The sequence below is a fragment of the Setaria italica genome, chromosome III (assembly GCF_000263155.2).
Source record: "Setaria italica strain Yugu1 chromosome III, Setaria_italica_v2.0, whole genome shotgun sequence".
Taxonomy (NCBI): Eukaryota; Viridiplantae; Streptophyta; class Magnoliopsida; order Poales; family Poaceae; genus Setaria; species Setaria italica.
In genome coordinates, this window is record NC_028452.1 from 48,798,468 (window position 1) to 48,869,384 (window position 70,917).

The following is a 70,917-nucleotide window of genomic DNA, read 5'->3' on the forward strand; positions in this document are numbered from 1 at the left end:
AGTTGCTTTCTGTGATTTTCTTAATGCAACATGCTGATATGGCATCATTTTATCATTTTTCTGTCCACACCATGCCTGTGCCATCCCCATCACACTATTCATTCTCTGACGGCATTTTTCTTCGCATTTTCAGTGGGGAGTGATCCTGACATGCATCTCCATGATGTGTGTATACACAAACACAGAGAAGACTCCAGTTCTCCTCATGACTAGTCATGGTTCACAAAACCTCCTCTAATTCCTGTCACCATCCTCATCATTAATTTTGTCACCAATTCGTGTACTTTGTAAACAATTTTGGTGGTCTTTTAGTAGTGACATGATATTTTTGCTGATTTTACGTGTCACCATCTCTTTTTTCTTTTTGTGCAATTCGACGACGAGTGACGTTCTCCATATCCTTCCCGCCAATCGAGGAGGAGGAGGAGGAGGAAGAGGGTATCTGCATGCCCTTGTTTGGTAGGATGTCTCTAGGCTCCCAATCATCGTGAACCTCCAAGCCTGATACCAAGTTTCTTTTTCTATATAAAAAAAAGAACAAAGAGCTAAAGATATGTGAATGGACACTGAGGTGCGAGGCACCACAAGTAGGACTCATGGAACCAATGGAGACACCATTTTAGAATCTAGCATCTGGTTGCTGCCTCTCCATCTGAAACGGTGGCCATGTTGTGCATAGTCCATATGATTAATTGCTACCTGAGTAGCTGATCCCCCCCTGTTGTGTTTTATGCTCTGACGACCTCGATCTTTTTCTGGTGGTTAGGGTGTCATGGAGCGAGAGAGAAAGGATGCCATGGATGCATGTCGATGCAAGCTCCTGTCTGGGAAATGAGGTGACAGGGACACCTGAGCAGACACAGGGGAGGATAAATACGTGTATCCACCTGGCTTGAATGGCATTGCCATGGGACTGGGAGCATGCTGAACTGAACTACTGCATCTGCATATGCTGGTGGTTGATGCTCACAGGTTTTCAACTATTTGATTTCACTGAATTTGAAGAAAGATCGTTTAGTTGACTTATTCTTGCCCCATGTATTCATGCCTGCGACCATCTGATCCTGCCTGTGATTGCTGTTCATGAGGTTGGCTTGTATTTTTTTTTTAATTCAGTTAGACATAGCCGGTCACCGGTGCACTGATGGTCCAGGTCATCCTTCAGTGAGCGGCTAAGCACGGTGGTGCTGCAGGATGATGTCCCTGACAAGTAAACTGCAAAACGAAGGCCCAGTATTATTTTTAGGGAAAACCAGGCCCAGTATATGCAGCGGTGAAGGCCCAGTATTGACCAAAGCCCAGCAAATAAATGAGTCAAAACGGGCTGATAAGGCATAGTATCTACTGAGTGGGCTGGCTACGATTTTAATGTGTGTCTCTTTTTTTTCCTTCAAATTGTTAAAGAGCAAATTCTGCGTCCTGCCTAAGTTCATCGATAATCCTAAGTATCTTCCGCAAGTTTAAGAAAATGCTAAAGCATGTAAAAATTCACAAAATCGTAATAACCCGCCAAACATTGTTAGATATTGAATTTGGAATAAAAAAATAACATCAATAAAAACAAATAGAAAAAAAGCCAAACTATGCGTTATAGTCTATAATTGATGGGTGTAATAATTAGAGCCATGAGCTATTAGCTTCTGTGATATGTAAGAAAAATTATTTTCCACGAGATGGATTTGAGTCCCTTAATTCATTGAATAATCATTTGTATAGTTTATTAGCTTTAGTTGGTAATGATTTTTTTACCACACCTTTTCCATGAGGTACATGTCCTAGTAGGGGTTTATATTCCCCCCCCCTTAGAGCAACTCCAAGAGTATCCTAAAAAATTCTTCCCCAAAACTATGTATTGGGGGTTCTCCCAAAAAAAATTTCCCCCAAAAACATATCAGTTCACAGCAGATCGCTAATAAATAGCCCCCAATATTTCAAACACAGGCCACGTCATCGTATTGGGCCCATCGGAAGGGACTGGCGGGCGTGCGGGAATCAGGATTGGGGGAGAAACGCCAACGCTAAAATATACGTGGTGGCAGGCTGTTTTTTAGCGTCGCTAAAAAATTGGGGAAGGTTTAGGTGGATTGTTGGAGTTTATTTTTTCTCTCTTTTTTCCTAAAAAAGATATTGGGGGTAAGATTAGCAGCCTCTTGGAGTTGCTCTTAGCCCCCTATATTTTTTCTTCCTATTCCTTCCCGCTCTTTAATCTCCATGGAGCTCTAGGACTTGAGCCCACCCTGACCACCACCTCCACGTTGAATTCGCCCCTTCTAAGAGGTGATGCGACATGATGCAACACGAGACGGTGCTAGCAAGTGGTTTATCTCATATATATATATATAGGAACTTCCAATATATAATCATCGAAGATTTGAGTTGAATTCTTATTCTAAGGTTAGCACTTAGCAATTTAACATAGATATATCAACTTTAAATTTGGAATACGAAAGATGATTTTAGGTCTAGCTTGTGCATATGGGTCGTGGGTGTGTACGTGTGTATAGAATGAGTTTATGCAGGAAGTTCGTATGCTACTCTAAGATTGAGGTCTTAAAGTAAATAGTCAAATACCTTGCTCAAATCCATGTTTAATATATTACTGGTTCCTTAATTTTGAAAAACTTCCTACACGTAAAGACGTTTATATGACCACCATTTTTTTTTGGGTAAAACCATATTGTATTCGCTTTAGCACGCATGACTCGTGTCCTCTCGGTCAAACTCCCTTCACGTGGAGCATCATTTCGTTGGTTGGTTCCACCACGGAGAACACGAGATCCTACACCCAACATCCACGCAGAGAATCCGAATCCGAGTGCCGCACACGCCCCAGAAAGCTCGCCTCCTCACGCACCACCGAGCAGTGCAGTGGAGTGGCAAAGCAAAGCAAAGCAAAGCAAAACAAAGTACTCATGACTCATCGCATATCCCACGAGATCAGATCATCAAATCCCTGAGCTCTCTCTCCCGCAAAAGCGAAAGCCTCGATTTTTTTTTTACGAGCATCAATTAATGTCCAGGTGCCTGACTTGCGCCTAATTTTAGCAGCGGCGCTCCGCCACCTCCACACGGAGGCGATCGGAGGGAGGGGAGGGGAGGGATGAGCACGCGACAGAAATAGGCGGGCGGCTGCAGAGAGATTGGCGGAGGAGCCGAGGAGGGAAGGTTACATGAGACAAGGCCGGAGGCGGAGGAGGCGAGGAGCGGAGGAGGGGTTAAATGAGCCAGCGAGACGGGAGGCGGAGGAGCGGGCGGTGTAGAGGAAGCGGCAGGTCGTCCACGGATGGGAGCTTTCCGTCTTGGTCTTGGTCTTCTCCTTTCGCCTCTTCGTCTTCTTCCCTGAGGTGACTTCGCTGGGCTCACCGTGCGTGCTCCATTTTCTAGCTCCACCGCCCCCCCCCCCCCCCCCCCGCCCCCCCCGCCGTTTTTTTTTCCGGTGGGCATCTTGCTCTGCAAAACTTGGATCTTTAGGAGGAGGGGGCGATAATCAAGCTTGGTTTAGTTCAGATTTGACGCCAATCGATGGGGGCAGCGGCACAGAGCACGCCTTGTGGTTTTGTTAGTTTTTTCCCTTTTGCGTTGCTCGTTAGGCATGCTCCTGAATGCTTGGGTCCGTCGATCTTGTTTCTGGTTCAGGAGAAAAGTGAGGGATTGGATTACTGGGGAGAAATGAATGCCTGTGTAATCTTTAATCAGGGTATATCCCATACTGCAGATTAGTGGAGACTAGAGGGGAATGCCCTGTTTGTATTTGATTTGGGCAAAAGGTGGCAGCCTCTTGCTTGTGCAGCCAAATGGAAACCGCATGTTCTGTGGTGGCAGCTTGATCTTCCAGCAATGTACTGCATCATATCTTGCTAGTCCAAAATTGTTTGATTCCGTGTGGTTATTAGATGCAGATGTACTGTTGGAAGCAGTACAATTATTTGCATGATGTTTCTTGCCAGAGATTTTCTGGTTCCTCAGTAAGAACAGTGTGCTGATATATGCTGCTGGCTCTTGTGTGTGATGTTCCTTTAGATCATTTATTGTTGGAATGGTCCGATCCATGGCTCCATACTATTTAGCTTTCTTCGGATGTTTGAAGAACATTGCCAGTAGCATCACAATTTTAGAAGAGGATGCGTGTAGCTGTAAGCCTGTAACTTGTCTCGTCATTTTCCTTCCTGTTCTATCAATGTTACCAATATGTTAGTTTTATCTGATTTTGTGTTTTTTTTTGCATGCTTCATGTTTTGTATTGTTACCTGATTCCTTTGGCTTATTTTCTTCCTTGTCTTGTGAAATGCAGATTACATTCAGCTTCGGACATCTGCCACATCCCCCAGCAAGATAGTGTTTTTGGAGCACTCTCCTATGCTTCCAAGAGTTTCACTCATTTCTTTCTCTGTCATAGACGCAAGACCACCTCATGGCCAGAGACTTGCCCCATCCGTCTGTAACTAGACGAAAAGTTTTGCCTTTCAAGTTTCTGATACCGTTTGTTCTGGTTCTTTCTGTGTCTGTTATTGCTGTCACCCAGTATTTCCAAAGTATCTCCTACCTTCTGCGGCCACTGTGGGACACACCACCTACACCATTCACCCGCATCCCACACTATTATGCCCCCAATATCTCCATGCCCCAGCTGTGCCAGCTCCATGGCTGGGGCATCCTCCCCTCCCCTCGTCGTGTGTTTGATGCCGTTCTGTTCAGTAATGAACTTGATATTCTGGAAATCCGTTACCGTGAGCTCCTTCCATATGTTGATAGGTTTGTCATCCTTGAGTCCAATGCCACCTTCACCGGTATCCCCAAGTCACTCTCCTTTTATGAAAACCTGAATCGTTTTGCATTTGCTGGATCAAAGCTTGTCTATGACATGCTTTCTGTTGGAGAACTGGATACTGGTCATCGTGAGCAGCCCTTCCATGTTGAGGCCTACCACCGTCGTTCGCTTAATAATCTGATACGAAGATCAGGTATTGCTGCGGGTGATGTCCTGATCATGGCTGATGCTGATGAGATCCCTAGCCCTGAGACTGTGCAGTTGCTCAAGTGGTGTGATGGAATACCACCAGTCATGCACCTTGAGATGAAGAACTATATGTACTCCTTTGAATTTCCTGTGGACGACAACAGCTGGAGAGCATCAGCACATGTGTTCACTGAGCGCACATTATATCGTCACTCCCGTCAGAGCAACCTAATTCTAGCTGATGCGGGCTGGCACTGCAGCTTCTGCTTCAGGGACATCAAGGAGTTTGTTTTCAAGATGAAGGCATACAGTCACGCAGACCGAGTGAAACAGAAAAGCTTCCTAAATCCAGACAGAATCCAGAAGATCATATGCAATGGGGAGGACCTGTTTGACATGCTACCTGAAGAGTACACATTCAGGGACCTCTTCAAAAAGATGGGGCCAATACCGAAGTCAGCATCTGCTGTGCATCTGCCTTCCTATTTGATCAAGAATGCAGACAAGTTCAAATTCTTACTTCCTGGTGGATGCTTGAGATCAAAGTAGATCAGAGATTAGCTTTGTTAGTCAACAGTATTTCTTTTAGCTGCAATACTGTTGTTCATGCTGAAACACATGTTTATGTTTGAAAAGAAATAGTATTACTCTAGATAGGGTGCTAGGAGCTATTTTGGTGTGTATTTGGAAGCACGGGAATTTTTACCTTGTATCTGTAGTGATGGGCTTTGCAACCCTGAATTTACAGCAAGTGACATACAAGTAAAGTGGCTATAGGAAATTGGTACCTTTTGGGTTAATCCCTGTTTTTCTTTTGCAAACAGCTGGAGATTATTTGTATGCTATGGTCACTACTTAAACTTCGTTTCTGGCATTCAACGATCAATAGCCAGGCAGGAGGAAATCCCCTAGATCATCTGCGTTCTGATGATCTGATTCAATTACAGCTGTGGTCACTGCATAAACTTCATCTCTGGCATTGAACTATCAATAGCTAGGCAGGAGGAAATGCCCTAGATCATCTGTGTTCCAATGATCTGATTCCATTGCATAGTGCAAGATCTCTAATATATAAGGTTGAAGGTAAATCAGTCTCAGCACAAACCTGTATTTCCTTACCTAGATTCAGACTGTCTTGCTGTCTTGCAGAACAGCACTAGTGCATTGCATGACCCTATCTGTCAGAAGACAGAGATGGCGTCTTGTCTGAAAAAATATCATCATCTTTCTGCAGCTAATTACTGATCAAACGCTATTAGTTTCTGTGAAATGATTGTTGCAGTTAGTAAATTGCGACTTTCTTTTAAGACTGACTCTCGCTGCCCTTTGCGATTGCACATGAATGGCAGCACAGCCACCAAGTTTAAGGTTTTCACAGTGTTCCTGCCAACTTTCTGACTTTCAGAATTCAGTGTGTCTCGAGCAATATGTTGAACAGCATCAAATCTGCCCTTGCCAATTTTTTCTATCCCTTCTTTCTGAGATCTCTTCGGCCATGGATGTAAGATTTTAAGAAGAGATTGATATATAGCTGTAAGTAGGAATCTGAATCTCCACCGCTCTTCGCTGGTGCTGTTCTTTTCCATGAATGCACACTCACCTGAAAAATCTTGCCTTTCTGCCGCGTTCCTATTGATCAAATGCCGTTCGGGTCGGTGAAAGAATCGTTGCATGTGGATGCTCTTTGCAGCTGTGCTGCATTGCGGCGCCGAGAGCTCCAGCGGCGGCGGCGGCGTCCGCCCACATCTCCATGCCGCCTTCTCGTTTGGGCAGCCGTGGCGAATTGAATTGGGGAGGCGACGCTGTCTGGAACGTGAACGCGTGCGGCCGGCGGCGTGGTGGGGCCCCTCAACTCCAGGGCGCCGGGTGGTGCTGCGTGGCCAAGCGCACGCGCGTGCACGACGCCGCGCCGGGCACGCTCACGGGCGCCGTGCACGCAGCCGAAGTCGACGCCATCGCGCGCTTCGCCGCCGGTGGCGAGGACGGCGACGGCGAGTGGGACGGCGAGGCCGTGGTGTACGCGCACGGGGCCGGGGAGCTGGTGCGGCTGCCCCGGGGCGCGGCGGTGCCGGTGACGCTGTGCCCGCTGGAGTACGAGCTTTTCCACTTGCGCCCGCCCCGCAGGGCCCCCGGCGGCGTCGCGTTCGCGCACGTTGCCATGCCTCCGCGGTAGGCACGCTTCGACAATCAAATCTCGGTGCTCGCGGTGCACGGACACGTGGCTCAACCCAACAACGAGAGTAGAGGTCAGAGGGTCTCACCTCCTCTGCACGCACAGTGAAGTAATGTAAATAAATACAGCACATCATGCATAACAAAATTGACTGCTCAGCTTCTACCCGCCCTTATGCATTAATCACATCACACCACCAATCGTAAGGGTGCCCTGATGATGCTTCCCACCACAATCCCAGCTAACACCCCACCAGACAGTCTAGCAGGCCGCTGTGTCTCGAGCGGTGGAGGGCTAAGCGACGGCGGCTGGCGGGACGGAGGAGTTGGGGACGACGGTGGCGGAGGGGGAGGAGGGGCTGCAGCCGGCGGTTGGAACCGCCTCCTTGCGGCCCCCGCACGTGCCGTAAAGCATCCACATCGAGTCGATGCCGAGGTTGGCTTCAGCGAAGGTGCAGTACTCGTTGACGCTGCAGAGACAGCCCTGGTCCGAGTTGTCTACAGTGTCCAGCAACGCCGAGCAGTAGCCTGGAAGAGAAATGGCTGTCAAGATGTACACTGCTCCGCTAGCCTTGCCGCAAGAGTACAGCTGTTGCATTTCGACGCCATTCCTACCCATGCATGTCATTACCATTTACATTAATTAAATAGATGCGATGTGTTTGTGGGCAAAAGTTAACTCAAATGAAACCAATTAACTGCAGACCGACTACTCTAGCTACTTTCATTGATCCATGGCAAAAAGAATAAACTACTACTACTATAATGAACAATTGCATACCGATTCTACACACTCCATCTTGTTTATTGGCTAGGAATGGAAACAATTGCATACCTCCTTTTGGTGTACTGGCCACTGACGCCACAATGTCGCTAGGGCCGGCACAGAGTGTGGGTTGGGAGCTCGTAGCTGCTGCAGAGTCAAACACAGAATAAATATATGATCCAACAATTTTTTTCTGCATGCAGCTAGTTCAATGCAGTGCGTGCAGGGGATAAGTGTTGAAATATGCAATGCATACTTAGAACATTCTAAAAGATTGTGGAAATCTCAAGAGACTAACTTTACCATGTATAAGGATAAAATCATGGCAAGGTAAGAAAGTTATAAAAAATTGGAGAGAATGTATGAGCCATAATTGTCATGCTTCATGGTGAAGTGTAAAATACTCTAAAATTAGATATTTTAGTATGATAAAAATATAAGAAATTAAATAAGGATGAGAAGTATTTTAGAGTTAGGATATTTTGTATTAAAAAGTGTGAAAGTTGCCACATGGCAACACCACAATGATCATGAGCACCTATAAATAGAGGTGCTCCTCTCCCTCCTAGCCAATTTCTCAACAGTGAGCGAGGCCAATTATTAACATATGCAGAATGTAGTATAATCAAACAATCAGCTGAGCGATAAGACCTACCAAAAGCCTTTAGGCTTATGACTATACAAAGATTAAAGTTTAGCACTAACTCAACCAAATAAAAGAGTTAATCGGTGAGCTAAAATTTAATTAAACATAAAAAACTGTAAAAGCATAAGCTAGGATAAACTTTAGTTAAGCCAAAAAAAATGTAAAAGTATTAGTTAAGATAAACTTTAGTCAAATATATATTGAGTCAGATACATCATTTTACTAAGTACTTTTACCGTTACTGTTTTGTTAATGTATAGTTTAGACATAGATTTTTATACATATACATATTGAAAATGCCACCCTGCCGGTAGAACTCGGCGCGGGCGCAGAACCATCCAATGCCATGACAAGGTGTGGGAGTTCTCTGTCGAGCTGTTGGCGGACGCGGGCCCTGCTCCGAATTTGCTACCATCGGGCTTCAACGATCTCCTCATCATGCGCCGCCGCCCCGCTGCCGTTCTTGAAACCAAGAAAAGAAGCCAATATCAAGAAAAGATCAAGAAATCAAGAACTTGATAACTCATTCCCCCATTCTTGATCCAGCTCACCTGGGCACGGAAGAAGCAGTGGAGGTGTCTTCCCATCCTGGCTACTCGTCGTCACGTTGCAAGGAGATGACAGCTTACTTGAGCTCACTAGGATATGGCCCCGCCGCAAGGGCGTGGTCAACGAAAACTAAATCCATAAAAATCAAATCGACCCGAGTTCGTCCAGCCACACAATTTATTTGATTTATTTTCCATCTACAAAGAATGGGAAGCTTCGTAACTTTAAGCCTATTAGGCCCAATTAAAAGTATAAATCAACATTACAACAAACTAAGCTCACCATTTCATAAAAATTAGATCAACATAAAAAATACTAGATTCAACATTTTGTAAAATATAATTCAACATTTTATAAAAAAAAACTTAATTCAACAATTTTTCTTCCGTACTTCAACATATAGATTAGATGGATTCAACATTTTTTAAAGAAGGATCAACATTTTTGAAGCTGTCTTTTTCTTTGTTCTTCCTCAACCTGTGGGCAGCGTGCGGAGCCGGTTGGTGCATGCGGGCGACACGCTTGCCAGGGACAGCCGCGGGCTGGTGCACCTAGCGAGGATGTGCGGGTGCCGCGGACGGTGGCGGGGTCGAGCCGCACGGAGTAGAGGTCGTAGAGTAGCTCACAATAGCGGGACGGAAGCAGCGGGGAACCCGTGGTGGCGGCGCTACAGAGCCCCCGATTGGGGGGGGGGGAGGGGGCAGCCCGAGGCGGCGGGGCAACCGCGGGGGCAGGACGGTGTCGTGGCTTTGTGGGGTAGGTAGCGCACGGGATGGTGGCGGTGTTCAGTGGGGCAAGAGAACGGGAGTGCTAGGGCTGGAGAGATGGGAGTGATTCAATGGATGAGGATGCGTGCACGAATCTCAAACCGGAAGCTAGATTGGTTTTCGGGCCTGAGCCTGACCTGAAAAATCAGCTCGCCAGCAGTTAGGTATGGCAATGTGGAAATGGACATCCAAATTATCTGAATCCGTATCCGCTAAATCGACAAATATGGATATCCACATTCGTATCCGAATTTAATGTGGTACTAAAATGGATACATTCGAATTCGTTTTTCTTAGATTTTCCCTATCCGATTCCACATTCATATTCGACAATATCCGACACTATCCGTATCCGAACATATGAAACTATTAGTTATCTTTATAACAAATAATAAATGATGTTATTTTAAATATTAATAATGATAGTATATCATTGAAACTATTCAAAATTTATTTTTATAACTAATAGTGAATTATATTAATTTTTATTATTACTAATATTGTACCCATAAAACTATTTAAAATTTATCTCTAATTTTAGTGACCAATATCATTAAATTTAATAATAAATATATGTGAATATTAATTTTATTTTCAAATACTCTAGTTTATCTATTTATTAATAAAAGATTTTTGTACAATTTTTATTATTCATTGATAAATCTTTATATTTATTGAATATACATTTATCCATATATTATTGATTCATAGATTGCACTATTTCAAATAATTATTAATTAATGTAATATTTTTATGAGCAATTTATGTTTGCACTAGTTAGATACTCATACTTTAGTATCTACTTGCATAGAAGTTTTGTTATTAAAAACCATCAACAGAAGAAATAGGTAAATGTTATCTTCAAAACCAAGTAAATATCCGATGGATATCCAAATTCAAGACATTCATTTTGTATTCATATTCGAAAATATCCGAATTCGTATTCGTATTCGACTTAAAATGTGGTAAAAAGTGTTATCCGAATTCCATCCCTACCAACAGCCATGGGACGATTGTGGACATAATTTTTTAGTCCAAAATGAACTGAGATTTTTTTCCACACCGAGCCCGACCCGCCCTGACAACTGCTTAGCTCTAGCGTGGAGAACTCGAGTATTGTGAGTAGAAGTGCGGGGTTTCTCCTCGAAGCATCTCGTTCCTCTGCTATAGGAAAGAAGAGCAGCGACTCCAGAGCGATTCTGGTCCGAGATCGATTTCGTCGGTTTTCCTTCCTCTTTGGTGATCTTGTATCAGAGATGAAGGGAAGCTGGGGAATCGACCTCCGGTTGTACATACTACCTAGTAGAGTAGATCTAGGGGTAGTTTGGTTTTCCCATGGTGCTTTCCTCCATGGCGGCGTTCCGATAATCGGTGAAGCCCTGCCTGGTTCATGGCTAGTCTGGTGAGGCTACCGACGCTTTGGATTGGAGGTTAGTTGCCTGATTTCTTCCTGGTGCGGACTACACCAGGAATCTTTGTTTCCTCGATGCCTTTTCTGGTGTCTACGTTGGTGGTGATCGGAGTTTGGCAGTGGATGATGGGTGGCTGGAGCACGATGGTGTTTTGTGTGGACGTTTCAACACCGACGATGTTTTCTTCGATGCTTTCTTCTGTGTCGGTGTTCGAATCCGCCATGAGCTTATCTGCGCCGGTTGTGTTCAAGACGCCTGCAGTATCGCAGATTCTGTAACCACATGCGCTGCGCCAGAAACGATTTGGGCTGGCACAGGAAGATTAGCGTGCTGGCGGGCGTGATTGGGATCCACCAGCGCAAAGAATCATTGGGCCGACAGGGGAGCACCCGCCAGGACGGTGGGCACCAAATCTAAGGGGAAGGTTTTGTTTTTAATTTTTTTGGAGGAGGTGGCTATATAAGGTGAGTTTGATCCATTCCAACTTTCTTTTTAAATTTCTATCCATCATATCTAGCTTCATTAGCTTGTCATCTAGATCTAAGTGTCCTTCATATCTTTGTGACACTTAGTTTAAAAAAGTTCTTAACTTTTAAATCAAAGCACAACTCAATAATAAAATGTATGACAAGATAAGAAAAAGGTAAACAAGTATACAAGCAATAACATAAAGGTAACCACACACATGAGTAGACATGTCAACAATCCAACATGCACAAAAGCCAAATGACATGTCTATTACATGAAAATTCACAAAAGAACCAACAAACACCCCAAGCTCCCCCTATCTCTACAACCCCTTAGGTGGCAAAGCAGAAGTGGCGGCTCCGGAGGGCTGAACAATGTAATCCGAGACGTCGATGTCGGAGCTCGATCCGAAAACGGTGGGAGAACTTTTGAGAAGAGCTGGATCAACATGAGAGGAAGCGGGCACACCCTCGGGCAAACGAGAGGAAACTGTCCTCTCAACCTCAGAAGCCATCTTTGTGTGAATCTATTGAGTGACAGAGTGAAGAGTGGTATCCGACTCGTCAATCCCCTAGGACTGAGGTATCACAACAGACGAAAGAGGAGAACTGAACCTCGACGCTGGGAGAGAAGGCTGCGGTGTCTCCTCGAACACAAGTGGAGCTGTAGAGAACGGAGCAGACACCTGAGTAGACATCGGACTTGTGAACTGACCCTGTCGTAGCTGCTCAGGAAAAAAGGCTGTGACTATGTAAGCTGCGGCCTGGTGGTCTGTGGTAGTGAAAAAACATCCCTATCTTTAGAAAAAGTGAAACTGGGTAAGTGGCTAAAGGAGTCTGCACGAAAGCACCAATCGGAGAAGCAGGAGTTGTGGGATCGTGTTGGGTTGCTGAGTGGTAGGAAGTGGGGGCGGCTCCAGCCCGGTGTGACAATACAGCTGTCCTAGGCATCCAAAGAGAAAAGTGAACATTTGAGAGTTAACCATCTGCTGCTGTAGGATCTGCTGCCTCTGAGCCTCCTGCTGATGTCTTATACCCTAAAAAATAACTTGATGGGTCTCAATCTGAAGGGTAATCTGAGACTGTATCTGTATCATCCTCTCCTCACCCTGCACCTGTCGGGCTGTGAGAGACTGGAGTATAGCACTGAGTGTGTTGGGATGAGTGACCTGAGCAGCTGTGAATGTGGGAACTGTCGGCTCTGGCTCTGGTTTTGCCTTATGTTGTCCTAGAAAAAAAGAACCACTTGCTTCGTCATCATGAGCAAGACAAACTCTAAAAGGGGGTTCTAAAGGAGTGTAGTCATTTTTCTCATCGGAGTTCTCAGAATCTGTGATAAAGTAGTGTGGCAGAGAAGCCTCGGTTGCTGCAAGTAACTCATCCTCTCGCTCGGTCTCATCCATGGCTGCCTGTGTAATAGCTCTCTCCTCAAGCTCAACATGTGCATGTATAACCCCTCTAGCTCCTCTCCTAGCATCATTAGGCATTGAGGGCCTATAAAACTTGAAGCACATCTTGGAGCTCTCCAAAATGGACATATGTTGTCGAGCTCCCAAGCAAGCCAACAACCAACTAATCCAATAAGCATATGGCTGCTGATGGTTTATGCCCATCCCATCCATAATAGCATCCTCCATCTCACTCAAAAATAGATCAACGATGTCAAACGGTGTGTGTGTCATGATGTGATAGAGAAGCCACTGCTGCAGTCTGATGATCGACTCGGCATTCCCAACTCTGAAGAGTAAAGATCTTTTGAGAGCATTGTGAACCACATACGCCTCATGAGTCAAGCGGTCAGGAGTCCTGGGAGTGCTCGGAAGAAACGGCTGAACGAACAACGGACTAATCTGCTCATCTGTCGGAAAAATGGGGTCTTGAGCATGAGGAGGATCAATACCCGGATAGCATATCTCGTGAAGTGACACGTCAGCCACTGAAATACCAAGATAACAAGCAATTCGGCCCTTGACAACTGGCACTGCTCTCCCATGAACATGAACCAGATCGAGAGCCTCTTAGAGTCAATGTGAACTGTAGCATAAAAGACTTGGACCTAATCTGGAACATATTGGGACCTCTCACTGAGTAGAGCTTGCAAACCGGGGATGTAATCAAAGTGTGGAAGTATGGGAGTACCACCTGCGACTGTCTTGAGAGCTGTCCACTGTAGCATTCTATGTATGCTAAGCTGGGAACCACCTCGAGTGTAAGAGGTGTGGAAGCTCTTTTGTAACAGAGTCCAAAAGCGAGGATCCACATTGTGGTCACGGCTAGGTGTGAACCACTCCTCCATAGTCACACTTCTCAACTTTTTCACCTTAGGCCCTGGTAAGGTCCTCAAATCATGAAGATGAATTCCAAAACCCCAGCCCGGGTGCCGCTGATCCTACCTCCCTCCTGATCTGTATCACTATCGTGTTCTCTCTGAAGAATGGGAGAAGCACGCTGCTATGCTGGCCACTGAACGCTTCCTCCGCGGGTCTGAGGACGGAAACGCTACAAGGAAGAAGGTGTAACTGTCTGTGTCTGACGAGTACGGCCTGACCTTCTCAAAGGCTGCTTTGTCAGCTGCTCCCCTTAAGCCTGTGCACTGCCTTGAACTAGCTCTCCAATACAAAGACCCCTCTGTGGCTGCCCCTCATTATCCGGCACGCTCAATGCACGCTCTCAATCCTTGTCGGCCTTACTCTTTTTCTTTTGAGGCACAACCTTTTCCTTACCCTTCCTCTTTTCGCCTGCCATCTGCAAGAGATATGGTGGAAGATTATAGAATGGTGAGAGAGATATATATATAAGAGTAAAATCTAACTAAGGGTAAGAGGTTCTTAAGCATAGAAAAAAAATGATTGAGCCTAATTATGATTTTCTAGAAGATAAACCTTCTCAACACATGACAAAAAGGGTCGAAAACTAAGATAAAGTCTTTAGGCATACAAGATGTGCAAGTGTGAACTAGTGAGTTGTTGGACATGAAACATATTATTGTGATCAAAAGGATTTGATGCTAAAAGTTGTGGCAGTGGGAGAAAGCATCAATTTTCACGCCAGCTTCTTCCACGCGCAAACCATGCAATGACTATGCCGCAACAACATTCGCGCGTTGGGCGTCGACGGGGTAGTGGTGTCTTCACACCGAGACAAGACGGTGGCGCTCACCGCGCACTTACAAGATCTCTTGCGGGTGCGACCTGTGGATGTGGCCGTCGTCGATCTGCACGCGCTCTACACCGACAAGGAGAAGGTCGACACGGCCACGCTAGTATCACCGTTCACGGAGGCTGAAGCTCACGCCGCCGTGTGGGCCATGAACCCATCCAGCTCTCCTAGGCCTGATGGTTTTGGTCCAGCATTCTACACGGCGGCATGGCCAACTGTCTCACCAGCGGTCATGCAGCTGGCGTAGGAGTTCCAGTCCGGTGAAGCCGAGTTCGAACGCTTGAACAGATCACACGTTGTTATGATCCCTAAGTCTGCCACCGCCCTGGAACCAAGTGACTACAGACCCATTTGCCTCCAAAACTAGTCGCTCAAGATTGTCTCCAAAATGCTAACAACAAGGCTTCAGTACCAAATGCCACGCCTCGTTGACCCAGACCAAACAGGGTTCATCAGAGGGCGGTCCATTTCTAAAATTTTGTCTATGCCATGGAATTGGTACAATGCTGCCACCGCCGCAAGCTCCCAACTCTGGTGCTCAAATTAGATTTTGCTAAAGCTTTCAATCCAGTTCATTGGGCAAGCCAGGCTGCAGTCATGGAGGTTAGAGGTTTCCCCCAATATGGATCAATTGGATTGCCAATTTATTGGAGACATCAAAGCTATCTGTTCTGGTAAATAGCGTTCCAGGGCCCTAGTTCGCCTACGGGAGAGGTCTACGGCAAGGTGATCCTTTATCCCCATACCTCTTTCTGCTGGTGGCCGACGTCTTGCAGCAGATGGTTCAGGCTGACACAAGGATCTTGCACCCCGCTGCAGCAGGACAAGCATGCCCAGTACTACAATATGCAGATGACACCTTGCTGCTACTCAAGGCCGATCAGAATGGACTGACCGTGCTCAAACAAGTTCTAGATCAGTTCTCAGCTGCATTTGGCTTACAAATAAACTACCACAAGAGCACTATGGTTCCCATGCATGTGTCCAGCTCCTCAGCAACAGTTTTTCAGGGGATACTTGGATGCAAGCTTGGGAACTTCCCCCAAACTTACTTGGGGTTACCAATGTCACACGAAAAGCTCAGGCTCTCGGCTTTTAGCCCGCTGATCACGAGGGTGGACAGGCAGCTCAGTGGCTGGAGAGCTTCACTACTTAAGCGATAGGGAGAGCCGTGCTAATGAACAGTGTGGTGGATAGCAGCTTCACATACGCTATGTCGGTACTTCTTCTTCCTCCTGACACCATTGAAGCACTAGATAGCCGACGCCGACGGTTCTTGTGGTCTGGATAGGACAAGGTCAGTGGCGCCCAATGCTTGGTTGCGTGGGAAAAGGCCTGCCAATCGAAGGAACATGGTGGCCTTGGCCTTAAAGATCTTGCTATACAGAACAAAAGTCTGCTCCTCAAGCTGTTACACCGGCTCCACCACCCCGATGGCTCCTCCTAGGCATGCTGGGTACGCAGCCTTGTTCATCTGTCTGACCTCCATGGGGATATCAGTGGCCCTCACTGGAAGGACATGAAAGATCTGCTCCCGGTATACTAGGCACTCACCTGCTCTGCAGTGTCAAACGGAATTGATACCAGCTTCTGGCGCGATCGCTGGCTAAGTGCAGGACGACTCAGCGATATGTTCCCACGGCTTCTAACCCACACAGTCAATGAGAATGTGACCGTGGCACAAGTAGTGACCGATGGATTGGAATCCCACCTTACCGCACGATTGTCAGTCCAAGCCGCTTCAGAACTTGTGAAGATAAATGACCTGCTTGCCCATGTGTCCCTCCGTGGAGAAGAGGATCAGAGACTTTACCCCAACAGCCGAGACAACTTTCACCTGTCTTCTGCAGACGCCTATGCCAAGCTCAAGATTGCAGCAGGCTCAGCCCGCTCCAACTTCGCTAACTTCGTCTGGCGCAATCGTGCCCCTCCCCGCGTGCAGTTCTTCGGGTGGCTATTAGTGCAGGAGCGGATTCAGAGCCGCGCAAACCTTGTCAGGAAACACATCGTGGAGAGCTCCTTGTGCGAGCTGTGTGGGCAGGTCGAGGACTGCGATCACATCATCTTCCAATGCCGTTTTGCATCACACGTCTGGAGATCGTTGGGTTTTCAGATTTCAGGCGCCTCTGTGAAATCCCTTTGGACTGTAGCTCGTTCGGCAACAGTCCCGAACCGCTAGTTCTCCGCTTTTCTGCTACTCGTAAGTTGGATGCTGTGGAAGCAACGCAATGATCTGGTGTTCCAACATATCCAACTGTGCCACTCGAGGTTCTGGCTCTGCTGCAGGGACGAAGCCCGTCTTTGGAGCCTGCGTTTCAAACAGAAAGACTGGTTTGTAGCTGATGCATGGTGTTCTTTGTTTAATTCCATGTAAGCACACATGTAAAATTGTAAAACCTCCCCCCCAGTCCCCCGCCACCCCCCCCCCCCCCCCCCCCCCCGACCCAAAAAAAACAGTATTTCTTTTAGCTGCAATACTGTTGTTCATGCTGAAACAGATGTTTTTGTTTGAAAAGAAATAGTATTACTCAAGATAGGGTGCTAGGAGATATTTTGGTGTGTGTTTGAGGAAGCATGGGAATTTTTACCTTGTATCTGTAGTGATGGTCTTTTTACAGCAAGTTACATACAAGTAAAGCGGCTACAGGCAATTGGCACCTTTCCTGATCTTTCTTTTGCAAACAGATGGAGATTTTTGGTGGCTGTGGTCACTGCTTGAACTTCATTTCTGGTATTTGAACAATCAATGGCCAGGCAGGAGGAAATGCCCTAGATCATATGTGTTCTGATGATCTGAATCTGATTCAATTACATAGTGCATGATCTCTAATTTGTAAGGTCCAAGTGAAATCAATGTGAGCACAATCCTGTCTCTCCTTGACCTGAGTTCCAGACTCTCCCTTAGCTGAGTTTTCAGACTCTTGCAGAACAGAACTATCGCATTGCATGACCCTACCTTTCATAAGATATAGATGGTCGTCTTGTCATGAAAAAAAGATCTCATCTTTGCTGTTAGTTTCAGTGAAATGATCGTTGCAGTTAATAAGTTGCAATTTTCTTTCAAAAGACTGGCTGCCGCTACCCTTTCCGATTGCACACGAATAGCAGCACATCCACCAAGTTTCAGGCTTTCAGAGTGTTCTTACCAAGTTTCAGACCTTGGAGCAATATGCTGAACAGCATCAAATCTGCCTTTGTCATTTTTTCTAACCCATCTTTCTGAGTTCTCTTCGGCCATGGATGTAAGATTCTAAGAAGAGATTGATATATAACCGTAACCTAGGAATCTGAATCTCGCCTTTCTGCAGCTGCTTACTGATCGAATGCTGTTCGGGTTCGTGAAAGAATCGTTGCAGTTAACAACTAGGTAATGATACCGGGTGTGGCTGCTCTTTGCAGTTGAGCTGCATTGCAGGAAGGGAGGTCTTTGGTTGGTCTACGAACACCGGGTGCATGGGGCAGCTGCGTAGCTCTGGTTGGCTGAAGCAGGGGACGTCAGAGGTCGAGGTCAAGTGAGCTTGCGGCGGCGCCCATGGCGGTCATGAGGGGAAAACAGAGGAGGGTGAAGAGGGGAAGTGATTTTGTATGTTTTGCTTGTGAGATTTGATTTGATTTGCCTGATCAGCAATGTCACTGATAATGTGTTTTCACACAGCAACAGACTCGTCAACACTCCAACTCAGTTGACTCGGCAGCTACATCTATTGTTCAAGAATCAGCATCAGAGACTCGCATTCTATTGCTGCGGCGGTGGCGGCGGCGGCTGCTGCTGCTGATACGATACGATGAAGTTTCGCGCGGCCCTGTACACGCCCAGTTTTCCTCTTCCGAAGTTAGTGTCGGGCGGCAGAACTTGTCTCAGAGCGGCTTCTCCGGTGCCCGGTCCTCAAAGACACCTTGCCGGACTGTGCCAACTCAACTCCACTTGCTCGCTCGGTTCTCCATGGCGGGTTGGGGCAGGTGGCGGCATCACAAGTGGCGATCGAACCAAACCATACAGATGTACAAGTCAAAGCTCAACAAGGTATTTTGGCTTCCTCCAATGCTTCAGAGTTCTATCTACAACACAAGTGCCTCAGCTCATCATACAACATTTCGGATTGCATGGAACTAAACATATAGAAAATGTTGGTAGGTAACCCCTTTGTTCGTTCAGTTCATCATCCTGGCTATATATAGCTTGGGAAAGCATGAACCCATTGCTACAAGTCATCCGGGAAGTGTCTACATATCATTCATTAATCGTGTGAGGATTTGCATATGCATCAGTGTTGTGTTTCCCTGGTGCCACAACCGTACCTCCGACTTGATGCTTGCCTCTGCGCCACCTCCTCATGCTTTCAGTGTGGTGTCGCCGGTGTAATTCAGTGCATCTCCATCGCCTCTCTCACCTAATAACAAAATGACTATCTCGCTTTGCATTCTGTATAACTTTTGCACATTTTCATGGGACCACGACCTACTACAATGACATTTTTCAGCCACAGCTGAACCACAGTGTCATTGCGGTTATGGTATTGCACCTAAGCACTGTCACTGATAATGTGTTTTCACACAGCAACAGACTCGTCAACACTCCAACTCAATTGACTCAACAGCTACATCTATTGTTCAAGAATCAGCATCAGAGACTGGCATTCTATTGCTGCGGCAGTGGCGGTGGCGGCGGCGGCTGCTGCTGCTGATACGATACGATGAAGTTTCGCACGGCCCTGTACACGCCCAGATTGTCTCTTCCAAAGTTAGTGTCGGGCGGCAGAACTTGTTTCAGGGCGGCAGTTCCGATGAGATTGGTGAAGTCCATGTCGGTTCAGTTCATGTTTTGTATCGCAACCGCAATTTGCATAAATGTGCAATCATCACCGATCATTAGCGGATCTTGCGGCAGGAGATCGTGGATTTCTTGGCGTACCTGGCTCAAGAGTAAACTTTCAGGGACCTCTTCAATACTATGGGACCCATACCAAAATCAGCATCTGCCTTCCAATTTGATCAAGAATGCAGACAAGTTTAAATTCTTAGTTCCTGGTGGATGCTTGAGTGAAATTAGCTTTGTTAATCAACACTATTTCTTTTAGCTGCAATACTGTTGTTCATGTGCGGAAACAGGTGTTTTTATTTGATATGAAATAGTATTACTTTTAGATAGGGTGCTAGGAGCTATTTTTGTGTGTATTTGAGGAATTATGGCAATTTCACCTTGTATCTGTAGTCATGGGCTTTTCAACCCTGAATTTACAGCAAATGACATACGATTAAAATGGCTACAGGAAATTGGCACATCTTGTGTTCATCCTGATCCAGCACTCTTGCGCAAACGAGCATTCTAGCAAGAGATGGAATAAAGTTTCCTCCTTATCATGATGGCATAACACGCATGAATATGAAGGAAGAATCATGTGCTTTCGTTTGAGGACATTTCTTATCCTGATCTTTCTTTTGCAAACTGCTGGAGATTTTTGTTGGCTGTGGTCACTGCTTAAATTTCATTTCTGGTATTTGAACAATCAATGGCCAGGTAGGAGGAAATGCCCTAGATCATTTGTGTTCTAATGACCTAAATCTGATTCAATTACATAGCGCATGATCTCTAATTTGTAAGGTCGAAGGTAAATCAATGTGAGCACAATCCTGTCTCTCCTTGAGCTTAGTTTCATACTGTCTTGCAGAACAGCACTAGTGCATTGCATGACCCTCTCTGTCATAACAAGACATAGATGGTCGTCTTGTTTGGAAAAAAAGATCTCATCTTTCTGCAGCTAGCTTGCTGATCAAATGCTGTTAGTGTCAGTGAACTGGTTGTCATGACCCTGAAGGTTCTGAGCTACTACTCTCTTTGATTAATATACAGATTAAAGGTCACCTCACTTGTCTGTAAATCGTAGCGTAATCCTGATTCATGTACTATCTAGTTCAGAAACTGCTTTAAAATAACAGTAGTCTGAACATTTTCTTGTTTGGTGTGATGCTGTCTTTGGTTCTTCAGATGGTCCAGTGCGACATGGGGCGATGCGGGATGAACAGCGCGGACCCTCGCGAGGCTGACGAGAAGCTGATCACCGAGGACGAACGAAATAGTATCCGTTCCCAAGGTGTGCCATCAGTTAGCCATACGCAAGTTTACTGCGAGTTCTGAATAATGCTTCAGGATTGGTCATCGATACCACCGCTCCCTCTCATGCGCCTCCATTTGCAGAAGCAAGAATCCATGCGCCGGAGCTCCGGTGAGTCTCCCAAGATCGCGCGCGAGAAGATTGAGCAGTTGGGCTGCACTGCGGCGCCGCCAATAGCTCCATGGCCGCCGCCGCCGCCGCGACGGCGTCCTCCCCTGACTTCTCGTTTGGGGGCGGGCATTCCCTGACTGGGAAAGGAGTGCTCTGGCAGGCTTGCGGGGCGTGGAGTGGAGCCGGGCGCGAGCAATATTACCCCTTATCATTTTCACATGACCCCTGATGTGGACCGCGATCCGATTATTTACATAAAACTTCCTAATTCGGATCGCGATTAATAATCGCGATCCAGTTATTTTCATAAAACCCCCTATCGGGACCCCGATTTTTTTGCTAAAAAATCCTTCTCGTGCACCTGCTCCGTTTCTTCCCCGTTACTCCGCTCCGGCGGCCGCCGCCTCGTCGCGGGCGGATTCCATCCAGGCTCTCCCCTCTCCCTTCGCCGCCAGATCTCCCATCCCCACCACAACCCCTCCTACTCCTTCGCCGAGGGCTTGGAGAGCCGAGTCGCAGTCATCGCCTCCGGCCGGTGAGCTGTGAACTGCTGCGACTGCGAGGAGCTCTTCTTCGTCTTCGGCGAGGTCTCGCGCTCCCGTCTTCCTCGTCGTCGCTGAGGTGATTCCACTTCCCTTGTGCATGCGCATTCACTGCTTTGAGTCATCTTGCTCTGAAAAGTTGGGATCCATGGGAGGAGCGGCAAGACAGGAGTGAGGAATCGGATTAGGGGACACAAGTGAAAGGTAATTGTGCAACCATTCACCTACTTATGTCCCAGAATGCAGATTAGCGTAGAGAAATGCCATGTTGTTCTTTGCATTGGGACACGAGAGATTGCAGATTCAGTGCTTTTGATTTTTATGTTTCTCTTTCTCTGTTAGAAGATTATTATGCAGATTCAGTGCTTTTATAGGATTCAGTCGGTAATGTTCCTGATTGCTTGCGTTTGGGTTTGGCATCTGCACTGCTTATCAGCTCTTCGACCACCTGTGGCTGGTGGCTGCCTCCACCACAGGAATCTCGAGTTCTCCTCGTCTGTGCCACACCGTCTCACCTGCTTACGGATCGTTTCTTGCTTGCAGGCAGTAAGCACCGATTGTGTTCTCAACACAACCCCAGAGATCGAATTCTGCACGTTTCTCTAGCTGGTGAGTAAATTTGTAGACGTTTTTCTACAGCACCTGCAGCATCAATATTGCTTTTTAGTGGCATTTGCTAATGATGGTTTTCTCTCTTGGTCCGTGCATGCAGACGCATCAAACTCCGAGATCTTCCACGCACAAACTCATCAACGCGAGGATGGCGGGTGCCCTGGTCAGTGCAGCGTTCTCGGTGGTGGGCAAGGCGCTGGCTCCCTTCACGGACGATTTGCTCAAGGATTGGGCAGCCAGCGCTAAGCTCGGCAAGAATGTCGAGGACCTCGAGCTAGAGCTGCTGTCCGTAAAGGCGCTACTTGAGCCTGCCCTGGGCAGGGAAATAGACAACTCAGCGCTCAAGGAGCTTCTGGTGCGGCTGCAGGATCTTGGGTACGATGCTGAGGACGTGCTGGACGAGCTGGAGTACTTCCGCATCCAGGACGAGCTGAATGACACCTCTGATGCTGCTGACAAGCATGCCAAGGGCTGCGCCTATAATCTGGCTCTTAATGCAAAAGCTGTTGGCAAACATATTTGTTTGCCAGCATGCTTGTCTGCTGCTACTACTAAACGAGAGGTCAACGGATGCAAGGCAAAGCTCACTTTCAGAGCTTGCAACCCGATCCATGCTGTCGGTAAACGCTTCCCTTGCTCATCTCTGCCATCTGTTCGTGATGATGACGACAAAGATGGCAATAGCACCCACAGTTCACCACAAAGGAACCATACACAGGAACCACCAAAGTTGAGATTTAATAGGGTGGATGCCTCCAAAAGAATGCAGCATATCGTAAAGCAATTACAGCTCGTGCATCAAAGGGTTTCTGGCATTATTACAGCATTAGGTTCAGACTGGAGCACAGTCCCAAATATTGCACAGAGTCGTCCCATCACCACATCTGAAAGTACAGAGCCGAAGTTGTATGGGCGGGACAACATTATGAATGAAATCATACGTAATATCACACAGGATAAACATTGTGGTGAGGTCCTCACAGTCATTCCAATTGTTGGTCCTGGGGGCATAGGAAAGACAACTCTTGCACAACATGTATATCACAGTGGAGAAGTGCAAGAACATTTTGATGTCAAGGCTTGGAAATGTGTATCACTCAACTTTGATGCGAATAAGCTGATAGAAGACATTGAAAAAGATATCCCTGGTATTGATGGTGAAAGCAAAGGTACTGCAGGACAGTTGATTCAGCAAAGGTTAAAAAAGAAAAGGTTTTTGCTTATACTGGATGATATATGGGACTGTAGCAATGAGGATGAATGGGAACAGCTACTGGTGCCATTCAAAAAATCACAAGTACAGGGCAATATAATTATAGTCACAACTCGATTTCCAGCACAAGCACAATTAATGGTTCGAAAAATTGATCATTCAGTATATTTGCAAGGTTTAGACTATAAAGAATTCAAGGATTTATTCCTAGATTTTGTCTTTGGTGATGATCAATCTAGAAAGGACCACACATTCTTACTTGCAACTGGGGATAAGATAGTTAGGAGACTAAAGGGCTCCCCTCTTGCAGCAAAAACTGTCGGCAGATTATTGAAAAATCAGCTTGACTTGGTTCATTGGACTAGAGTGCTAGAAAGTAAGGAATGGGAGAAAAGTGATGGCAAGAATGACATTATGCCCGCACTGAAGTTGAGCTATGATTACCTACCTTCTCAGCTCCAACGATGTTTTTCCTACTGTGCTTTGTTTCCTCAAGATTACAAATTTGGAAGAGAAGAGCTAATTAACTTTTGGATAGGATTAGATGTTTTGCATTCATCATGCGGTGAAAATAAAAGGATTGAAGATATAGGGCTAAGCCATTTGAAGCAATTGGTTAATCATGGATTTTTTGAAAAGGGTGCAAAAAAAGATGGAAGCACTTGTTACATTATTCATGATCTCTTGCATGAATTAGCGCGGAATGTTTCATCACATGAATGCCTTAGCATAGACGGTTCTCAATCTCAAGTGTGCACCTTACAAATCCGGCCATCAATCCGCCACTTGTCTATCAACATAGATGGTACAAGAGTCGAGGATAGATTGATTCTCAAAAATTCTGTGGAGGATTTTAATACATTGGATAAACGATTGAAAGTTGAAAAACTACGGTCTTTGATGTTATTTGGGGAACACCATGGTTGCTTTGTGAAGGCTTTTGGTGATTTATTTAAGGAAGCAAAAGCCCTTCGTCTTGTCTTTTTATCTGAAGCATCCTATGAAGTGGAAGATTTGTTGCACAACTTTTATTATCTTGTCCATCTTCGCTACCTTCGGATTCAAAGTTCTTTTCCAGATGAAACAAGATTTCCCAACAAACTTTCCAGATTTTATCACATGACGGTCCTAGATGCTAAACATTATGAAGATATCATTGAGTTACCAAGAGATATGAGCAACCTTGTAAAATTACGCCATTTTCTTGTTTGTGAGGATGAAACACATGCTAGCATTGTTGAGGTTGGAAAATTAAAATCATTACAGGAGTTAAGAAGATTTGTGGTCAGACAAGGTTTTGAATTGAAGCAATTAGGACATTTGGTAGAGCTTTGTGGATCACTGCGTATTGATAATCTTGAAAATGTTCAATTGAAGGAAGAAGCAGATGAAGCAAAATTGATGCAAAAAAGCCGCCTACAGGAGTTGAAATTATGTTGGAATATTGTCCGATCCACCACTGAAACTACACTAGAAGAACATGTTCTTGAAAGGCTTAAGCCCAGTCAAAACCTTCTAAAGTTATCTATTATAGGGCACAGAGGAGCTTCTTGCCCTTCATGGCTTGGTATTAACCTCTCCGTCACAATGTTGGAATCTCTTTGTCTAGATGGTGTAGAGTGGCAAACATTTCCACCAATAGGGGAGTTATGGTTAGTTAATGTGCCCCATGAGGAAATTTCAGGCAATTTCCGCAATAAAAGGTTTGAAAATTTGCGAAGGTTAGAACTTGTGAACCTACCAAAGTTGAAAATGTGGGCCGTACATGCCCCTTGCCAATTGTTTCCTTATTTGGAAGTGATTGTCATTAGGGGTTGCTCCAACCTTGTGGAGTTGTCATTTCCACATTCTGCTTGCTGTCAACAGGAGAAAGAAGCACTGCCATTTCCTAAACTCTCGGAGCTCAAGATTGGAAATTGTCCGCAGCTATTGTCATTTCCTCCTGTTCCTTGGACTGAAGCTCCCTGCTCCATTAAGATAGAAGGCACTGGCAATTCAGGTCTTCAAAAACTGGTTTGTACAAAAAGTTTGAATTCTAGATATTGTTTGACAATTGAGGAAAAGGATATTCCAGGTAGCACGTTTTGGAATGTGCTGGATTTTGATAATCTAACTAGACTCACAGAATTGGACATGCTCAAATGCAAACCTCTACCACTGCGTCACTTGCAAATGCTACCATCCCTGAGGACCCTAAAGATGTCCTGTTCAAGTAACTCCTTTCCATTTGATGAAGGAGATAATCATGTCCAGTACCAATTTCCAGTTGAATCCTTGCTTATCCACCGGTGGGGTGCTAGTGGGAAGGAGTTGACACAGCTACTCACCTACTTCCCGAAGCTCTCAGATCTGCGGATGTGGTATTCTGAGAAGATAACAGGGCTTGGTGTGATGGGGCACCAGGCAATGGCAACTCCTGGACCATCATCTCCAGGTCACAAAGTGGGCCAGCAGCAGGACCCAAGAGCGGAGGAGGAAATAGTCGCATTGGCAGCAGAAGGGCTGTTGCTTTTGCCTCGCCAACTGCAGGAGTTGTTGATATGCGACTACCTGGAGCTGAGCCTCCACTCCAATCCACTTAATGACAACAAAGAAGATGGACGGACCGGGGGAGGAGGTGGGCTCCAAGATCTGAGCTCCCTCCGACGGTTGGACATATCAACTTGCCCCAAGCTCCTCTCTTCCTACCACTCGTCTTGTTTCCCCTTACCGACCTCCCTGGAATACCTTGAACTTGAAGGCGTGGTGGGCTTGGAGACAATAGTGCCTCTATCAAACCTCAGCTCTCTCACACATTTATCAATATGCGAATGTGACGGTCTGAGAGTCAAGGGATTATTATCTCTCCTAGCCCAGGGCCATCTCACCACATTACGTGTCACAGAAACACCCAATTTCTTTGTTGATTCTGAGCCCTCACGCGTGCATGAACAAGTGCTTCCATCTCGTTCCTCCACACTGCAGGAGCTCAGCATGGATGATGTGGCTGGAGTCACTGCTGCACCCATCTGTAGCTCTCTCTTTTCCTCGCTCACCACATTGGTATTTTTTAGGGATGCAAAGGTGGAACACTTCACAGAGGAGCAAGAGGCCCTCCTGTTCATCAACTCCCTTGAGGTAATCAGGTTTGAGTTCTGCAGCAGCCTGCAGTACCTCCCTGCACGGCTGCATAGCCTTCCCAGCCTCAAGAGATTAAGTATCTGGAAGTGTACAGCCATCCAGATGCTGCCCAAGGATGGCCTCCCAAGTTCACTGCAAGAGTTGGTCATTGACCGTTGTCCAGAAATCCAATCCTTGCCCAAGAACTGCCTCCCAAGTTCATTGCAAAAATTAGTGATAGGTGGCTGCCCAGCCATCCAGTCGCTGCCCAAGGTGGATGACCTTCCAAGTTCACTGCGAGAACTACATGTCATGTATGACAGCAGCAAGGAGCTAAGAAGGCATTGCCGCAAGTTAATAGGAATCATTCCAATAGTCGAAATCCGTGACTAACCCAAGGTAACAAAGAGGTGGAACTTTTCAACCACCAAAATTTCGCTTGCTTCCCCTAACCCCATAAACAACACTCATTCTCGTTTTGTTTATTTAAACTCTGTTACTGTTTTCTGATGGATAATAAGCCACTTGTTTTCAACTACCGTGCAGGGCTATTCTTTGAATAGTAGATTCTTCCATCAATCCATCCTCCAGATTCTCTCCTATCTATGCACAGTTCTGAGTTGTCAAGCATGAAAATCTCAGCATGTGACTTCCACCCTGTACATCAAAACGGTTAGTATATGTAAAATCACCCCCACAGTCTCATAAATTATCTGCAAAGTTCCACCTGTTGATTCGATGCTTGTTTGTTTCGTATGCACTTTTGCCTTCATGAATGCCTTTTATTTTGCGTGTAACAATAAACCTATATGGTTCTCGATCAGGTGGTCTTTGACATACTCCTGCATTGTTGTTTTCTGTCTCGGATGAGTACTGAAGTATGGATGCCACTGTATGAATTATGTTCTAGTCAAAGGTTTGCTCTCCTAGGAAATCCAGTTAAGCCATAAGTGATTTCAGTCTTCCCTAGGATCCGGTAAAATATGATTGGCTCTACCTCTATACAAGGCAACGACCAATGTTTAAAAAGTAAGCTCTGTTTATTTTTTTAATCTGAACATGTTAACTGTGTCGCACTTTGTGCATTATTGTATACCTATTTAAATTTTTGAAGAATATATTATGTATGAGACTTCATTTAGTTCACTTTTCTCATATGATGCATGATTGTCTTCTTGCATATTAACTCATATAACCACAGTGCAAGCAGAGGTTTGTTTTAATTCTCAAGTGAATCAGCTGTTTAGTAACGCCCCCAGCTTCTTAAGCTTAAGGTTATTCCTAAGCTTTGCAGTCCGGATATTGAACTGTCAGTAAGGTTATTCCTAAGCAAGTCTTTTAACCGATTGGAACATTGTGTGGCACATGCCACCAATTCACACTAGTATATTGCATACTTTTGTTTCCCTTTGTGATAGTGTACATGGAAATTTTCTTTATCAAGCTTATTATTTTCTTGCTTCAATGCAGGCTGCAGCCTGCAGTGAACATGCAGGCTTCAACACGAGGAGGGAGAAGTTAGTTTGGAAGGTTGTGTGGAAACTAGACACCTTTTGTTGGTTGGGAGCGATGCTACGTAAAGATGGGAATATTGATAAAGATGTTAGCCCCAGGGTTAAGCGGGATTGCCTGCTTAAAGATAACTCTGCCAGTTTTTCAGCTTGCATCTGCAATTATGCGCTGTTGAACCCCAAAATATGTATGTCTAGATACCTAGCTTTTGCAATTATGTATGTTTAGATGCATAGCTTTTGTTACGTATCTAGAAAAATCAAAACGAATAGTAATTTGAGATGGAGGGAGTATAATGTTAAAAATAAATATCATGTGGGTTTAAAATAAAATTAATATTATCAGTATTTCACCATGGTAACCCACATGCATCGTGCTAGTATAAAGTTTTAAAAGGACATATAACGTCAAGAACAAGTCACCAAGATGGGGTATAAAAGCCTTCGGGTACAGATCCGGTTATACAGGAACGCACGTACTCGGCGGAGCGGACTCTGCTCCGATACGGCGTACGCGTGAACGCAGCCGACTCCGATCAGATATTACCATGGATGAGATCCCGACGGCGCAGTGCCTCTACGACGACGACGAGGAGATGCTCGCGGCGCTGAGGGAGCTGGTGGAGGACGACGACGACCAAGGCCTGGCGGAGGATTTCAGGGCCCTACGGTCCGTGGCGGTGCCGCTGGAGAACGCCAGCGCCCTCTCCCCCGAGTTCTGGGACTGGGTCGACAGCGTCGAGCTCATCGCCCTGCGGGCGGCGGAGATACTGGCGAGGGAAGCGGCGGACATCCAACGAGCCCTGTCGCTGCTGTCGCGGCGTCCGGGGCCGGAGGACGAGGCCTTCGTCGCGGCGCTGCGGCGGCAGGCCGTGTCCACGGCCGCGCGGCGCGCCGACACCGAGGGGTTCGCCGCCACCACGCGTCGGATAAGGGAGAAGGAGCTGCGGAGGATGGCGGCGGTGGAGCACCTCGTGCACCCCACCACGGCGGGGTTCCTGGGCTACATCGCCGGCGAGACGGACGCGTCGCTGGCGCGGGGCGAGGCCCCGGATGCCGACGAGCTGGCCCTGGCACCCCAGGTGGAGGACGCCGCCGTGTGGATGGAGGAGAGCATGGCCGCGCTCGCCGGCAGGCTCCGGTGCAGCGTGGCGGAGTTCGCGGCGAGGCCGCGAGGCCCGGCGAGGAGAACCTCGTCGCCGCGCTGGAGAGGCAGGCCGCCACCGCCGACGCGGCGCGCGCCACAGTCGCGGCGTTCACCGCGTCCGTGCGCCGGCAGCTCGCTGCCTCCTGCTGCTCAGCCTGACCATGCATGGAGGATAACCATCTATGTCGTCATCCAGTTTTTGCATCATTAACCATCAGTTAGTTTCCCATACCCATTGGGTTAGCTAGTCATCATCAGGTATGGTCACCCTTCACCTCAATCCGAATAAAATCAAGCCAGCCGGTTCCCTTGGAGACATCAAAGTTATTTGTGCTCGGAAAAAATTCCAAATTACTACCTCAAGTACAATCAGTCCAAATAAACTCCTAAACTATGTTTTGGTCCAACTTACCTCATAAACTATGTCATTTGGTTCAATTTACCCTTAACGCAATTTATCTCTTTTTTTCTCCATACACGAGTTGAATTTAAATTTAAATTTTGCAGGATTATGGTGGACATCATAATATATGTCCAAAAAAATATAATATAAAATTGTCATAATTATTTTTCTTATAATTTTGTATTCCTGGAATCAATTTATTATTAAATGTCATATCCTATCGAAATAGTGATAAAAAATTCATGATATAGTTTTCTAACATGTGTTATGATGTCTACTATCATCTGGCAAAAAATTAATTTAAAACTCCGCTTGTGCATGGAGAAACAAAAAAGCTAAATTATTTTAGAGGTAAATTGAACCAAATTTGCATAGTTCAGAAGTAAACTAGACTAAGACATAGTTCTAGACTTTGTCTATATTTAAGAAAAGTAGTTTGAACTTTTTTTTCTTTGTGCTCTTCATCCCGATGGTAGGTATCTCATTCCTGTGAGGGCGCACCACTTCTTCCAAGTGGGCCACCAAATAAAGTCTCTATATTAGAGGCTGAAGCATGGATAAATATGAATACCCTTATCCTTTCTTGCCAAGAGTTAAGCTTAAGAGTTTGTTTAGTTTAAAGGGGATCGAAAATGATGGGAGAAGGTTGTTAAGGATTAAATCCTCTACAAGTGAAAAATTCCTCCAATTCTCTCTCAATTTTATTGGGGAGAGGATTAACCGAACAAGTCTGCTGAAATTTTACTTATAGATGTGTGATATTGATGTACTCGTGCACATGTTAAACGTGTGTTTCTACGACCAACTTGCTAATACGACGACTGTCCATGTTCATTTTTAGAAAACGAGCTCCCAGGGCTTTTCCATGGCAATCTCTGGCAATGTGTGGGTTGTCATCTCCTTGCAACATGATGATGAGCAGCTGCACTACCGATTTGCCACGATGCAGCCACTTCTGTGCATCCGCACAAGTGGGTCCGATGATAAGGACCCCATTTGGTTGGCCCACACACACATGCATGACCACACGGAGGAAGTGCACGACTTCCTCGAGAGCGGTGAAAACCCAACCACCTCAGCTCTCACTCGCTCAGCCATCATCATCTTCCTCCTGGCACCGCTACTATAAAACCCCCTTTTTCGATCAAGGGCACCCCTTCCACACAGCCAAGTCAGGGAGGTGGAGCACCAGGACGGGACGACACCTCTACCGCTTCTTCCATGACCAGGTGAGCCGGATCAAGAATCGAGGAAAGAGTTCATTGTCTGCTGGTGAGGAAAGAGTTCATTGTCTGCTGGTGATAGATCGAGTTCTTGGTTTCTTGCTCTTTTTCTTGCAACTGAGTTCTTCCCCAATCTTGCTCTTTTTCTTGCAACTGAGTTCTTCCCCAATCTTGCTCTTTTTCTTGCAACTGAGTTCTTCCCCAATCTTGCTCTTTTTCTTGCAACTGAGTTCTTCCCCAATCTTGCTCTTTTTCTTGCAACTGAGTTCTTCCCCAATCTTGTTGCTACGGAACAAATTAGGTATGAGATGGAGACAGGGTAGGAGGAGGCTCCGCGAGCAATGCAAGTGGCGGACAAATGATTTTAGAATTGAGTGTACATAATATTCATGTTTTTTTCCTAAATATATCTCACTACACTATTTTATTTTCAATCAAACTTATATTTTTCAAATGAAACAAAGTTTTATTAACCATCCATAGATAAACTAACAATCCTAAAGACATAGAAGCATGCAGTGTCTTTATACTTTGCAAGTTACGAGAGTTTATGTACTTGCTCTAACTTCACTTATGTTGCAACATATGTCATGAGCTTACTCCTAGACTTTAGTGGTGAGGAACTCGCTGGCCCTTAGCTTTTATAGTATATAACAGTCATATTGTAGTTGTTCTCACAAAAATATCAACATTCACTAATGCCCTCATATAACCATATTTAAACATACACACTACCATTTTATGTAGTAACAAAAATATCTTTTGTATATTAAATCTTTTATCTATAGATATTTTCAAAAGAGACGAGCTTTATAAGATTTTTATATTATCTCGTAAAGATTATATATCTATTTGATTCAAATTATATTCTAGCTAGAAATTTTCTTAGTAGAGTAAAAAAAAATAGAAGTGTCAATTGGCATGCTATTTTAAGATATCATAATTGTAATTTGGTTTCAACGTTGCACAATCTTAAAGTGATAGAGTGCAAGTAATTGCACTTGCTCTTCTCTTTTGTACGTTTTCAAAAGTCATGATGTTTATGCATTGTTCTATACAATATAAGTCATTTAAGTTTCAGAGATATATGTGTTCCTGAATGCCCCCACTTCCCACTTCATGTATATGAATTTACGGATTAAAAAGATATATGTGCAAGCATGTCGAATCCTAGCAGAATGAATCATAGAGCGAATGAGAGAGAGGAGGAAAAGGCGAATGGCAAATGGAAGGGGAATTTGGTCCGGACGTTCGGCATGTTTATTGTTCCTGCCACCTTGGACGAGTGTCATAACGCTAAGCAACCACCTAATATAACATGTCAATGAGGTTAGGTCCAATGAGACAATTTATTTTATTTCGGTTCAATAATTTACACGATCTTGTAAGCACACATATTTTTATGCATGCTAACTAATATTATTTTATTAAAAGTATTGGGTGTACAAGTGTACACCTATGGACCTATATCGTGTCCGCCCCTAGTCGCGGCGTCGCATGGTTACTGGCGGGGCGGCGTCTTCGTCAAACGGAGCATCTTGCTTCACGCGCGGGGCGGTGGCGGCTGCTTCTTTAGCCCACACTACGGCCTCGGCTCCGGGCGCTAGTTCAACTCCGGCGGCACCGGCACCTCTCCGTCGTGCCAAGCCGCCAAACACAGGCAGCAGCGTACCCAGGTACGTCAAGAAATCCACGATCGCCAATTACAAAACATGAGAGGAACCGCCGTGGACTTTACCAACCTCACCGGAGAAGCCGCCCTGAGACAAGTTCTGCCGCCCCTGAGACAAGTTCTCCGTTGCGGGTTGGGGCAGGTGGTAGGGTCAGGCCATCGAACCAAGCGATACAGTTGTATACAAGTCAAAGCTCAACAAGGTATTTTGGTTTCCTCCAATGCTTCAAGAGTTCTATCAGCAACTCATCGTACAACATTTCAGATTGCATGGGACTAGCATATATATGTATAATAACACAGTTGGTAGGTAATCCTTGTTTGTTGAGTTCATCCTGGCTACATATACATAGTTTGTGAAAGCATGCATCCGTTGGTACAAGTCATCCAACAAGTGTTCATACATCATTCATCCATCATGAGCTCTTTTCAGGATGCATCAGTTTCTTACTCGCGAGTTGTCATGTCATGTGACCTCAAGGAAATGAAGGGGATGAACTGGTGGTACTATACATGCATGATTAAGTGAATCTCCTCAATTTTTGCCGCCCTGGGATGAAAAGATGTTGCGCCGGCGGCAAACCCTTCACCTTGATGGCTATGGAGAACGAACTGAAGTGGACTAACAATTGGCCACGAATGGGCCACATCTCAAAATGCAAAATAATATCATTTCTTCTTCAGATGGGTTGCTGACAACATGAACTCTGAAATCAGAAGAAAGGTGATGCTTGGTGTTCGGGAGTAGAGCCTGTGTCGCCCGGCACCGCAAGCCGCGGCCTTTTTGCTGCCCGCTGATCATCTTACGGCGCCCAGCTCGTGGTAGGCCGCCGGACGACGTCGTCGCCGGGGCAGACCGCCTGAGGTGGCCGTGCTCCCTCGATCCGGCTCATGCTTTTGCTCTTAAACATCTCGCGTGCCAGCACAGGTCATGTACAGACAGCAAGGCTGCAGCTTGTTTCTTTGTGGAGACGAGACCGTTTTGACGAACTCCATCCGAACAGAGGTAGCAGAACTAACCAATCCATGAACGCGCAGTGCCTGCCGTGCCGTGCGTTGCATATTGTTGATTTCTTCTTCCTCGCGCCATGCATGGAAGAAGTTTGCAGCCGCTGCAGCAACTAACGGCTTCAAATAACATGTCTTTTGTTGAAATTGGCAATGCAGCGGTCATCGTCGATGCCTCCATGACGATCGTACTGGAAATGGATGCTCAACAACCACAGTAGGAAGAGATCGACTAGCATGATGGACACTCACGCATGCGCACACATTTTTTTTTCGTGACTTCCTTCAGGCGTTCCAACAGCTTTGACAATACTTGCTGAGACCAACTCGATGTTGTGATCTACTTGTAGAGTTGTGTGATCGCTGTATGCACAAATTGGATGCCATGACCCATATATGTCAGTGTCAGTGTGTTAGCACCTCTGTGAAATCAAAAGAAACTTGAGTGGAGAGCTGGCGGATCGATGGCGCACGCTCAAGGGAGCCCATTCTTTGTTACGCTCCTCATCCTGTTTGCTCGCGCAGCAGTTAGCCAATGCTGTCCGTCGCCTCTACCTGCCACAGGCGCGTTGCGCTCCCGCCACTCAGGAACGAAGCATGGAAGAAGCAGCTAGCTCACCAGAGTAGTTTGGTTTGCTCCAATACTTCAAAGTTCCCTTAGATGGATGACTACATCTACATGTATAGCTGCTTGAAAGAGAAGCACATGGTACTTACTCATTGTAACACTCTGAATGGGCATCGAATTGCCTTTAGTTTATATTTCCCTGAAGCGTACTTACGTATTTTCTCTTCTATTTTTGGAGAGTATATATGTGGCTTTTGTTTTAATATAGAACCCCATCCTATTTCAGATGCATCTGTCTCTATAATAAAATAATAGTCATCTAAAGGTAAATCTAGGGGTTTTAATCCTTTTACCTTATCTTTTATGATTCTTACTAGCTTTATATCTTCAGAATTGAAATACTTTTGCCCATTTTTTCTTAACTTTGCATATAATGGACCATCCAATTTTGCTAAGTTTTCTATATAATTTCTAGCATAATTTACTATTCCTAAAAATTGCTGCAAGGTTTTCTTATCATTCATAGTATCAGGAAATTGCAAAATTTTCTTTGTATATGATCTTGTAAATAAATTTTTCCCTCACCTATTTCATGGCCTAGAAAATTTATGTTTTTTTGCATTTTTCTTTGAAATAAAGCAGGGGCATTTTTTAAACCTAATGGCATCACCAACTATTCAAAATGGCCATGAAAATTTATGTTTTTTTGCATTTTTCTTTGAAATAAAGCAGGGGCATTTTTTAAACCTAATGGCATCACCAACTATTCAAAATGACCTTGAGGACATGTGAATACAGTCCAGCCTATTGATTCTTTTTACTTACCGGAACCCAACTTTTAAATCAAATTTTGAGAAATATTTGATTCCTTGTATTCTATTATCCATTCTTGCTTATTTGGGATGTTATATCCATCATCTATAGTATTATCATTTTGTCTTTTATAATTAATAACCATCCTTAACTTTTCTCTAATTATTTCAGCATGATTTCTAACTATAAAGACAGCTGATCTATGAGGACTCCTACTTTCTCTTATAGCTCCTAGCTTTAATAATTATTCAATATGCATCTTGAATTCATCTTGAATTCTTCTATATCCTTAGATGTTGCTTCTATAGGACTTGTCTTAATTATGTAATCAGGATTTATTATATTAAGTTTACATACTATACCGTTCTTATCCCAATATTTCATTAGTATTTCTCCAATTATTTCGATTTCTTCTAACCTTTGTACTATTTTATCTGTATCTTTCTTAGATTTTATATCTCTATACCAGTTTGGTGATAGTGATTGCAGACTGATACATTCTATGCATGAATTTGCTACGTGGAATTCTTCTATGCTTTCACCTAATTCTTCGTCTATAAAGTTATCGGTGGTCTTATTATCATCAGTTTCTTGAAGTTCTAGTTTAGATTTTCTTACATTAGAACTTATAGCTGTTTGCACTTCTGTTATGTATGGAATATTATCTTGATAAGGAATGAAGGTAATTCCTTGCTCATGTATAATCGTTGTTTGTAAGGAAAACTTCAAAAATCTCAATCCTAATATCATATCATCATTTATCATGGATAGGTCTCTTATTGTGATTTTGTCCATTATATATTTTGTATTATTTATCTGTACTTCAATATTATAGGCTAACTGATTATGAAGCTTCTTTGTTCCTGACATATCAGTAGATATTTCTGCTTTATCTTGATCTATCGTATGCACTATTTCTAGACATCTTGCATAATATTCATCATGTATAATATTCTTTGTACAACCAATATCTACTAATGCTAATATTTTGTAAGTGATGGTAGGTGTTAATTTTACCTTTACAGGTATTCTTATTCCTACAATTTCTTTAAATGGTAACCTAACTATATATTTGTTGCCGAAATTAATTATGGCATCTTTTAATTGCAGTGCCTTATCCTTATTTCTATCAATTATAGCTTGATTGTTTAACTCAATGTTGCCACTACCATTTCCTTCAATCTTATTATTGAATTCAATTCTACTTCTTAGATCTTCTAACTCAGTTTCTAAAATATTTATCCTATTTTCTAAATTTCTAACTCTACTTACTAATATTTTATCTTCTGCTACTATTTCTATTTCTTGTCTCCATTTCTGATTAGTATTCTTTAAACATGAAGCACATGCTTGCTTTAAACATATACTACATGTAAATCTATTATCTTGACTAGGGTAATATATGCAGAAAGCACATTTTATATTATAGTCTCCTCTTCCTTTTATCCAATCATGTTCACAATCTCCTCCTTGATCTATTAATTTTATTCTAGCATCTTTTGAATTACTTGTTTTTTTATTTTTTATTTCTAATGCATCCGTAGCATTTTCTAAATTATGTATTTCATCATTATCTAGAGAGTTTATAAAATCTTTGTAACTCTGCGCATTATTTTTCTCTTTTTCTTCATAACTTTCCAAAAGGTACATATCATTAGGTTTCTTTTGGATTTCTTTATTTATAGTATATTCTTTCTTAATATTACTTTGTGGAACTTCTTTTACTTTATATATATAATATTATTGTTCCTTCTAATAAAAGCATATGCATTTGTTGGTATAGTTAGCCATGTGGCCCGTGGCCCGTGGGCCACCCATGGCATGGGGTTTTGGTCCGATTCAGGCATGGCCCGGCACGGCGGCCGTCATGCCCGTGACGGCCCAGCCCACACCATGGGCCATGTCTGGGCCGCTACCTCAGCCCACGTGCCCACACCATGGGCCATGTCTGGGCCGCTACCTCAGCCCACATGCTGGCCCGGCACGGCCTAACCCATTTGGCCCGTCGGTATTAAGTGGGTGGCCCAGCCTGTTAAGGCCCACTCGACCCGCATATAAAAACCGCCTCCCCCGCGCCTTCCGCTGCTGCCCCCGCCGCCTCCCCCGCGCCCTCCACCGCCCCCGTTGGCCCCTCGCGCCCTCCACAGCCCCTGCTCTGCGCCCTCCCCTGCTCTGCGCCCGCCAGCCCCTGCTCCACCGCACCCTTCTTGATGCGGTCGATCTGGTGGCGCGGCAGCTAGAATGACACCATCACCATCGGTGTTTGCTCCTGCTGCTGCTGCTAAGGCGGAGGCGGAGGAGGAGGGGTGAGGTGGTTGAATGCCGTGCACGCAGGCCGGCACGAGCACGGTGAGGCCGTTAAGGCCCGCCGGGCCAGCATGCTGGCATGGCCCACCTAAGAAGGCGGTGGGCGGTGCCTGAGCCACTCCTTCGGCACGTGGGCCGGCACGACCCAGCACGATTACTGTGCGGGCCTACCCGTGCCGGGCCAAATTATGCTCGTGCCAAGCCGCGCCGGGCCGCCCATTTGGCCATCTGTATCTGTCGGTGCAAATCATCTAACAAGTGTTCGCACGTGTCATTCATCAATCATGACCTCTTTTTCACGATGCATCAGTTTCGCATTTGCTGAGAGCTGCCATATCGATCGTGTGACATCAAGGAAATAAAGGGATGAACAGCTGGTGGTGGTACTATACACGCTTAAGTGATTCTCGTCGATTTTTGCTGCCCTGAACGAAAAGATGTATCGTGCTGCGTCGTCATCGCTTGCACAGCAGCAAACTCTTGCACTGCAAGCAAAGATTTGTAATAAACATTTTTATTTGTCCAGGAATTAGCGACATCTATCAAAATGCAAAATAATATAATTTCTTATTTCACAAGATGGTTAAGCCATGCATGTATCTTGTAGCTCACATCTAGCCATGAATAATGGCAAAGCCCTCTTGGACGACCACGTCCCGGTGCTCGCGGGAACCGATCGATCAAGAACCGCGTATCGTACATCTGCATGCAGTACTAGTGCACTGCTACACGCGTCGTTGCATCTATCTGCAGTTCTTCACCAATCTTTGCTGCTGCCGAACCAATTAGGTACGAGATGGAGAGAGGGCAGGAGGAGGCTCCGGCGATCAATGCAAGAGGAGCAAGGCGGAGGCGGAGGGGCAAGACGGCTGGTCACGGCGACCACAACCTCCATGACCAGGTGAGGGGATCAAGATGACAAGAAGTCAAAGCTCAACAAGGTATTTTGGTTTCCTCCAATACTTCAAGAGTTCTATCAGCAACTCATCGTGCAACATTTCAGATTGCATGGGACTAGCATATATATGTATAATAACACAGTTGGTAGGTAATCCTTGTTTGTTGAGTTCATCCTGGCTACATATATATAGTTTGTGAAAGCATGAATCCATTGCTACAAGTCATCCAGGAAGTGTCCATGTATCATTCATTTATCGTGTGAGGACACTCCAGGTCATCAGCGTTGTGTTTACCCCTGGTGCCAGCGTCGTATACAGGTATTCTGTGACCTACATGGCTGCATGTCACGGGTGGAAAACTCACCTTTAGTCTCGGTTGGTAGGAGTCAAATCCATCTAAAAATCATCCGGGATAAATTTTTCGAGACAAAAGACACCCGTGACTAAAGGCCTCATTTAGTCACGATTGGTGTTACCAATCGGGACTAAAAAATTTCAACAAAAAATAAAAAAAAGTGACGCACAGCCGCCGGCCACGCTCGCTGCCCCAGCCCCGACCTCCACGTCGCTCTGCCGCTTCGAGTCCGCTCCGAGCCCCGCCTGCCGCTTCGGCTCCGCTCCACCTCGCTTTGCCCCGCGCCGCCGGTGCCCGCCCGCTCCGCCCCGCGCGCCAACCCTGCCCTCGCCCTGCTGCCGCTCCTCACTTCCAGTGAGGGGCGAGCAGAGGGGGAAGGGGAGGGGCAACAAGGGGAGGGGGTGGCCACCCGCGCCGAAGAGGAGGAGGGGAGGAGGAGGAAGGAGGAAGGAGGGAGGAGAGGAGGCCGGAGAGAGTGGCCTGTGCGCCTGTACTGCCTGCGTGGCTAAGGACCTTGTGCTTGTGAGGATTTAATGTGGAGAGAGGGGAGAGGGTGCACGGGGACGTTTTGTCCCGGTTGGTAAAGGAGGGGTCTTTTGTCCCGGTTAGAATTTCCAACCGGGATAAAAAGGGGGAGCATCGCTCCCAGATCTTTTCAACCGGGACTAAAGGCCCTCCCGTCGGTGTCCTTTCAGCCCCTCATTTTTTACCCGGGACTAAAGACCTTTTAGTCACGGGCTCAATATTAACCGGGACAAAAGGAATTGGATGGAAGGTCAGTTACTTGTGTGCAAGTCTCATCAGTTTTGCTTTTGCAATCCTAGCTAAGAACATTCAGTCACACCAAAACTACTACTCAAAGTACTTACATATAAGAGGAGAGCTAAACCGAGATTGATCCTTGAGCTGGAAGCCTGCAACCGGACGATGATTAGGGATCGCGACGGCAGCGGCGGCGGCTGGCCTTCGAACTGGTGTCAGCCGCCGGCGACGATCACCGGAGGTGGCTGCCAAACGAGGCCAGAGTCCTGAGCGGTGCATGCGCGCACCCTGCAACTCAGTTGTGTGTTGGATGGCTATGGGCCGCAGGAAAGAGCGGGCTCTTGTAACTGGGCTTCCTCGAGGCCCAGAAACTTAGGGTGCGATTGGTTTCCTTCTCTGCTGAGCCTAGCTCGCACCACCCACCCAGGCTCCCGTCGGCCAGGCTCGTCAGATGCAACCCCCTTTTGATTGGTTGATGTTTGCATGCAGCCTAGCTCGCGTGGGAAGTTGATTGGTTGCCTGCTTCGCTGCGTTTTTTTGCCTGCGCGCTGCATCCATGCATCCGCCGCTGCATCCCGGGAGCCTGGCTCTGGAGATACGAAGAATTTAGTTGCATCACGGGAGCCAGGCTCTAGATGTCCTTTTGCATCTCGCGAGCCAGGCCCAGCAAGCAGTGCAGGCAACCAATCGTACGGAGGTCGCACACGAAGAGCTCGCATCTGGCCTGATACAGGGAACCAATCGCAAACTTAACTGCTCGCACATTAAGCCGCCTGGTTGCATCGATGCCTCATTGTACGGATCCAATAATGGTCCAGATGATCTTAGGCCGGGACGGTAAATGAAATACTGTCCATCCCGACCAGCGCCGGGCGCCGTCGCTCTCCCTCGCCGCGCGCGCACGGTTCAGCAGTTCGTCGCCGCCATCGCGCTCGACATCGTCAGCTGTGGCCACCGCACGGGGACCACACCACCGCCGTGTATAGCTGCACGGGGACAATAATATATATAATATTATTGTTCCTTGCAATAAAAGCATATGCATCTGTTGGTGCAAGTCATCTAACAAGTGTTCACTACACGTGTCATTCATCAACCATGACCTCTTTTTCACGATGCATCAGTTTCGTATTTGCTGAGAGCTGCCATGTCGATCGTGTGACCTCAAGGAAATAAAGGGATGAACAGCTGGTGGTGGTGCTATACACGCTTAAGTGAATCTCGTCGATTTTTGCTGCCCTGGAACGAAAAGATGTATCGTGCTGCGTCGTCATCGCTTGCACGCACTGGCGGCAAACTCTTGCACTGCAAGCAAAGATTTGGACTAAACATTTTTATTTGTCCAGGAATTAGCGACATGTATCAAAATGCAAAATAGCATATTTTCTTATTTCACAAGATGGTTAAGCCATGCATGTATCTTGTAGCTCACATCTAGCCTAACCATTGCAGCTCCAATAACCACTCGGTTATTATATTAAACATTTCTTTGCCACTTGATTCATCAACAAACATTTCCGTGCTCCGGCTCGTGCTGTTGATCTTAGGTCCTGTTTAGTTGTCCGATTTTGGACAATCAAAATCATTGTGCCAGAACTGTAGCATACTGTAACGTTTCGTTTGTATTTGTGAATTATTGTCCAAACATTGACTAATTAGGCTCAAAAGATTCATCTCGCAAAGTACAACAAAACTGTGCAATTAGTTTTTGATTTCGTCTACATTTAGTACTCTCTGCATGTACCGCAAGTTTGATGTGACAAGGAATCTTCTTTTTTATAGTGCCAAAGTTAGATTTTGGGGAACTAAACATGACCTTAAACATTCTCATGCGACACTTGCCTGTTGGTTGGTACTCTACTTAAGGAAAGTGGGGCACACGGGTCTTGTTTAGTTGCGTGATTTTGGTTGTCCAAAATCACTGTGCCAGCACTGTAGCATACTGTAGCGTTTCGTTTGTATTTGTGAATTATTATCCAAATATTGACTAATTGAGCTCAAAAGATTCGTCTCGCAAAGTACAACCAAACTGTGCAATTAGTTTTTTTATTTCATCCACATTCAGTACTGTACTGCAAGTTTGATGTGATGAGAAATCTTCTTTTTGCATAGTGTCAAAGTTGGAATTTGGGGAACTGGGCCGGGTCAGTTGCCAAGCGCCCACTGCTTGCCTGCCGAGCAAGGGGCTGCCGCGTGGGGCCCGCCCGGGCCGGCTTTAACAATTCAAGGAGCCCTTTCTGCGGATCACCATCACACACAGTACTGCACGCACAGTGGGAAGGAGCTCTTCTTCTCTCTTTTTTTTCATTATAAAGAAGTACTGCTAGGAAGGAGCTTGGACAGTTGGACTGCAAAGCATCAAGCATCTCCAATAAACCCATGCTGCCTTTTCCGGCAGGCCCGGGAAAATATCTCAAGCCTGAACGGATACCGTGCCCACTGTTTGGGAACAAACAGGCGGATCGATCATGCTTTGCTTCTTCCTTTCCGAGCCAAGTGGTACGGTCCTACTCTTTCTAGAGAGTGGAGACGGTCTCCTCGGGGTGTGGTTACTGGCCGACACCTGGCTCAAGGACCCCCCACGTTTTGTTTTGCCTGCACCACACAGGAACTGCTGCTGCATGAAGCCTCGATACTTCATCAGAGATTCAGAGGTAGTGAGAGTGGCAGACAGAACGTGGAAATTTCCAACCAAGGGGGAGGAGAAAAGGAAGAAAAAAAAAGGTGGCATTGCATTACATTGCATTGCAACCTCTCGAGTCTCAACATCGTCACGTACGTGCCACTCTAGGCATGGATGGATGAACGTGGACACTACTCTGATGAACGTGACGTCACGGTTCATTACCCAAGCTGGGAAAAAAAACAAAACCCACCAAAATAAATCCCGTCGTCACCTGACGTCCGGAAGAAGCAGCAGGCCGAAGTCAGCCGTGGCGCGCGGGCCCACGCGTCGGCCTCACCGGTGCGGATAACGAAACCGTGTACCCAACCGACCGGATCCCGCCTGCCACCCTCCCACGCCGCCGTCGGTTTTGCTGCCGCCGCGCATCGCTTTCCGCCTCCCCCCCAACCCGAATCGGCGGCCGCGACACCCACAGCCTCTTCCCCACCCCTCCCGATCGAGCGAGTCGATGGGCTCGCTTGCCTGCCTCGGTCCAGACCCCCTTGCCTTCCTGATGGCACAGCCCACGGTTTTGCTACCACCACCTCCTCTGCCCCGTCCTCCTCCTCCTCCAGCCGCTGCTGTCGCTGCTTATAGCAGCGCGCTGCCGGCCCTTTTTTCTTCCCCACGACTGCCGCTTCCCTTCTTCTTCCTCGCACCGCGTCCTTATCGCCTCTCCTTTCTCCGATTCCTCGCCGTTATCGCGCCAAAGGATCGCTTTTTTTCCCTGCGAGATAATTAATATCACCGGCCTGTTGGTACGGTGGTTGATCGATGAAGGTGGTTGCTGGGGGAGTGGAGGTGGCGAAGCCCGCCGGCACGGCTGCCGGGGAGCGCACGGCCAAGCGGCGGCGGGTGGCGGCGGAGCCGGCGGGGGTGAGGCGGCCCGGGGTGGCGCGGCGCGGGAGGAGGAGGCGGGTGCAGGCGGACGCGGCCGCCGTGCAGCGCCTCTTCCAGGCCTGCCGCGACGTCTTCAGGGGGCCCGGCACCGTGCCCAGGCCCGACGAGGTCCGACTGCTCCGCGACATGCTCGGTGCGTTATCTCTACTCACACCACTACTTACTTCTGCTGCTCTGCATTCCTCTGTTCGTGTATGTGATTCAAAGATATGAGTAGTAGCCAGTTCAGCGTGTCAAAAAGTTCCCCAAAATTTCCTGAATTTTGAAGCATGGTGCGATAACCCACTCTCGAAAGTTCGTTAGTTACACGGGTTCGTGTGAGCAGGAACAGATTAAACCGGAATTGTTTGCAGGAACACACATGTTTTTTTCCTTCTGGTTTTACCCTGCAGTGTCCTGATTGTTGCTGCTTAGCGTGTTTGGTGAAACGCAGGAGACTAGCAAAATTTTCATTCAAGCCATCTTGTCGTAGGAAGCATGCATAAGAGTCTCTGCCTCAGCATATGTATATTATGTCCTGTTCATGGATTTACTGAATTTGAATCGCCGGTGATAATGTTTGCAGACAGGATGAAGCCGGAAGATGTCGGCCTAAGCCCAGATCTCAAGTTCTTCAGGGCTAGAGATGCCGCTCAAGGAACCCCCACCATTACGCACACGACAATATACAAATGCCCAAATTTTTCGGTAAGCATGCCGTGCTGTGGAAATTAACTCTTGAGTGTAAATCTGATCAATAAGTTGTCCATGCGAATATGCGATGTCTAGGGTTCTTAGCTGAAGCCAGACTTGTTCTTACTGATGTCCGTGCTTTGCTTGGCAGATGGTTATCTTATTTTTGCCGCAGAATGCAGTCATCCCTCTCCACAATCACCCTGGAATGACGGTATTCAGCAAGCTGCTCCTCGGATCCATGCATATCAAGTCATATGACTGGGTTGATGCTGATTCTGATCCGTCAGCGAGCAGCTGTTCATCTTCAGCTGATGATCAATGTAAGCTTTTGATCAGTCTATATATTTTGTCATCAGTTTTGCTTTATCTTTACTGTCATCCACCCTCCATATATAGTGCAAAGCTTCTAATGTTAAAGGTTTGCTTTGCAGTGAGATTGGCAAAACTGGTGGTGGATGGTGTTTTTACAGCGCCGTGTGACACCTCAGTCCTGTATCCGACGACGGGAGGAAACATGCATCGATTTACCGCCATTGCGCCTTGTGCAATCCTCGACATTCTTGGCCCCCCGTACTCCATAGAAGAGGATAGGGATTGCACATACTACACTGATATTCCATATACACACCATTCGAGTAAGTAGCCACATCTTTTTACCTCTGAAATCTGAATGCTTTCAGCATTCATTACTACCTCTTAATTTCGACAAATGTACCATATTGGCACTTGAAAGGCTTGTCCCGTCATCAACTATATTCAAAAGCCAAGTTGGTGGTTGAGGTATTTATAGTATTGACAACATGCACAATGCTAGATATTTCTGTACTTGTTTAATCACAAAACTGTGGACGGTTTAGGCATGATCTGCAATCATGTAGTTAATCATAGTTTATCAAAAACAGTTGTTTCTCATGGAGCAGCCCACCGGATAGGGAAAGGTTTCTGCTAGTTAAATAACAACATGCAGATGGCTTTGTTTAAGAACTCAGGTACAGTCCATCTCACAACCTGGGCACGTGATCAGCGGTTTAAGCACACAGTTTCGCGCTCATGTGCCAGTTGGAACCTCCTGTATAAATTAGGGCCTGTTTGGCTCCACCCTATTAAAGTTTAACACCTGTCACATCGGATGTTTGGATGCTAATTAGAAGTATTAAATATAGACTGATTACAAAACTAATTGCACAGTTGGAGTGTAATTCGCGAGACGAATCTATTAAGCCTAATCAGTCCATGATTTGATAATGTGGTGCTACAGTAACCATTTGCTAATGGTGAATTAATTAGGCTTAATAGATTCGTCTCGCGAATTAGCACAGGGTTCTGCAATTAATTTTATAATTAGCTTATGTTTAATTTTTCTAATTAGGATCCGAACATTCGATGTGACACTATTAAAGTTTAGCACCTCGTATCCAAACACCCCCTTAATCTAGCTTCACCCTTAAGACATTAGACACATGAACTGCAATACCGTGTATCTTGCAATGCTGCTTGTTTGTGCTAATTGAATAAAGGCAAACCTGGAAATTGAATTCAGTTGCTCATTGGATGTTACTGTCACTATTTTCGTGTAATTATTACCAGCTGTGTATTGAGTTCTCGCAACTGTATTGAGGCTCACAGAAGCTTGTTTTGTGTTTCTGCTTGCAGCGGCAGACGGCACCACTGACCTCGCCAGCGTGGAGCAAGATCAAGGCCATCTGGCATGGCTAAAGGAGATCGACATGCCGAGGGAGCTGAAGATGTGCAGCGTCCACTACGGCGGCCCGCCGATCTCTGACAAGTGACCGACGCCCGCTCTCTCCGGTTGTAGCTGTACTGTACCTAACTGATGTCCAACTGATCATGGCAGGATCATCCTGAGTTCCTGACCTTGTGAATAGCACTAGCAGCAAGCCATGAGCCTTCGCAGACAGACTCCCACCAGTTGGCGAGAAACAGAATGCTTGCTTGCCTCTGTGCACGCGGCGTTGTTGTTGTTAGATGTTTTCCTGGCCTATGCTTCGTTTTCTTCTTTTTAAATGGATGTTTCCTGTTCTTGGTTCTTAGTTAATACATAGATCATCCACAGATTAAATTTCGTTTCTATATCTCTTTAGTGTTCGGAATTGACTGTTTATTTCAAGTAGCTTTCCATGCTGTGAATTCTGAAATCTGAACCGTGAATTATAAAATGCAAGCCAGAAGAAGTCAGAGAAAACACATTCTACAAATATAAAATGTAGACATCATTTTCAACTGTTTGACTGTTTTTACCCTGTGATGAACTATTGTCAAAGTTCAAATTTTCATACAGTAGGTCCCCTCACAAACTGAGTCCTGACATCTGAACGGAAATGACACCTAACAAGGTGTGGAAGGGCATTCATTTATCTTGTACACATATAAACGAACTATATGCGGGCGTAAATGCAAGTCAAACTGTTCTGCGACCATGTGGAGAACGCTCTTGCAGATATGCGTTCTAGATGTAGTATAGGCATCATTTTCACTTGGATGATTAGCGAAACAAAAAAGAGAGAGCAAATGATCGATTTTTCAACCAAAATTTCAGTAGACGACAGCCTCGGACTTTTTCAAACTGTCTGCTTTACCAACTCTGGGATGGCATTATCCAAAGTGTGTACAGTCTGTGTTTCGCCGACTTGTCGGCCTGGGCCAAGCATATACACAAATTCTATAGACAGACGGGCCCAGTTAAAAATTCTGGCAAGTGCTGTCGCGGGCTATAATCAACCGCAAGCTAAAATAAGGCCCACAATACGTTCTTCTGCATGCAGGCGCCGTGCGGGCGTCGAACGCTTCCAGAATTTTTTTTCGTTATGTGGCTTCCCAAGTATGAGATGCGTGCGGGTAATTTGATCCGTCGGATGGGGTCCCTCTAACCCTACCTTGCGAGATACCCCCGCGCTTCGTCTGCTCCGCGCCGCTCCCGCGCGCGCTTCCCCGCCGGCCTTGGCGCGCCCGCCCGCGCTCCTCCCCGTCAGCCTCCGCGCGCTACTGCCGCGAGGCGCCCCCGCACCGGCCTCCACGCGCCTCCCGCCGGCCTCGCGCGCCGTTGCTGCGACGGCCTTGCTCCTCGCCGCCGCCTCCGCAAGTCGTGCGGTGCCCCGCGCCTCCGTGATTTGCTAGGGGCGTGCGCCGTCGCCGGAGAAGAAGAACAAAAAAAAAATTGTTGATGTTTGTTCGTCAAAATGTTGAATCCTTCTTTTCAAATATTGAACTATGCTATAAAAATGCTGAATGCAATATCTTTTTACAAAAAAGTTGATCTATGTTAAAAAATGTTGAATGTGGTATATTTAAATGTTGATCCGATTTTTAGAAATTGTTGAATATGATGTGTTAAAATGTTGATTTAGACATTTATTGGGCTTAATGGGGTGTCCCTGTTGCTTGGCCGCCGTCGGCACCAGGATCGTGGCCCCATCTACCTCGCCGCCGGCGACGATGAGCTACCTGCTCCTTCAAGCCGCTCTGCATGTGTGTTTGCAGTTGAGTGTAAACATTATCAAAACATATAGAACAGCAAAAGAGCCACAACCGAGTGAAAGTAAAGATAGCAACTTCATTATCACGACATGGTTTTAGCACATTATTTTACAGCCAAAATGCCACAGGATCCGCGAGGATGGACGCCTCCGTGGTTCCTTCAGGCACCTTGTAGCATTGCACCCGGAAAGTCTCGCCTGTCGTCAGGTCTCCATTGTTGTCATAGCCAAGAGAGAATGTCATCAAACGATAAAGATAAGCTACCGCATCGGGGCACCTCTCTCTCCTCGTCAGCGCCGCCGTCTCCCTCCTCCTCGAGCTCCTCCTCATCAGCAGTGTTGTTGCCGCCTCCAATGGAGACGCTCCGCACAAGGCAAAACTCGCTTCCTCCCAAGTAGAGGAGAGTAGCGCCGACGTGGCGCTCAGCTGGGTCCTCGCTGAACAGCTTCTCCCTGCCGAGCTTCCATGTAGGCCAGCCGTCGCCGGTCGCCGCCGCCTTGCAGGAGCAGAGGTGGCCGAGGGAGGCCGGGTCTTTGGAGAGCCCGACGATGGCGTTCAGGCCGTGGACAAAGTGCGCGCGGCCGGCGAACGGCAGCGCCCACTCGCCGCGCCGTGCCCACACACGCGCCGTCGCGTCGAAGGCGAAGGTGGCCGCGGCGGTGCTGACGAGGATGGTCCACCGCTCATCGGGGTGCACGGCGTAGGATGTGACGTCCAGCCTATCGAACGGCGGCGGCGGGAGCGTGAGCCACGACCACTCGCTGATGTCGCGGTGGCACTGGTTCTCCAGCCGCGGGGGCCAGAGCTTCGCCAGGGAGAGCACGGCGAAGGAGGAGCTCGTGTCCAGCGCGAACACCTCGTCGTCGCCGACGGGGAGGTAGATGGGGAGGAACGGGCACAAAAGGCCGGGGCCGAACGTGACGCCCCGCGACCGGACGTTGACGATGGGCTGGAAGACGTCGGGCACCGACACCTGGTTCCTGCTGTGCGTCCACCGGTAGAAAATCCGGCTTTAGAGGCGGTTGGAGAGACGTATAGATCTCAAAAATTCAACTGAAACTAATTATCTGAAACTAATTATCGGAAACTAAAGGTTCCCTTTTTAGTCTTGGGTATCTCATTTGGAACTAAAGCTTATCTTTACCAACCAGGATAAAAGACTTCTAAAAAAATAAAAAAAACTACGGGCCGCCCCCGTTGTGCCTGCTCACGCCGCCACCGCTAGCTGCAACTCGGCCTCGACCACCACCTCCTCGAGCTCCAACTCCACCGCAGAGATAATCAAATCAAGAGTAAGAAACAATTGATCTTCACAAATTGAAGCAAGAAACATGCTATCTTACATGACCATCACACAAGTAACAGAGTATACAACTAATCAATTCACACAAGATCTAATTCACAAGTCACGACACATGAGTTCGATTTGATTCACAACACACGGTGAATTCACCAGCAAAAATCACAAATTAGTTATTCACAAACAGAGGTGAATCAAATCTGGCAGCTCGCCTAGTAGCTTGCGCCGCACCAGGCCGCCTGCGGGTGCGCCGGGCCAGGCAACTCCGCCCGTACTCGCCTGCGCCGGCCATCTTGCGAGAAGGGAGCTAGGAGGAGGAGGCCAGGGAGGCGGGGAGGAAGGGAGCAGAAGGAGAGGAGGAGATGCGGAGGAAGGGAGGGAGCAGAGGGAGGAGCCTAGGAAAGGAGGGAGTAGAGGGAGGAGTGTTGGCCATTTGCATGTGCTGAGGGAGAGGAGAAGATAAGGGGGAGAGAGAGAGGAATCGGAGAGATAAAGGCTGGTGTTATGAATTTAGTACCGGTTGGTGGCTCCAACCGAGACTAAATCCATTTATTCCGGTTGGTGGCTCCAATCGGGATTAAGGGCACGTGCAACGGTTTAGACAGCTGCTGTCTGCGAACAATGCCATATCACATATAATATAGACAGTAAAACAGATAAGTCATACAATGATTTGTCTACTGAGCTGTCTGCAAGGTATTTAATACATCAATGGACACATAAAACTATCCTCGTCAAGTATAAATTTTATCTTTGTATACTATTTTATTGTTTGTTTGAGGACAAATGGTGTATATCGTTGAAGAGAATTAAATCCTACCTTAAGGACTATAGCATAACTTTTAATTTTATTTGATGTCCTCTGCGCATGTCAAAAGAGTACGTACCTCTAGTCTCTCGTTCCCCTCTCTCCCGAGATAAAAGGCAACCAACCAAATACTCCATCCGCCATGTCCCCTGCATAATCAGACCACAAAAATTGGTTGCTGTTCACCCCCTCTACCAAATCCATTCACTCGATGGAACCCTTTTTGCTCAAATCAAGAGATCAAAGATGGGGGCAGTGAGCGGGAGGCACAACGCGTCGGCTGGCGAGCAGCAACATTGCGTAGAGGAAACGATGCTCTGACGGGAGGGGCTGGCGGGCTGCAGAGTGCAAACTAGAGCATCAATGAGCTGCTCTGTTCGTGATTCTTTTTTATAGATCTTTTGCTTTCCACTTTTCTTTTTCTTTAATCCTTGTTGCATTGCAAGAGTGCAGCGGCCGCTTCATTAGGAGGCTGAGGCTCCATGAACCATGGGCGGCGGCGGAGCATACACGGGCCCGGCAAGCGTCGCGTCGCGAGCAGCTCCGCAGCCTGACCCACGGCGCGGGCGCCCTCTCTGATTCTCCGCGCGCGGCGCAGCGGATCGACTGGCGTCGTCGTATGGAGAAGACGATTCCTGCAACGCGCGCCGATCCGTCGGTTAGTTCTGGGAGCACGGGCCACGGCTCGTCTCTCTCTCTTCAATAACTACGGTACACGTCGGATGATTACGCTCCCGTGGCACTACAGGGACGGCATCAGCTATGGTTAATACGTGCCCCAAAGCTCCACTTTTATTTCGGTTAGAACTACTAATTGGGACTTGGGGACTACAAAATTTAGACTAATGCATCTTTAGTCCTGGATCCCATTCATTCCGAAATTTTTATCCAAGGATCAAAAGTTGTTTCTCTACTATGGTTGCCACGATCCTGGTGCCGACGGTGGCGAAGTAACTGGGGAACCTGCGCTGGGCGTCGACGCGGATGAATGGACGGGGCAAGCGCCGCCGCTCCCCGCCGGTAGCCTTGTGACAGGGAGAGCCGGGTGATAAGTCTAGCTCGTGGATGCTGTACCCCAGGGCAGTCGTCGAAGATAAGGTAGAGGCGCAGCCCCGTCGGCGTTCCCGTACGGCGGCCGCCGCCGCCGCCGCCGCCTTGGCATTTCGTCGCCTTCTTCTCTACCCGCGATCACCAACCGGGGCACAAAGACTCCTTCGATTCGGCCAGAGGTCGGCGATTGCCAAACAGATATCAATCAGGCGAGGGCGAGGGCGAGGGCGAGGGCGGAGTGGGTCCAATTTCATAACTGGGCCTGTCTGTTTCTGGGACGTGTCGATGTGAGCCCTAAAAGCATGTGCAACCTATTACTGTCGTGGGCTAAGTTGAAGTTCCGGCCTAGTTGAAATTGGGCTAAGTGCTGTCGTGGGCTATAATGTCGGCAAGCTATTCGAGGCCCACAATGCAGTTAGGCTCCTTAACCAAGCGAAATTCGACCGGCCCACCAGCAAATGCCGCCGCATCCGACCGGCCGGCGTCGCTCGCCGGTGGCGTGCCCTAGGCTGATCGGAGCAGATCCAGCTCGTTCCCGGCGGACTACCACTCCCGTACGGATCCTTCCCTTCCTCCGGGAAGCGGGGATTGGGAGAACGGCAGGGAGGCGTCGTCCTCATCGCCGGCGGCCGCCCCGCCGCCGGAGGTGAGAGCACAAGCAACGTCGCTTGTTAGCCCCTTCAATTTTTCGATCAGATCCCGTCGTACCATTACCTCCCTTGCAAAAGGATTAGTTTCCAGAGGCGGGTCAGTCGGTGCTAGGGTTAGCAATTTTCTCGCAATGGGACGTGTCCGAGTTCTGATTTCTGCGATTGGCAGCTTTGTTTTTCATCTCTCATATGCATATATTCCTGCCTTCCTTTGCGTCTAAAATGACTAAAGTACTGTTTTTCTTGCAAAGCTAGTTGGCTGTCTGCTTTAGCTGCAAGTGACTGCAGCCTATTCTTTCATCTCTTACACTCTATCGGTTACAGTTAAGAGCATGCTATATCAGCTGTGATGAAGAGCGCAAAGTGGAAACTCGAAACAACATGTGATACAAATCTACGTTACGTACGTACCTTTGCTCCTCCTTATCATAGAAGATCAATTGCCATGTTTTGTTTACTGCTTTGAGATATTCTGATAATACGTAGATGCAGTGCTAACTCAAATACAACGGTCCATTCATGCGTGTTTGGTTACACCACATTCTTGTTCGCTCTCTTATGTGCTTTCCAGTTCAGCCGAGCACATGTTTGTTCTTTCTAAGTGCAAGGAGTGCAATAAATAACGGCTATGAAACACTTACTGGTGGTTCTTTTGAAATCTTGCTACACATATGGAATTTCATAAAATGTTACGCACCGAAATTGACCTTTTTCTCCACATTCTCCTACCATATATTCCAGCTTCATTTTGATTAATTCTGCCCTGTTTTGTCACTGAGTTTGTATGCTGTAACTTCCTGATATTTAGAGAACACTGTGATTTCCCTCTGTATCATTGTTCTTGTAAGTTGCAAATGGAGACCGACAACACTGGCCAGCCTGTGTGGTACTGACAATTGCGTGGAGCCTAATAAGATGAGGCTCTTGTGCAAATTTTAGTTTGTATTATAAAAATTGGTCAAACTTAGCCTCATTTTTTGTTTTGAACTTCAACTATAACTAGTTAATCGGCCTTTTTCTTATCTGGACATTGTTTTCATGATCATCGCCTGGTTTAATTGTATGTAACAGAGAGAGATAATGTGCTTTAATTTGTTATCAAAAACTTGTGGTCTGCAGCAGTGTACTTTTTTTTCAGCACCAACAAATTAAATAGTTGTCTTCCAGCTTTTCTGGTTGTCATAGGCACTGTATATAAGTAGCTAACCATATATGTGTAAAGTAAAATATTGATCTTATATTCCCTATTGTAGTTGCACCACTAGGGTTTCTTTAAGCTAGACTTCACTTTGGTTGGTTCTCTCTGTGATGATAGATATAGCAATAGACTACTAAATACACTAGTTTCTTCATGCCTTCCCAAAGCAATTTATGCGAGTGACTTCCTTTGACAGAATTTACAATTTCCTGCTATGGAGTCACCTCAGGCCATCGACATTATATACTCTACTGAAATGGATTTTGCAGACTGCTTTGAGCACAGCCACCCGCCACTTGCCTACACGACTGGATATTCTCTCTTCAACCTTCCTCCAGCTTTCATCCACTGCTTCCTACTGAGGTAAAAAGGTTCTCATAGCGATTTATCTGCCTCCAGGTACTGATAGCGATTGATCGAATTCCTACTCTAGTTTGAGAAACTTTTCTGTTTTCTATTTTCGTTCATGGTATGATAAGCTTCTTCATGAAATCGATGGAGATACCCGTTCTGGTTGCCTTGGTTCCGGTAATCAGATCGGTTCCTTCCTCTGCTAAGGCTTTGGTTTCACGTATTGACTATGAAAGGTACTGTACAGGAGTTATAAAGTTGATTGAACTCCACTTGGAAAACAAATGTCGTTATTTCATCCTTACAGTCTGGTCGTCTAAGCGGTCCTAATGAACTGATGGTAATTCTCAGTTAAGTTTGCTTTCAGTCCATATGAATTCTACTAGTTAGTAATAATATGAGCAAAGAATAAAAGTAATTTCATGCTTCTCTGTTCACAAAAATAGGAGAAAATCTAAGAGTAATTTCAGATTTGTTTGTAGGTGTAGATCTCTTGCTGGAAATATTAGACCTTGTGCCCAGGTGAATGAAGCCATCCAATTTCCAATATCTGTTTTCTTGCAGGCTTGGCAGGCTACTCTAGATCTAGAATATAATGAGTAAAAATTCTTGGCATGATGGATGCCATCTTCTTACATGGATGTAATCATGTCGCATTAAATATCTGACAATAATACATGTAACTGCCTTTTGCTCTCATATATTATTTCTGCATTTAGGACCTCAGTAAGCCATAATTTTTACACACATGGGACCCACTATACGATTTCAATACTTGATTTCTTACATGGAATGCACGGAACACAGCTCTTGCCACTTGTCTATATATAATCATATATGCTTCTTTAGATATCATAAATATCCGTTGTACAGTAGTTATATAACTGAGTCCCTAAAATGCTATAGATTCACATCGATTATTTTGTATTACAATACCATATTTCCTGCCTTCTTCTGTATCTGACTTTTAATAGCTTCTGATCTTTCATGATCCGTATGTCTTCTATTATAGTATTCCATATATACTAAAGAACCAAAGATTCTTTTAGCAAAGAAAAAGATTGAAGTTCGAGAAAAAAAAAGGAAAATCTGAAAGTTAGCTGCAACTAGTACCAATCCAGTCTAGTGTCCCCTGTCGATGGATCGTTTCATCATTTGTATCCGTTCAGTACCTCTATCTACTCCTACCCGGTTGATGCATGTCCTCGGGTGTCAGGACTCAGCTAGTTATGATCGCACGATCGATCTGTGGACCTGTGCCATGCTGTTCTAAGCCGTTTCTTAATTTCCTTCCACTTCTCACCGATATGCAGATTATATCTTATCTAAAATGGTAAATTCTGTTATGTTTCTTACCTACTACATATCTACCTTTGTTTCTCTTATCATAGTAACTCTTACCATAGTACGTTTTTAAGCCTAAATTATTCTTCTCATAAAGGATTCTTGAGTATTCTCTTCTTGACATTTTCTCCCCATTTTCGTGTCAGGTGTCCACTATACCCTCCATCCATCAATGTAAGGCATATTCTGACAGGGGAAAAGTCAAACTTCATAGATTTTGATGAACAATCAGTCAAATTATAAGTATATTTCTTGTATAGAAGTTGCATCAATAGGTTTGCATCCAAAGTGATAATGAGATGATATTAATTTTGCAGCAATTGAATATATATAGTAAGGGAAATTAAGGTCAAAATCTACTTCGTAAGAATTTTCCCCTACAAAATATGCCTTCATTTTGGTTGATTATAGTACCTTGTTTTGTCATGCGAAAACTATTTGGTGTAAAAACCCAAGCATTCTGAAAATTTCTCTTTCTCCTGATATTATGTTTTTTGTTATTGCAGATCAACAATATTTGGTCTGAATGTTAGACCTACAAGGGTAGCCTGTGATGGGGCTAGCATGCAAATTTCTGCTCAGGATTTGTCGAATGACTGCAAACACTGGTGCAATATTTTAACTTCTAAGGTAATCTAGAATTGTATCATGTTTATTTTTTCCATTATGTGTATCTCATTTGCAGATTGTTGATACTTATTCTATTTAGGTGAAATGTTTTGCCTCCATCACAAAAATTATCTTACTAGGTTGTTATGTACCTGCTTGTAATTGCCATTCATGAACTATATCACGATAACTAGTTTAACTACATAATATATGTATATTGCCTGTGAGTGTTCTGTTTATGCCACTGAAGCCTCTTTTGGGGGCTAGAAGGTTTATAGGCTACATGTAAAACTAATAGGCAACGTTTTTGGAAGGGTTCCTTACTTGTTGGCGTAGGTATATAGATTATTATAGCAATGTGTATGCAGTCCAATAGCACTTTCCTTTTATTTCACGTGCACCAAGAGATAGGATTAATCAGTTGAGTTGTTGGGGGTCTTAGGGATAATATTAGTTGATTAAATTGATTTGTTAGATGAGCTGTTAGGGTTCTCTATATAATGGGGCATGCAGAGTATCGAAGTAAAGCAAGAATCAATCAAACTAATTCCCCTTCTATGTTCGTCCCTCTATATGTTATATAGACTCTCAACCCTACACTAATGGAAACGGGAATTTTCCTACGTACCAAAAACCGTCAAGGAAATATAGGAAACCGTCGGAAAATATGTTCCGACGGGAAACCGACAGGCAAATACCGTCAGAGATAGCTCGACAATGTCAGTCTCCCCACGGAACACATTTTTTTTTAACGTGCCAGCGGAAGGAGCTTGGTGCAGGGACGGCCATGGCGCCAGCGCCTAGCGTGAAGGCGGTGTGGTGTTGATGCCATGGCTGATGGCGAGTACGAGGCTCCCTCGCCCCCGCGTCAAGGCGCTCGCCATCCCGCGTCGTCGAGACGCTATGCCCCCCATGCCGAGGTGGCTGCTGAGTGCTGTGTGCCATGCGAGAGAGATTCTGGATTTGGGAGCAGGAGGTGCTAGGTTGGGGGAAGAGATAACAGATAAGGCCAGAGAGAGAGAGAGAGAGCGTGCACAGAAAAGGGAGGGAGGGGCGCAGACGAGCAGAATGAAGCGGAATGGAGGAAAACTTCGGACCCGACAGTGAAGAGGAATTTCCCATAGGTTTTGCATGTACCCGTCAAAGAAATGCCTCGCCGCACGGGGATATTTCCGTTTCTAGTAGTGCTAGCTGACTTCACTCAGCTAGGACTCTGGCCATTACATGTTTTGGACTCTGGAATTCAACAAAACGAATTGCATAAATACTAGGAGCTAATATGTTTCGGCTTGTGTGATCAATAACTGAACTGCATGCATGCATGCTCTTACTGAATGTGGATATATAGGACACTTTTGATTTGCCCAAGTGTATCGAACATTTTGCCACATAAGAAAGTTGTGTATTGCAGATTCCTTTGTTGGCACAAGTAGTGCAACATCGGAAAGTAATTTAAACGGCTTAGACCAATATCAAGAACAAAGCCGTGATACAAACAAGGATAAATGGATGGTTTTTTATTTGGTCCTGAGTAACCGTACGGTATCCATGGGAAGCCTTTATTTTGGCTCTGTTCTTATGGAGATGAAAGCTGGTAACTGAATATTAACCCCGACCTCCTACCGGATTGTTCTATATATCGCTTCCATGTGTTCTAGGTTTCTAGTTGTGTTTATGCTGATTTCTCTCGAGCAGATCTCCAAATGGTTGGTGATGTACTGACGTGATTGCAGCTTTCAGTTACTATATGTTTCTAACTTTTTGGCTTCGACTTTTGGCAGGAAGGTAACCTTTTGCCATTCATTTTATCCTCTATTCAGAATGCATGACATTGACATTGTTGGGCTACGAATAATCCCCCGAGCAGATTTTGCTACCACATTACTGATGCATGTGTGTTTGACGCACACACACATCTTGATGCAGTGCTCATGTTCTTCACAGTATATCTACAGTTGTATTTGTATGCTATGCAGTAGAATCCATAGAAGACGGCCACAACGGACCTTAATTTTGTTGGTGAGAGAAGACACAATGCAAGCCTTGCAATAGAATAACAAGGTATCCTCTCCAACTATGCAAACCACCAAATGAGGATGGAATTTAAACCTTTAAGTGCCTATATTAGTACAGCAGATTAAGTTTAACCAACGAACATTATTACAGAGACATATGGTCCATGGCGGCCCACATTATTCAGCATCGATTAAGTACGGTGGTTTTCTCCGAGCAACATGCTACGACATACAACAAAAGATGCAAGATCACTGGAGAAGTGTCTGACACACGCCCACGCATATGCATGTGTGTGTTTTCCATCTTTGATGTTGTGTTCATCTTTGACACACAGGCGATGGATATGCTAACATTATAAGATACAACAAGCTAAGGAAACGTCATTAACAAGCAATATTATAATATACAGCACGATCGAGCTAAGGAAACGACGTTAACAAACTTGAAGTCACCCCGGGCTTTGATTTGTTTGATTGAAGGGAGCTCGATGTCAGATGAACCCGGTAAGGTTGAGGGTGACTCCATTCTTGTGGAGGTAATAAAAGCTTGTGACTGAAGATTAACCCTGACCTTCCGTGCTATTGTTCTACACTACTATTATGAGCATTCGTCCTTGACGTTAGTACCAGACGGCTTTTCGTCCGATACTAACGTGAGAAATTAGTACCGGGTAGAAATTTTCGGCTCATGGAGACGTTTTATTGCCGGGCAATAACATTAGTACCTCGTGGGATACCATTTAGGACCAGGCAATAACACCGCTCGGTACTAAATGGTGACATTTAGTATCGGACGGTGTTATTGTCCGATACTAAAGGTCTCTCCATAGGTTACATGTGTTGTGTAGGTTTGAATCCCACGGACCGCGCATGCACATATTATGCGTGAAATTCGCGTGACTTGTGATGATGCGCGTGTGCGGGGGCGTCCTGGTTGTTCGTCGATTTTTTTCTTTATTTTTTGGGCATAAAGACGTTTAGTATATGTCGGTAATACCGACCGGTACTAAAACCCCTCTTTAGTACCGGACATTTTGGCTGGTATTAAGCGATACCAGTCAGGCGCCCGGTAGTAAAGGGGGGTTACTGACCGGTACTAAAGGTCGGTTCTCCAGTAGTGCTATATGTCGCTTCCATTGTTCGAGGTTTCTGTTTTGTATTTTACTGATTTCTCTTGAACATATCTCCAAATGGTTGGTCAGGTAATAAGGTATTTGCAGTTTTTTATTTTTATATATGTTTCTAAATTTTGCGAGGAAGACAAGTTTTTGTTGTTCATTTCATCCTCTATTCTGAATGAGCTAAAGATTTTTCTATGATATCACATACTTTCTCTTTTTCAAAAAGAATGCAATTCTAGTTACGTACCTAAACAAATACTTGTCTAAATACATAGCCAGAGTTGTATTCTTTTCATGACGTTTTCATGACGGAGAGAGTATACTGATATACATCATACATGCGTGTTTGCCATCTTGATGCTGTACTCATCTTCTTGATTGCCAGCTGCGAAGGCCAGAAAATTAAAGCAGTGAATATGAGCACCTGCATGCCTCTCCGTAGTCTGTAGCCCAGTGCTGCTGGAACCTGCCTAGCTTGCCTTCGGCCATGGTGCTTGACTGCTTGGCTGCAACTTCTCGGTCAGGAGGAGGCAGTGTTTCAGAGCTTTGCATGCAGCCGTGTAGCAACCACCAGCAATTGCAAAGCCAACTAACACTTTAGATAATCAGTTTATGTAATTCGATTTAGGTGTCAAAGCATTCCACACACTAGAGTACTAGATTTGTTGGTCAAGGACAACCTTTGGGGTAATATATATATATTTTTAAATATATATATTTTTATTAAGTTCAAATATTTTTAAAAAAAATAGAAAAAATTTGTGACCTCCCTGCGCTAATGGTCCAAGTGCGCATCGACGTGCTAATAATATACTGCAGCTATATATATTTTAGACTACTAATAATAGCTATGTACTGATGATGTCATCTCACATGCAAAAGAGTTTGGAATTTAAAAAATCATAAATCTCACACCGAGCATCAAAATTATATTTCAATTACACAACTGAGTTTGTTAAAAAAAACCTTCAAAACGATATCTCACTTGACTATATTTGGATAATTTTTTATTAACAATTTTATTGAGTTGACATATTTTCTACAAGACATGTGCATCTGGAAAATATTATGCAAACTCACGGAATAAAATAGTTGATGCATCGAACAAATTATACGAACTTACGGAATAAAAAATGTATGCCTCGAATAAATTATACAAAGTCACGGAACAATATATATATATATGAAAAAGATAAAGTTAATAAAAACAATAAAGAAAAAATGGAAAAGAAAAAAGAAACGGAAGGAAAAATCACGTTGAAAAGTAACAGATGGGGAAAAAAGAGAAAACGAACGGAAGAAAAAATAAACAAAGGTTACGGAAAAGGAAGAAACGGCAGGAAATAACGGAAGGGAAAAAGGACGATAAAAAAAACCAAGCAAACGGTAAAAAAATACACGGAAGCAAAAAAAAACGTACGAGAGGGTGTTTGGATCTGTGTCTAAATTTTAATCCCTATCACATAGAATATTTAGATACTAATTAGGAGTATTAAATATAGACTATTTACAAAACTCATTACACAGGTGGGGGCTAAGCGGCGAGACGAATCTATTAAGCCTATTATTTCAGGATTTGACAGTATGCTGCTATAGTAACCATTGCTAATGATGAATTAATTAGGCTTAATAGATTCGTCTTGCCATTTAGTTTCCATATGTACAATTAATTTTATAATTAACTTATATTTAGTCCTTGTAATTAGTCTTCGAATATTCCAATGCGACAAACTCCAGATCCAAACCCCTGCCACCATGACGAGTAAAAAACGCACGATCATCGCCCTATAGTGGGCCTGCTGGCGTTGGTGGGCTATCAGAAATTTATTGGGCCGTGACTCCCCACGCGGTTCCGAGGGCAGCAGGGTCGTCGTCAGCGCGATACGGGAACGCAACCGACTCCGATTAGATTAGATCGACACCCTCACGTCTATATATTGAATTGATCGCCAAGAGAACGCAACCAGCGGCAGATAGGAGATCCCATGGCGGAGATCCCGGCGGCGCAGTGCCTCTACGACGAGGAGGAGATGCTCGCGAATCTGAGGGATCTGGTGGAGAACGACGACAACCAAGGCCTGTCGGACGATTTCAGGGCCCTACGGTCCAAGGCGGCGCTGCTGGAGGACGCCGAGTACCTCAACCCCGAGTCCTGGGACTGGGTCGAGAGCGCCGAGCCCATGGCCCTGCAGGCGGCGGAGATGCTGGCGAGGGAAGCGGCGGACATCCAGCGAGCCCTGTCGCTGCTCTCGCGGCGTCCGGGGCCGGAGGACGAGGCCTTCGTCGCGGCGCTGCGGCGGCAGGCCGTGACCACGGCCGCGCAGCGCGCCGACGCCGAGTGGTTCGCCGCCACCACGCGCCGGATAAGGGAGAAGGAGCTGCGGAGGGTGGCGGCGGCGGAGCACGCCGTGGGCCCCGCCATAGCGGCGTTCCTGGGCTACATCGCCGGCGAGACGGACGCGTCGCTGGCGCGCGGCGAGGCCCCGGATGCCGACGTGCTGGCCCTGGCACAACAGGTTGAGGACGACGCCGTGCGGATGGAGGAGAGCATGGCCGCGCTCGCCGGCGGGCTCCGGCGCGGCGCGGCGGAGTTCGCGGCGAGGCCCGGCGAGGAGGAGCTCGTCGCCGCGCTGGAGAGGCAGGCTGCCACCGCCGACGCGGCGCGTGCCACGGTCGTCGCGGCGTTCACTGCGTCCGTGCGCCGGTACCGGGCCGCCGGCAGCTCGCTGCCTCCTGCTGCTCAGCCAGGCCACGCAGAGAGGATAACCATCCATTCCAATATTTCAGATTTGTACAAATTTGCTTCGCCATTGATGAAAATTCCAATATTTCTGCAGTAACAACACCCTTATTTTGGTTATTCTGCACTAAAAATCCAATACATGTTGGCTATTCTTTCCTTGTTTGGTTACATGTAAAGCTATTCTATGTCTTGCTATTGCTAACAAGCAGTGCATTTACTTTTGTTTCAATCAGTAACCATAACCGTCAGAATATTACATCGCCTGATGATTTATTTGCTGCTTAACTGCTGAGCCTAATGACGCTTCAATGTGATTGAAACTGCCATTTTAAACAGCAATAAGGTGTGTCAGTTTCTACTATTTGATGGCAGCAGTTTCTGTCATTCAAATAATCAATTTCTACTGCTTGATGAAGGGGATGGATGCACTATGAAGACCTATAATACTAGAAGACGTCCTGATCGATAGGTTACGCTACCGTCCGAGCGTCCGGACGCGTCGGACGTCGTTCCGCTCCCCTCCGCTTCCTATCCATTTTCACGGTTCTTTTTCTTCCCCATCCCTTTTCTTTCTTGTTCAACCTTCCACCCCGGTATCCTCCTCCTCCACTCCGGCGGCCTCGTCCCCCACCCGTGCCCCACGCCGGCGTCCTCCTCCCCACCTCGACGGCGTCGCGCTCTTCCACCCCGGCTAGCACTTCCCAAATTTTTTTCACCGTTGGATTTCTATGGTGTACATTCTTTAGCTTCCGCTCCTACCCCGTCACGATCTCGGGAAACTACAACCAGCAGCAGCGCGGGTGGGGACTATATATCACATATGCGATGAAAAATATCTTATGACCTAAAGCATTTATATGGGCCATCAAGAGGGTCAGGCGGCTCAATACAGATTTGGTAGCCCTGTGTCCTCACCTGCAACGCATGCATGCTAGGGTTAGTTTTTTTCTTTCCACGTTCATTCGTTTTGATTTTTTATTTCTGAACCTTTTATATATATATATATTCTATTTTAATTCGTATGCATATACTTTATTCTTTATATCTTAGTTATTTGATCTTCTATTTTTCTTTTTCTTTCCTTTTCATTAATTCCTTCTAATTCTCTCGCATATCTTTATTTCCTTTATTTCCTTGACTAAGGCTACTTGCTAAGGCTGAGTTGGCCTTTTCTTTCTTTGTGTTTGTTCATTTTTCTATTTCTTTCTGTTTAATGTTTTCCCTTTTAATTATTTTTCTAGATTATTTTCTTTTCCCTTTCTTTTTGATTGATCTAATTCTTATGTATATATTCTTTCTTTAGATGGTTTATTTCATAATTCATATAATCAATCTTTGTATTTATATTAATAAACATATGGTCGACTTTTCCCATGATGAAATTATTCAGAAGATAAATTCAATGTCTTTAGATTGTTCTTTGAATTCGTATAATTTGTTCATGCCTCAGATTTTTTTGAAAATGATTAAAAACAGTGATAAATAAAATTCATTCAAATATAATTAAGTGGGGTCTTGTTTTGGAGGTTTTATTTTCAAAAATCTGATGGTGCAATCGGAATTTAATTTGGATGTTTCGTTTAAGATTTATAGTTTTTTTTTAGTGTGAAACCTTTCTTTGCATGTGGGATGATATCATCAATCACATGGAAGCAATTCTCTCTCGTGAGCTGACACTGTTGCATGTGTATAACAGCTTATTGATCCAATGTTCGTGATGCTCAATCTTTTTTCGCATTATACATTTTTTGTTCGTCATGTTTAAGTTTTTTGTTCGCAGAAAATAGTTATTTATTTGTGGTGTTCAAGCATTTGTTCGCAGTAGTTATAACTAATTAATCCGTATCTAAAAAGTATTTTTTAAAATTCTTTAAACATAGTCAAGTAGGATCTTATTTTGAACATCTTGTTATAAAAAATTAATGATGCAATCAAAATTTAACGATCCAATCAAAATTTAATTTAAATAATTAGTTTAAGATTTATAACTTTTTAATTTCGAATTTGAATACTCGTGTGATGCATGCACGCAGATTTTGCAGAACCTATCACGGGGAAGCAACCGAGAAACCGCGCCCGCAGTGCGGCCTCTCCGCCTCCTCCCATCGCCCCTCGTCAAACATCGAGGCTCCAGCCTCCAGCAGCGCTGAGCGCCGACGCCTCCGCCTCCTTCCCGAAGGAAAAAAAAATCGCCCCTCCTCTGCACGGCCATTGCCCAAGTACGTCTCATCTCCGTGGCTGTTGTCCACACGCAGGTCCCCTGCCATCTCGCGCCGCTCGAGTTTCGGCCCTGATTGTCTACCCCTCCAGTTTGTGATTCCACGTTTCCGGTGATGTTCTCTTTCCCATCTGAACAGATCGATCTTGAGGCACCTTGTTGAATTTGTAGCGCCCTCCACTCAATGGTGGTTAGGGTTTTGGTATTGGCGATTGTTTCCCCCTACTGGTTTGGAGATTTTCTCTCCTGCCAATTTCGTCACCACCAAGGTGAATTGATTTAGGGCCCTTTTTCCCTCACAATTGATTTCTTCTTCTTCTATTCTGGTCTTATTGGCAAGATTTGGGCTTTCTTCTTCTATTCTGGTTTGGAGATTTTGGCTGCCAGGATTTATTGATGCAATCCACTCTTCCTTCTGTTATTCTTCACTAACCGATTTGTTTCATTTGAATCTTTGCATTGCAGTGACATGTTCGCAGGAGAGGTCCTGGTGGTATTCACAGAGATTTCATCTTTGGTGAGTAGCACTGCGTTCCATCATCTGTTCATTTTGACCTGCTACTGCATCTCCATGTTCCACATTGCTTTTTGTCACCCCTTGTCTAATTATACACAATATTGGTTAGCTGGTTTGGTTTACCTGTGATTTTTGCTCCGCTCTCAATATTCGGAGTCACTACGAATATTTGGTTACGGCATCTTGGTGAGATTATATTATTAGCTGCCTTGGCTCTTATTTAGTGCTCATTGTTGTGTTCTATGCCATAATCCTATAACTTTGTGAGGTTAGGATTTGCAGATATATATTTCCATTGCTACATTCTACCTTTGCTCTACGTAGATTATCACTGTACGGGATGTGCTCTATTTAGTTTACAATGTTTGGTCCTCATCATTGTACAGTATATATTCTAAATAGATGGCTTTGCATTATTCTGCTTTATCAGTGGATAATACCAAGACATCACTGTTTTCATCAGCAAAGCAATAAAAGTTATGCCATGATATCAATATTTATGAATTGTGATCCATAATTTGATTTCCTTTTAGTTTGCTTTGATACATTGCTTTCTATTACAGGAGCATCAGCACGTCTATTTTCTATTCTGGATAGTATGTGCTCGGCAAGGTATGCATCTTCGATCCAAAAGTGAGCATCCCTTTGTTATAGAATTCTGTTTAGAAACTGATGGGTTTGGAATCATATGTTTGTTCGATTTACTTGAATGAAAGAACAGAGGGTGATGATACTTAGTAATTTAGAATGTGCTTGTGCCTTGTTAACCAGTTTTTACTGCTTGGCAAAATAAAAATGCTGGTTATCCCATATGCAGTTTTTTTAGTGTCTCATAGCAGGGCTCTGGCTTTAAGTGCAGTTAATCTCAGTGCAGAGTGTTACTGGGGAAAGAAAAACCAGCAATTCAGTGACGATAGAAAGTGCCAATATTCTACCTCATAGATAGGGATTAGTTCTTAATTTGACAATGTCATAAATTGTTTGGTTTCGGGTTTATTTTTATGGTTAACTTCTGTAAATCATATATTTCATAGGTTTACTTCTGCCAACATTTACTCATCAATATCACTACTGTTCCTTGCTTCATTGCAGGAACTAAATCTGTAGCAACAAGAAAGGGTAAACTGTCTTTTTTTGGTGTTCGAATCTCTTCAGTTCCTTGTTTACTTGTAAATTAGTTGTGTATATAATGTGTGGCTCGAGGTATTGCTGTGAGCTTTTATATACAGAAACGGTGTCTGGGATTTAAACCTCAAGGTAAGGAAGAGCACATCTTAATTGCAACTGAAAAGAACTACAGTGTATTTTTCCTGCAAATAAATTTTCTTCTCATATCTTTTTTTTTTCCCTAGAAATTTTTGGATTAACTGACCAACATCTTAAGGTACTAAAGAACAGAATTTTAGCTCAAAAGAAAGGTGATGTTCCATCATATTGTCATAATATCTAGCTGTTTTCAGTCATTCCTAAAGCTAATCTAAAAGGAAGAACATAAAAGTCAGGGTCTTTTGTGTAGCTACAGCCTACAAGATTGGTTACTTTACTGTTGTGGTTTGCAATATTTGACTATGAACCTCACTCTGTTTTACCTAGCTGTTGGGATCTTAGGGTACCTGGTTATATTCATGCCATCACAACACTACCAAAGATCATTGCAAGCATGATGTTGACAGATTACCTTTCTAAAAGTCCACTGCCAATGTTATTACTGAATTTCATTGGTTTGCACCTCGATCTCCATATCCTTCTTATTCTTTTGGCTTGGGGTTTCACTTTTTCAGAATTGGAGTAAGATGCCTAATTCATGTCGCGTTTCCCTCCTAACAAGTTGGGAGTGGCATTCTTTGCAGATTCTAACACCGAATTTGTTACAATGAACTTTGGAGGCATTGAAGAAGTCCAAGTATCCATTAAGGTACAGCTTGACTTTTGAATTTAATTTTGATACAAGATTTTCTATTTGATATCTATTTTTAGAAGTTGAAATCTATAGTTTTACATTAGTTAGGCCTTTAAGATGTTATTATAGAAGTAAATCTCTGTGGACTGAAAATATAATGCAAAAGTATATGATCGTCTCCCTTTGGTTGAGGGCGTTTTCTTGTCCCTTTATGACTTGGGTGCTGGAAGAATACCTCTGAAAATGAGCTTTAACAATGAAAAATCCAGCCAAGAATACCTTTCTTTTCGTTAGGCAAACATTTTTTGTTGATTTATGAACATTTTACTTTTAAATGCCATTTCACGTTAACAGTTGTGCTTGGCAAATTTATTTTCAAGTTTATTAAAAATGGCTGCATATACTTGAAGAGATTCTGGAAGTTTTTAGATATATGTGACGAAAATCTTGATGCTTGATTATTTTATTTGGGATGAAAAGTTACAAATTTGAGACGCCATCTCTCAGGTTAGGCACCCTAACTGAAGCAAAACTGACCGTTTTCATATTTTCCTATAGCAAATTGAATTGTAATGTCGGTCCAGTACTATATTGTCATGCTTATCCTCGGTGCATTACATATGCAGCTATAAAGGTTTGCTATTGCTTTTGATTTCCTTGTGTAGTGGACCATATTTTCCAAGGATTGGCTATTTTATATCCCCTGAAAGCAAACTATGCTAAAACTGCCAATTCGTGTTGTTAAGTTTTCTTTCTCTTCACTTAAACTATGATAGGAACTCGCATCAATCTGCTGGTTGTATATTTCTGTGAGTATATATCCTTTTGAGAACTTCATTTCTTTTCCGTAGAAATTTTGGGATGCCTGCCCTTAATGAAGGTATTAGAGACCAAGATATCTCCAATGAAGGGTAGTGTCCAATCATATCTGCCTTTTTCCCAGTCATTTCTAAACCTAAGTAAAATGAAGAGCAAAAAAAAAAGGCTAAGATTTTTAGCCACAAGATTGATGATTCTGCTGTTGCTTCCAGCTTGAATTATTTACAAAAATTTCTTCTTCTCTGCAGGATCTCAGGCTATGGTTGGCTTTTCGGTAAGCTAGTCAATACCTGTCTGAGAGCCCCCTGGAGCTCCTATATCATGTCAAGTCTGTATGTTGTAATAGCACTCAAAGACTGTTTCCATCCATGCTATCAAATCTATCCTTGTCAACCATAGAAGACTGCCACTTAGTTACGTTAAAAAAAAATATTTGTATCTGTCCGTAGCTATGTTGTAAACTATATGTGCTTCTTCGGACTAAACTACTGTGGGACCCTCGTCATGTAACTTATCTTGAACAATATTATTACGTGAACATGTCTATCTAATAAGTTCTCATTGATCTTTTGTCCATTTCTACCGTCTCGCATACAACAAAGAATAAATTGCGCCAAACACTAGTTCCGAAATTAAAGAAAACTGAATCATCATATACGAAACTGAACCAAAGCAAACCGATAAAAATCTGGACATAAGTGACTACAGTAAATATTTGAGTACGGATAATGGTTGCTAATTGAGGTGTAGAAAGTTTCCATGGTTATCTTTTCTGTTTCCAATCCAATCATTTTTTTTCCCAAGCAAAAGAACAAGCTAGATCTCAAACTCACATGTTCTGGACGGCCAGGTCGCTGTACGTCCATGTCTCGCTTTCCATGTTCTTTTGGCTACACTTGTCGACGTCTATCCCTGCTTTTCAACGCAAGGCGTCGTTTTCGTCTTCCCTCTCTGCTGATTTTTTTTTATAAGGTCCCTCTCTGCTGATTGCCTGCCTACACAGTAATAAAGGCAGATATATTTATACTATCATTTTTAATGAAAATGTATTATATATTATACAATCACCGTTAATTATTCCTCTTTCATTGCTTGCATAACTGCATTTCCTTTTGATTCCGGAATGCAGCTGTCGGAAGAAGAGAAATTTGGTTTGCCAACAGCTAAAAATGTTGCTTCCTTGTATATGCTATTAAGAGTTTTGAGATTATCATTTGATTGCTATTACTTAGTTTTGAGATTGAGCTGTATTTTTATTTTGATTTTTTAGAAAAGAATGAGCTGCCTAAGGGTTTTTCTTATTTACCAAAAAGAAGAAGAAGAGTTTTTCTCATTCTCTACACAAACAACAGGGCTAGGAAAATGTAAAAGAGCAAATAAACTGCTAGACAAGGCACAGGGTACAATTGATTGAACAGATGAACTAACCTTGTGCACCAATTCTTTGGAGATCTTGTTGGTACATGCCATGTGAGATGCACAGCTGCTGACATAGCTGCTAAGCAATCTAATGGTTAGTATAATATTGTGTCTGGCCCACAAGGTTATGTAAATAAGATAAAGCTTCTACGGCTCTACCTCTCCTTGCGTTCTTTGACCGTATTACGCGTTTTATTGCCATTTTTAAAATGGCAAGTGTTTGCATACTGCACACTTTTCAGGAACTGCAGAGAATTTCGGTCAGCTCTAGCTAGCCTCACACGCATAATAGGTGTCCATTTTGATTTCTGACCACATGAAATGTTTTCAGAAAAATATTCCTGCAAAATTTATTTGCAACGACTGACTTTTTTTCCCATGGAAATTGAAGACGTGTGCATTGCAGAAATTGGTTAGTTCGTATGGGAAATAATTGCGAATACGAGTAATAAATATTTTCTGAAGTGGGAACAGCTGGAACAACTATGGCATAGTAGGGGAGGACAGGGACATGAGTTAGGCCCTGTTTGGGAGAGGGGTGCTAAAATTTAGCCTTGGGCTAAAATTTAGCCCCCTCAAATGAAAGGGCTAAAGTTTAGCACCTTGGGTGTTTGGAAAGAGGGCTAAAGTTTAGCACCTCTTCTGTAAAATGTCCCTTTTGCCCCTGCTGTGCTGCCCCTGCTGTGCTCTCCCGCCTACGCCGCCTGATTCGATTCGGTTCGAGCCGCCGCGGCTGGCAGGAATCTCGTAGGCCAGAGGAGGAACAACCCTCTGGCCGAATCGGCGATGGCGACCCACCCGGCCTCCCCGACTGCCGGCGCCGGCGACGACAGGTCGCCGTCCGGGCCGCCGCCGGTGCACCTGTCTGCAGCGCAGGCGATGGCGGCGATCCAGCCCACCTCACCGTGGTTCTTCTTCTCCTCGCTGGCCGCGGCCTCCGCCGCGGCGTCTTCCCCGCACCGCCGCATCGGCATCACGGTGGACCTCTCGGACGAGTCCGCCTTCGCCGTCAAGTGGGCCGTCCAGAACTACCTCCGCCCCAGGGATGCCGTCGTGCTGCTCCACGTCCGCCCCACCTCCGTGCTCTACGGCGCCGACTGGGGCTCCATCCCGGTCTCCGTCGACGACGAGCCCGACGCCGGCATCGCCGAGGGCGCGGCGCGCGCCGCGGCCACCTTCGGGGAGGAGGAGACCGAGCTCATTCGATCCGGGGCCGGGCACCAGATGAGGATGGCACATTCGATCCGGCAGCGGCAGCGGTGGCGGGGCCGGTCGGGGCGCGGGGCGCAGCGGGCGGCGGGCGGGCAGCGCGGGCGGCGGAGGCCGGGCGGCGGCGAGGCGGGCGGCGGGCGGCGGGCGGGCGGCGCGGGCGGCGGCGAGGCGAGCGGCGGGCGGCGGCGCAGCGGGCGGGCGGCGCGGGCCACAGAGGCCGGGCGCGGAGGAGAGAGAGGAGCGTGGGGGAGGAGAGAGGGGAGGGTACCGGTGGAAAAATGGAGGAGGGGGACCACTTTTAGCACTTCTAGTCAATTTTAGCACCTCTTGGAGGGCTAATGGATTAGGAGGGGGACCACTTTTAGCAGTTATAGTCAATTTTAGCACCTCTTGGAGGGCTAATGGATTATGGGGGGCTAAAATTTAGCCCCTCCATTATAGTCTAAGTGTTTGGGAGGAGGAGAGGCTAAAAGTGACTAAAATGGGGGTGCTAAAATTTAGCACCCCCCTCCCAAACACCCCCTAATCAGCAATCAGCTGTAGATGTCATGATTAATTCTAGAGTTTTGCATGCAGCAGACTCCTATTGGATAAGAATGAATCATTTGGCCACGGTACATTTGATCTTGATGGCTCTTCCCCCTTGCTTAAATTTCAAGTGAATTTGTATCTTTTCAGGGCAATTATATAGTTAGGCTGAACCATGGCCAATGAGCTGTAATCATGAAAGGATAGAAAAATAACATGCTGGCCTGGCCCCGCGGGGGCGTTTGCTTCCACTGACTTATTTTTAGCACGTGTCACATCAAATGTTTAGATACTAATTAAGAGTATTAAACGTAGATTATTTAGAAAACTTATTACATAAGTGGAGGTTAAATGGCGAGAGGGATCTATTAAGCCTAATTAATCCATCATTAGCAAATGTTTACTGTAGCAACACATTGTCAAATCCAGTTGGTTGCATTACACGCCACCCAAATGGAAAATTTAATTCGTGCTTTGTGTATAACCATTGAACCGACGATTTCAAAAATCCTGAACATTTGAACAGGTAAAATAAAATCTGCTCTTACAAATTCAGGATGGAAAATGCGTACGTACATGTATACCTCTCCGTTCGCGCGCACTTTACACAGTTTTTATATGAAAAAATTTTGGGTACGAACTTGCACGGGTCCCTGTCGGCAACCTCCACGTGCCACACGAACCCCAGTTGGGCGACCAAACTGGACGTTTTTTTTTGGCACTATTCATTTACTGGAAAAACCTGTTTATGGGCTCCAACCAACCTCTCCCTGAAATATCTTTTCTTGCCGTACTTGGAAACCTTTCATAGACTGTATTTTTTTTTTGGGGTAAAGATAAGATGCCAACACGGCATTTCTATCGGGTGTGTGTGTCTTAAAAAGGTCAATGCAAGGAGAAAGCAGGCAGAGAAAGAAAGCGTATTGGCTTATCAGCGTAGATTCTGGCCACGTCACTACCAGTACACGTGTACTTTGCAGTTGCAAATTTGTAATGCAATGACTTGTCAAACTCTACAAAATTGTTTCACATGACATCATTCGTTTTTCCTTTCTTTTTTACATAGAGTGCCATGGTGAAATCATTTACCATGGAGCCTCACAGCTAGCTAGGCAGAATCAAGACCTGTTCGACTGGACTTATAAACCGGCTGAAAAACTGAAACGGCTGATTTGTTGTGAGAGAAAAATACTGTTCGGTGGCTGATAAGCCGGTTGATAAGATGAAGTGAACAGGCCGAAGGACCTGGATGTCGTAGACTCGTAGTGACAAAAACAATTACAAAAAATTTGATAATCACAAATATATACTACTATAGTATACCTTATACTAAAAAATTCAAATCGACAACGCTCATGAACTTGGCTTACTCCACTAATCAGAAATACAAATTGACGATCAGCTGCCGTCGTACTCGCATTTATATTTTATAGAGACACTAGTCAGAGCTAAGAGTTGATTACGAGACCTGATTACCATCCTAACCATGTACACAAGCTGCCGTAGATTCTCCTTCCATCCTCCGCAGTGTACGCGTTGCTTGCCAATCAAAGCTTTGGAATTTACTAGTCCGGCTTGATCCTCTGCACACCGTATAAAGACACAAGCACCATCGGCACGCCATCCAAGAACAGCAGCAGCGAGGACTCTTTCGTCTTCCCCCAATCCTGTCCAAAGAATCTCCTCTGCTCGAGCTCAACAAGCAAGGGGAGAGAGGAGAGGCGGCGGCCGGCGGGGAGCTGCAGAGGCCTGCAGCCCGCGCGAGGAGCAGCTAGCTCCATCCCCCCCGAGCTCCCGCCGGCGAACGGCGCGGTAAAAGGCGCGCCTTTGTCGCTGGTGCCTCGCGGGGCCGCGCGCGAGCCGACGGGGTTCGAGGGGGCGGTCGGCGGGATGGGCGGCGGGGTCCGGGCGCTGATGCGCCGGAAGCAGGTGGACTCCGAGCGGGCGCGCCCCGGCGGCAGCAGCCACCAGCTCCGCAAGGAGCTCTCCGTTATCCAGCTCGTCACCATCGGTAGAGGCCTCTCTTCGAGCTCTTGCTTCTTCAGTTCTTCCTTTGAGCTTTGTTTGGTTTATTTTTGGTGGATCTTTGCTGGGATTTTGTCGGAATCTGGAAAGACGCGAGCTTTG

At 45.4% G+C, this 70,917-nt stretch overlaps 5 protein-coding genes and 1 long non-coding RNA gene across 13 annotated transcripts in view; all 6 read left to right on the plus strand.

Moving 5' to 3' along the window:
• Positions 1-2,794: 2,794 nt before the first annotated feature.
• LOC101755522 (beta-1,4-mannosyl-glycoprotein 4-beta-N-acetylglucosaminyltransferase) lies at positions 2,795-5,757 on the plus strand. Of its 2 annotated transcripts, none has more exons than XM_004963106.3 (2): positions 2,795-3,364; positions 4,292-5,757. In XM_004963106.3, the coding sequence occupies exon 2, from the start codon at positions 4,412-4,414 to the stop codon at positions 5,504-5,506; it is 1,095 nt and encodes a 364-aa protein (XP_004963163.1). In that variant the 5' UTR covers positions 2,795-3,364; positions 4,292-4,411; the 3' UTR covers positions 5,507-5,757. The 2 variants fall into 2 exon arrangements, with proteins under 2 accessions (XP_004963163.1, XP_004963162.1); XM_004963105.3 differs by having other exon boundaries at positions 2,801-3,344.
• A 695-nt stretch (positions 5,758-6,452) lies between these two features.
• LOC101773085 (probable galactinol--sucrose galactosyltransferase 2) lies at positions 6,453-7,130 on the plus strand. The gene is made up of 2 exons (XM_004964132.1): positions 6,453-6,458; positions 6,648-7,130. The coding sequence occupies exons 1-2, from the start codon at positions 6,453-6,455 to the stop codon at positions 7,128-7,130; spliced, it is 489 nt and encodes a 162-aa protein (XP_004964189.1).
• Positions 7,131-21,461: 14,331 nt separating this feature from the next.
• Positions 21,462-29,685, plus strand: LOC101756197. Of its 5 annotated transcripts, XR_002676983.1 has the most exons (7): positions 21,462-21,740; positions 21,831-21,865; positions 22,205-22,270; positions 22,374-26,984; positions 27,132-27,257; positions 27,410-27,614; positions 28,056-28,330. XR_002676983.1 is itself a non-coding variant. In XM_022825171.1 (4 exons), exon 4 carries the CDS (start codon positions 28,645-28,647, stop codon positions 29,452-29,454), a length of 810 nt encoding a protein of 269 aa, XP_022680906.1. In that variant the 5' UTR covers positions 26,970-26,984; positions 27,132-27,257; positions 27,410-27,614; positions 28,056-28,644; the 3' UTR covers positions 29,455-29,685. The 5 variants fall into 5 exon arrangements, 1 of the variants encoding a protein (XP_022680906.1); XR_002676980.1 differs by having other exon boundaries at positions 21,462-21,865; XR_002676982.1 differs by lacking the exon at positions 21,831-21,865.
• A 12,689-nt stretch (positions 29,686-42,374) lies between these two features.
• On the plus strand, positions 42,375-45,621 carry LOC101757668 (plant cysteine oxidase 2). Its single transcript, XM_004963112.3, has 5 exons — positions 42,375-42,951; positions 43,384-43,505; positions 43,642-43,813; positions 43,925-44,128; positions 45,147-45,621. Exons 1-5 carry the CDS (start codon positions 42,693-42,695, stop codon positions 45,281-45,283), a joined length of 894 nt encoding a protein of 297 aa, XP_004963169.1. The 5' UTR covers positions 42,375-42,692; the 3' UTR covers positions 45,284-45,621.
• Positions 45,622-62,262: 16,641 nt separating this feature from the next.
• LOC111256693 lies at positions 62,263-66,152 on the plus strand. 3 transcript variants are annotated; one of them, XR_002676879.1, is made up of 4 exons: positions 62,263-62,396; positions 62,861-62,912; positions 63,476-64,827; positions 65,880-66,152. It is a non-coding gene; the product is annotated as an uncharacterized LOC111256693 (long non-coding RNA). The 3 variants fall into 3 exon arrangements; XR_002676878.1 differs by having other exon boundaries at positions 62,295-62,912; positions 65,664-66,152; XR_002676877.1 differs by having other exon boundaries at positions 62,295-62,912.
• A 4,226-nt stretch (positions 66,153-70,378) lies between these two features.
• The window catches only part of LOC101758075 (cationic amino acid transporter 2, vacuolar), a 5,055-nt gene continuing 4,516 nt past the window's right edge, over positions 70,379-70,917 (plus strand). Inside the window, exon 1 of the mRNA XM_004963113.4 lies at positions 70,379-70,801. Within this exon, the coding sequence (XP_004963170.1) occupies positions 70,681-70,801 (121 nt within the window). The 5' untranslated portion in view covers positions 70,379-70,680. The remainder of the gene's footprint in view (positions 70,802-70,917) is intronic.

Coding starts and splice junctions, on each gene's coding strand:
- LOC101755522 (XM_004963106.3), top strand. CDS start 4,412: ATGGCCAGAGACTTGCCCCATCCGTCTGTAACTAGACGAAAAGTTTTG.
- LOC101756197 (XM_022825171.1), top strand. CDS start 28,645: ATGGATGAGATCCCGACGGCGCAGTGCCTCTACGACGACGACGAGGAG.
- LOC101757668 (XM_004963112.3), top strand. CDS start 42,693: ATGAAGGTGGTTGCTGGGGGAGTGGAGGTGGCGAAGCCCGCCGGCACG. Junction 43,814..43,924: donor ATCTTCAGCTGATGATCAAT/GTAAGCTTTTGA, acceptor TTTGCTTTGCAG/TGAGATTGGCAAAACTGGTG. Junction 44,129..45,146: donor TCCATATACACACCATTCGA/GTAAGTAGCCAC, acceptor TTCTGCTTGCAG/CGGCAGACGGCACCACTGAC.